The sequence below is a fragment of the Hyla sarda genome, chromosome 2 (assembly GCF_029499605.1).
Source record: "Hyla sarda isolate aHylSar1 chromosome 2, aHylSar1.hap1, whole genome shotgun sequence".
NCBI lineage: Eukaryota > Metazoa > Chordata > Amphibia > Anura > Hylidae > Hyla > Hyla sarda.
Genome location: NC_079190.1, coordinates 271,858,123 through 271,930,211, shown reverse-complemented (window position 1 = coordinate 271,930,211; position 72,089 = coordinate 271,858,123). Strand labels below are relative to the sequence as shown.

Below are 72,089 nucleotides of genomic sequence, written 5' to 3'. Positions count from 1 at the left end.
CACTTATACTCGAATAAAGCTTGTGGGTCACCATAAAGATAATATATATATGGGAAATTAGGGATCTTTTGGATTCCTATTTATAGGGATCTATAGGTTGATAAATCAACATAGCCAAAGATGCAACATATTTTCATGGAACAAATTACAGAATTGTGTATACCTGCATCTTATTCTGCTTTAACTTCACTCCAGTTGGGGGGGGGGGGGCACAGTAGTGACGGAATATGATAATCGGCTGTATCTACACAATGGCTGTGTACATGAATGCCCATGGGCAATGGGATCAATGCCTTGAACCTTCTTGTACACATTGCATATATAGATGAGCACACTAGTAAACCATCCTTAAGAAGATGGTTCATCCCATTGTGGTCTTGAACATAGTGAATTCCTTTTCCTTTGTTTTATATAGATGAAGATTATTATAATTGTTTTTATTTTTATTACTATATTTGCCTGAGGCAGGAGTAGAGTAGTGCATTATGAGGATAGACATTGAAAAAATTGTCCTTGCAATTGAGTCTGCGCTCTTACTCCAGTGTCTTATGTCAGTTTTGATGCAAATTCAAGAGATAGAGTAACTTCCAGCCACTGTCATTTCAATCATCATTGATGATTGTAATAAAGAATCTAATGCATGTAGGAAACCAATGTGATTACATATGCTTAGAGCTGCTCATAGAAATAGTGCATTGCAAGACAAAATGTTTAGTTTCCCATTATGCATCCATAAATGCATATTTGAACTTTGACCAAACTTATACTCTAAGATATTTAGGGGGACTTCCAAATAGTGGCAGACAACAAAGACTTGTCATGTTTCCGATACACATTAAGAACCCCATTATGATATATAAAACAGATTAATTTAGAGCTAGTAAAGGAGCTACAGGAACCTGTGAATACTATGATACATATGCAATGGAGTAGACAGTAAGCATGTATTAAAGTGTACCTCTCATTTCACAAAAAAAAATATTGCTATATATGTTACTCACTAGGTCATGCAAATGTTTTGCATGTTTTTTATGTGCCTGGCTTATGCATTTGGCTCTCAAATCCCTCTGTTCTGCTGCTCACTCATTCTGACATCCACTGCTCAGGAAGGGGCATGTACGAGGAAAGAACTGAGCTTGCCCTCACTCACCATGCATTCACTCCTTCCTTGAGTCTGCAGTGCTGAGTCTCTTTATCCAATCACTGCAGGCTGCTCCGTAGCTCCCTTCTGTCCCCTCTGTTTTCATGCTGCAGTCTGATAGGACAGGAGTGAGCACAGAGGAGTGCTGGGCCTGCCTCACTTCCTGGACTTTGCCCCTGCCTGTACTTCAGCTGGGAGGTAGAGGATGCTGCAGCCAGACAGAATTATGTTATTGATAACATGGGGACCCCTAGTGGTCTTTTTTTTATAAGCCGTGATTTCTATGAAAAGGAGATAACATATTTCTATTAAATATATTAGCAAGGTTATGTTTTGCTAGGAAAAAAGTCAAAACGTTTTTGATTCTAACAGTGCCCATTTAGAAGCTGGAGAGAAAAATTGTAGAAATTAATGATTATTCATGGAACTTGAGATGGAGACAGAATCCCATCTGCCCCCAGTCCTGTTGGTGGTCCTGCACCGATAAAGGGACAGCTGTCACTCATTGAGAGATACTATCAACTGGACTCCTAATCCTAGAATGAGCAAAAAGTAAGATCAATACTGAAGCTTTTCCCATAAAGCAAGACATCAGTCTGGTCCGCTTCCCTTGCTCTATGACACCCAACCTACAGATAGGACAGAAGTTTTTATTATGTTGCACGTTGTGATATACGGTACAGAGTAGATTCATTTAAGGGGTGTAGATTTAAAGGGGTACTCTGGCGCTAAGACATCTTATCCCCTATCCAAACTATAGGGGATAAGATGCCTGATCGCGGGGGTCCCGCCGCTGGTGACCCCCGTGATCTTGCATGCAGCACCCTGTTACAATCAGTCCCCGAAGCACGTTTGCTCCAGGTCTGATTACTGGCGATCACGGGTGCCGGAGCATTGTGACGTCACGGCCCCGCCCCCGTCCCCCGGCGGGACCCCCGCGATCAGGCATCTTATCCCCTATCCTTTGGATAGGGGATAAGATGTCTTAGTGCCGGAGTACCCCTTTAACGATAGGAAACCTTTGTTGTCTTATGTTCTTTGTCACCAAATAAAGTACAAAAAGTTATGAAACCGAGAGACCTATTGTAAGATACTATTAAATAGAAGAAAAGGGGAAATATTTTTTTTATTATTATTTTTTATGTTTTAGGTTACTCAGTGTACAAACTTTAATGTGTAGACCGATCCCCTGGTGTTTTCTATCTGAACATGCATCTGTTGCACAGCTTGCATTTGTCTGCCAAATACATTATATAAGCACATTTAGGTTAAGGTGGTGAAGAGAGGGTTAAAAGAGAAGAAATGAGCAATTAAAGCAATTTTCTGTACCTAGCGTAGACCTGACAGCGTCTGGAGATGACGTTTTGACCACTACAGCATGAAACTTTTCTATTAAACTGTCAGATTGGAGAAGAGAGAGAGATATCCCACCTCAGACCACATTCCACATCAGCACTGCAAGTGGAGAGGGCAGAGGTACTGATGGGCTGAGACAGCACACGGGGGACATGAGGGCAGCTATTTATAGCAGGATCACTATTATACAAGATCCCGCTCTAATAGCAATTCCATATGTACATAATGGAGCGTAGCAATACTGTATTAAACTTGTTCCATTTATGTAACTAGAAAAATGGGGGACATTTACTAAGATGTTTGCCATTTAGTTAATTATTTTTTTTTTGGCGTGTTTTTTTTTTTTTTTGCGTGACTCCGCCAAATTTATGAAATGGTCGCAGGGCATTTGATACATTTTGTGGAGGATACACATTTTATGAAATTTCACTCTTCACATACACCAAAAAGCTACGCTAGGTCTGGGCTGGTGTAGAATTGCGCCTTAATTGTGGGGTTTGCTACTTTTTTGCAATAGTCGCAGTTGATAAATTTGTTACCACTGCACAAGACTAACCCTTAACATCTGGCCTGTACGTGCTTTTAAAAACAAAGGCACAAAAAATAGCCCGAGGCGCAGAGCTGTGGCTAAATAGCGACAAATTAACGCTAAAAAAAACGCTTGAAACACAATGATAAATGCCCCCAAATGTTAATACTTCTAGCCAACTAACCTTCAAGATACATAATCAAGCAGACAGTTAAAAGAGCTATAATGAAAGACGCAAAAGCCATTTAATCATTTATTTTCTGATTCTATTCATTATATCCATGTTTTACCAAACAGTGTGTCTCCAGCTGTTGCAAAACTACAACTCCCAGCATGCCCAGACAGCCTTTGGCTGTCCAGGCATGCTGGGAGTTGTTGTTTTGCAACAGCTGGAGACACACTGTTTGGAAAACACTAAATTATATGTTATTTATTTCACTGGGACTATTTTCTTGTTTTTCTTTTTCAATTCAAAGGGGTAATTGTTTTTAATACACCTTAAGGGTAGGGTCACACATAGCGCATCCACAGCGTATTTCATGCTGCAGATTCTGCTATGAGCAGACACACAGGGCTACCCAGCCGCAGCCCTGTGTGTGCAGTAAAGTTTGGAATGCACATACAGGGCTGCAGCTGGATAGCCATGTGAGTCTGCTCATAGCAGAATCTGCAGCGGATTTCCCTCAGTGTGAAATATGCTACGTGTGACCCTACCCTAAACAAATAGGTTGTCAACTGAAATAACATTCATATTTTTTCTTTATGTAGTGAATGAAACTTAAAATGGAAATTAACTCCAGTTTGATGCTGCCCGTACCACAGGCAGCATAAAACAGGAGCAGGTACCGCCAGTTAGGGACACTATCATTGTCTCTGAGATGTATGGGGGTTTCTGAGTAATACTAGTTTAAAAATGCTATAGGGACCTGCGTAACTAGTCTTTGAGGCAGGTCCCCGGAGCTGCATCTTGCCCTGCCGGCTTCAGTAAAGCATCTCTGGAACCTTCTCGAGGACTACTTACCCGGGTCCCAATGGCAGTTTTAAACTATGACTACTCTGAAACACCCGAGCATCTCAGAGTAACTCATAGACCCAGATTTATCAAACTGTGTGATAGAAAAAACTAGAAGGATTTTCCCACAACAACCAATCACAGCTCAGCTAACGAGCTCTGGTAAAGTGAAACCTGAGCTGTGATTGGTTGCTGGGGAAAAATCTCTCCACTTTTACTCTCACACATATTGATAAATCTGGGACATAGTGTTCCAGACTGGCGATTGTGCACCAGTTTTCTACTGCATGCTGTTTGGGCGGCATAAAACCAGTGGCAGGTTCCTTTTAAAGGAACAGTCCGAACATAACAGATAAACTGTACACTTGAAACCCAGGAAAATGCTATCTAATCTATCAGAATCATGTTAAAGAGCAGAAAGGGCTTAACACATTGTAATGTGTTCATTGAAGTCTCTGTTCTTTCTATTCTTAAGAGTCCGGGGGCACTTAATGAGAGGAACACCCACTGGACTCCTAAGTATGAAACAAATCTGAAAATTCCATCAATTTACAAGTTACTAGTTATACTGAATCTTTCCCCAGTATAACTAAAGAGAGTGAGAGAGAGAGAGCGAGAGAGAGAGAGAGAGAGAGAGAGAGAGAGAGAGAGAGAGAGAGAGGGGGTGGGTATGTAGATATATATATATATATATATATATATATATATATATATATATATGTAAAGACTTAAAGGGGTACTCCTGTGGAAAACATTATTATTATTTTTTTTAATCAATTGATGATAAAGTTAAACAGATCTGTAAATTACTTCTATTTAAAATCTTCACCCTTCCATTACTTTTAAGCAGCTGTATGCTACAGAGGAAATTCTTTTCTTTTTGAAATTCTTTTTTGTCTTGTCCACAGTGTTTTCTGCTGACACCTCTGTCCGTGTCAGGAACTGTCCAGAGCAGCATAGGTTTGCATAGGTCTCCTGGTCTGGACAGTTCCTGATACAGGCATCAGGTGTCAGCAGAGAGCACTGTGGACAAGACTAAAAATAAATTTAATAAGAAAGGAATTTCCTCTGTAGCATACAGCTGCTAAAAAGTACTGGAAGGGTAAATATGTTTTAATAGAAGTAATTTACAAATCTGTTTAACTTTCTGGCACCAGTTGATTTAAAAAAAAAAGGTTTACCACCGAAGTACCCCTATAAAAATATACAAGAAATGGATGCACTTACTGGGTATGTCCAATACTTCTGCTTGCATTATTCATAAATGTGCAATAAATTTCTACTAAACAAAGTCCAGCGTATGTCCCCGTGTGCAGACTGTAGAGCAGAGATTGCAGGGATATCTCACCAGGGCGTTTCCTCAGGCCCCTGGTGATATATATATATATATATATATATATATATATATATGTACAAAACATAAAGGATGACCGCAGCACTCAATAGTAGTGAAAAGATCAGAAAAGTGGCTTTATTCCAAAAGCAAACAGCAGCGACGTTTCGGTGTTCTCACAACACCATTCTCAATCTCAGCTTGAGAATGGTGTTGTGAGAACACCGAAACGTCGCTGCTGTTTGCTTTTGGAATAAAGCCACTTTTTTGATCTTTTCACTACTATTGAGTGCTGCGGTAATCCTTTATGTTTTGTACGAATTGGACCCAAGACCAGGGCCCCCAGACTGCTTGCACCATATCCATTTTTTCGGAAGTGCTGCCTACCACCTCTAGTTCTATATATATATGTATATATATATAATCAGCTCAGCTGTGTAACATGATGCCAATAGAGTAGATAGTATTTTTATATTGTAGAAAAAATTTGTGTGGGGCTTCCATCGAAGGAGGCGTGTTGTCACAAGAATGTAACACAGTCACCCCATGCGTTGAATTTACTATTGTTTATGCTTGCTAGTGAGCTAGCAGCAAATAATCTCTAAATAAATCCGACATATCTGTGTTCTGGGAGGGGATTCGTAAACCAGAGTGTGAGATGCCCATCTTGATAAATCCCCCAGTAAGTCTTTATAATTTAGGCAACACTGCCATCTACTGACATTTCTTGGTATTTTTCACCTTGAGTATTGCATAGAAGATTCTAGAGTAAAATGAGAAGATATAATAACTAGCCCTTATACTTACTCAATACAGCTGGAGTTTAGATGAGAGTGTGTTGAGTAAAGTCAGAGAGGACCTGTATTAGCAGTATTGTTAGCTGCTTTCCACTTTGGGCCAAGTTAGGCCATTATAACTCAAAGCCATGTGAGGCCTATGCCTTCTTCATAAGAGTAAAACCCATCCCAAAGCTTAAATTCTAGACTACCCTATTTCTTCACCAACATCAAGGGCACCTCAACTTCCACCAGCAAGGCCTGAGAACTGGAGTGTGTCCTCTGGGAACATGTATCATCATCATGTTAGTGCAGACCCCTTACCTATGACAACTAAGTTGTGACTCTAGGAGCATACAAGGGTTTATGGTGCAACGCCAGCCATTGGTGACATGACGGTGACAAATTCCTATTATGCTGGCTCTCAGCTGTGTCCTTCCCAAGCATCACACTTGGAGAAACGTAATATTCTCGAATCGAAATGATCAGTACATTAAGCTGTTTTTATAATGTCTATTACGGCTCAAAGTTTTAAGTTAATATAGCCTAAAGGTTTGTCACTACATGTGACTTCACACCCCTAAGAAAGTCACATGTATTGACTGAATGCGTTACGCGTTTGGTGGACATGTGTTGACCGTCTTATTATTTTTCTCCTATTTCCAAACTGGTTTGTTTATAATGACTATTGTTTACTCGTGGTTACCATTGTATCTCCATTTATTTTTTCCTGCATTCATATTCTTTTGCATCCTTGTTCTTCATACCTAGGAGATTGAGATTGTTAGGGTAGGTGTGTATTGTTACACTGCTGAACATTTTGAGCTACTATTGCATACTATTTATTTTATAGCCCTATATGTTGATTTGCTACTGTTTATGTGCACTCTTATCCACTATATTGCAGGTTTTGGCTTATCTTTGGGCTTTTACAGACTTGCAGTTCATCTTATATGTTCAAGAACTGTCTGTGCATGGTAATAGTTATATCCTAATGCCTGACTCACATGTCCTGGGGGTGTTTATATATATATATATATATATATATATATATATATATATATATATATATATATATATATATTGTTCCCCTATTGTTGCAATGTGACCCATTTGAGTCTTTTTAGCATTTTTATATTCTTGTGTCTTTGTTGTTGTTCTCTTACCAATATAGCTTTGTCTATTTTTGTACTTTTTTGGGGGTGTGTATCGTTTTAATGTCTGGAATTTTTCTTTGGTTCTCGATTAACATTTTTAACCACTTCTTCCCAAGGATGGAACCCCCATAACACTGTTCTCAGGATCACCGTAATCCCACCAGGTGGATCTCCACTGACTATTGAAAAGAAAATTTAAAGCTAAATAAAACACCCAATAGAATATGTAAATAGGAGATATGGGAATAGAGCAAAAGAATATCACATGTTCCTTCTAAAATATTACCCACTTTGGCTTCTGTTGATACTTATGCATTCACACGGATGCATTGCATTACATATGGACTACATTCATACAGGGAATGAGCGAGATAACCACTGGGAGTTCTATGATTTACTGTTTGGTATTAGCAGATAATTAAATCTGGCTTCTTATTGTGATACCTTACCATTGTACCAACCTGTTTTATGGATCCAGGTCACGTCACAATGTTCCATGTCTGCTGAGCACAATCATTTAACTGTATTACCTGCAGAAGACCAAGTAAATGAAATGCTTGGTGTAATCTCCCACCTATCCCACCTTCACTGTGCATAAAATACATTTCCCCTGGGAAAGCAGTCTTATGTTTTCTTCCACATCACAGCTACAAGCTTCTATTTTTCTTGCAGCACCTTACAGGAACATTTTACTTGTCCCTTGCAGCGTCCATATTTTTTCCCATCCTGCTGCTGTCAGCCTCTGGCCTTCTGCTGAAGATACTACTAAATTGCTGAACATCTTCATAAAATTAGAACTGGTCCTTTCCCATTAACCTGAATTTATAGTTCAAACTACGGAAGAAAGATAAAAAAAAAGCTTTATCAGCTTGGGTTTTACTTATTTTAATGATTCCAATTCCCCCCACACCTCCTTTTTGCAATAAAGGGATAGATAATGAGTGTGTGCCATGAGCAGTGCCAACTGTAGCTATAATATATATGTCTTTATTAATGTATCAATATCTGCTAATATACTGGACCACTGCAAACCTAGTCTAAACTCAATGTGTTATCTTTGATGGTGCAGAAAAGATAAAGTACAATGACAAAGTCACCTCTGTGTATTTATCTATATAGAAGCCCCAGTGCAAAATCTGTAACAGTACCCTCCAAACTATCACACATTATTTACTGTACAGATGTCCTCATGTGGGTCCCCATAGGCTCCAGTGACTGGCTATGACAGCAGTCCCTGCACATCTTGTAGTTATGATCCTGTATCTCTCTATCTATCTATCTATCTGTGGTGGCCCAGTATGGGAGTTGTTACCCTGTACCCTTGCTGCCTTGTCAGGCAGCCTCCCTGCAGTGTCCCGTGAGCCCCCTTGCACCTGTCCCCTCATGTATATATTGTTTGCCAACTGTTATATTATGTAATATGTACAAAAGGTGTTGCTACTTTAAGAAATGTTCCCATGTGATCATAAGTTGTCCTGTGATTGTTACCCAGGAGGTGACTGTGACCAATGGGTCTCCACCAGAGTCTCCCCCATAAAAGCCCTGGAAGAAATATATTCTATTTCTTTGAGCTCTGATCCTTTTTCTAAGCTGATGTCCAGTGCAGTCAAGCCTAGGAGTGTGTCTGGAGTCATAGAAGGCCTCAAGTCAAGTCCTGCAGCCACAAGTCTACAAGTAAGCTAAAGTCATAGCTTAATCTGTCTCCAGTCAAGTCAAGTCTGTCTCTGTAATTTATTGTCAAGTCAGAGTGGCCTGCACTAAATTGTTCATATGTACTGCAAGTTCCAGCAAGCCCTTAAGGTCTCTGAAGTCACTGGTCACCTCCGTGGGCCTGGCTACACTGTATAGACTGTACCATCTGTCACTCAGTAAAGCTACTGTTGTCAATAACTGGGCATCGGAGTCATTATTGCTCCTGTGCCTAGCCCAGGATCCAGCGGTATACCTTTGCGTGGTATTGAGGATAAACCATGCCCTGGTGTCACGAATACAAGGGCTTAATGCTATCTGCCCCTAGGGTAATTCCATCAAACTTGCATCTCACACCCCATAACACATATCTGTCTATAAATAAACAGGAGAATACAGCAGCACACTGCAAGTACAAAGATACAGATAAGAAATTAAATGCTATATTGCTACAATGCAAAAAATGATGCTCACCATTTGGCCAAATAGTTTGGACCGTCCCACCGCGATAAGGTGACCTCATTGAGATGGACCCTACACTGTGAATGTGCCTCTGTGCAATCAGTTACCAGGCTTTTGGCTCTTGAATCTATCTATCTATCTATCTATATATCTGTCTTAGATTCTATCTATCTATCTCTTTATAATTGTATGATATAGTTATGATCTTCCATCTATCTATCTGCATCTATCTATCTATCTATCATCTATCAATATATCTATTTCTTTATAATTGTATGATATAGTTATGATTCTCTATCTATCTATCTTCTAATCTATCTATGTATATTTTTATAATTTGTCTTCCTATCTACTGTCCCTCTGTCTCTTTATAATCTGCCCATTTATTTATGTGTAAATCTATCTATCTGCCCCTAGGGTAATTCCATCAAACTTGCATCTCACACCCCATAACACATATCTATCAATCTATCTATCCATCCATCTATCTATAAATAAACAGGATAATACAGCAGCACACTGCTAGCACAAAGATACAGATAGAAAATGAAATGATATATTGCTACAATGCAAAAAATGAAAAAATGTAGGTACTTTGCTCACCATTTGGCCAAATAGTTTGAACCATCCCACCGTGATAAGGTGACTTCATTGAGATGGACCAGGCTTTTGGCTCTTGGATCTATCTATCTGTCTTAGATTCTATCTAACTATCTATCTATCTCTTTATAATTGTATGATATGGTTATGATCTTCCATCTATCTATCTACATCTATCATTCTGTCTTATCTATCTATCCATCTATCATCTATCTATCTATCTATCTATCTATCTATTTCTTTATAATTGTATGATATAGTTATGATCCTCTATCTATCTTCTAATCTATATATGTATATTTTTATAATTTGTCTTCCTATCTACTGTCCATCTGTCTCTTTATAATCTGCCTATTTATTTATGTGTATATCTATCTCTTTATAATCTGCATTTCTATCATCTATCTATCTATCTGTCTGTCTAACATCTATCTACTTATTCATCATTGTCCATCAATTATCAGATGTATGACTCTATATAATATACATACTGTATATCCATTTCCTACATGCACAAGATAAAACAGTTCACAGCATACTTCCCTTCCGTCTGTATAACCCTGCATCCTGCAGCATAAGTTGTAGATAATATGTTCTACACTCCTTTTACATTCGCTGTGTACATGAATCTTTGCATTCTGTTCCTGTATAGAAGCCTGACATACAGAAGCTATCATTGATATTATTACCATGCGCTTGTATGCTTTCTCACAGAATCGTAGTTACAGTCTGGCAACTAGATATTCTTAAGTCATGACTGCCCTCTACTGAGATATATGCATGTGACTGCTAATGAAGTTTGCTTTATAAAAAGCCATTCCCACGAGCATTGGATAATGAGTATAAATACCCTACCTTTTTTAAATAGAGAACCCAATGCAGTTTTATCTTTGAAATACTCAGCAAATAAAGGAATGCAGTTTATTTTGGAAACATGTTGAACAATCAGTAAGGGCCATGTGATAAACATTATAAAATAATAATAAAATAATAATAATACACTTTATTAATATAACATTAACAGATTCCACAACACTTTATATTACAGGGTACAGTCAACATCAGACATTATAGAGTAAACAATGTGAGTGGCATCCGTGGTCCCAAGAGCTTACAATCTAAAAGGAAATAGGGACAAAACAACTCATAAAAGTCTTTACCTGTAAAATAATTCAGAAATGTTACACTAAATATAAGATAGTAAGGATAAAGCTGCATAACTTGATCATACAGCTTCGCGGAAGTGTGAAATGTTAACTGCATCAACTTCTTGGGAATTATGTGAAAGAGGCCGTAAACAGTAAAAACACTGATTATAGAATAAGAAAGACCTGACAAAAAGATGTATTTTTAGAACACAGTTAAAACTAGGGATGCTGGGAATACTATATGAAGTTCTGTATACCAGAGAACTGGGGTGGGGGTGGCAGACAAAGAGAAGAGAGGAAAAATAGGGATATGTGGAAAGCCTTGTTGGTCAAGGCCAATGATTGGCGGAATAGACAGTTTTCATTAAGACAACTTGTCATAGGGACTAGAAAGTGATGAGCGGGGACCTGGAGGTGTTGAAACTGCAGTGGAAGGAAATCTGAGCAATCTGAGAAAATCTGAGAAATAAAAAAAAATTTATTTTTGCACAACACCAGCAGAACACAACAGTACAGCAGCACAAAAAAGCTGTGTACTAAACACAAAATTAAACTCAGTCAAAGATGATTAGGAATGGACTGTTGGGTATTATGCCTTCTACAGACTAGTATAACCAGCAGATGATTTGTTATGGAACAAAGACACAGAATTAAAAATTGAAATAAAAAATTATTCCTGCCTCCTCTGCTAAGGTTTATGAAGTTGAGGCAGCCTGTTGAAATGTATGAGGAAACACACAGCTATATGCCCCTCTCTGTAATACTATGCCGAAGAAAGTGACTGGGAGGTTAATGCCTGCAACTGCAGTAAAAATCTTTTTCAGTGAAAAAAAAATGCTCTCCGTCCACGAGAACGCTGATGTGACTAGGATGTGAAACGCTGCTGGAATTAGCTTTTCTATGTGAACACACACACAGCGATGTCCGTCCTATCTCTCTGCAGTGTAATGAATGATATGACGAGCCGCAAAATGGCTGCCGATTATATAGGGCTGTGACATCACAGGGGTGACTGGCTTATGATTGGCTGCATCCTGCATGAGATTCTGGGTTATCCCGCCTTCTTCCCTTCCCGCCTTGCCTTCCCACCTTCCCAGCGTTCCTTGCCCCATGTACTGAGATGTCCTGGAGCCTGGATCGCAGTAAATTGAGTTTAAGCAATTCACGCGATAGAATCACGGCGATATTCATATTCATTGCAAATCGAATATTTCCTGAAATTCATAAGGAATTCGGGTTCGTCAGCTTCAATTTGCTCATCTCTAGTTGGTGTGCTTCATGAAGCCAGATAGATTTGATAGTAATACTTCACACAATGCCTTGAAGATTCCTCGTGCACAACCCAGGCCCCCCCAAAATTACAAAGTACGGTTGGCAGGAAAACACTATCAAACTGTGTGAGAGAAAAAGTCCCAAGATTTTCCCACAACAACCAATCACAGCTCAGCTAACGAGCTCTGGTAAAGTGAAAGCTGAACTGTGATTGGTTCTTGTGGGAGAATCACTCCACTTTTTCTCTCACACAGTGTGATAAATCTGGTCCAATGTGACAAATCTACTGCCGCACAACAACCATTTTTCTTCAGTAGCAGCAGATCGGCCACCAGGATAGTGGATCGTTATGACCATAACAATAGGAGGGGTATGCTGGGAGTTGTTATTTCACAAACATGAGGGCTGTCATCACCCATCATCATACAGTAGACCATACAGTGACTACAGAAATGATCAGTTAGCAGAAAAATACGCATGAGCATCCAACAACGTCTTTAATGCTGATATTTTCTACTTGAGGGAGTCCCTTTCGGTGGTGTGTCAAGGAAAGCCTGGCTATTCTTTATCCTCCAACAGATGTCACTTCTAATTAAAATATTATGATAATAATGATTTTATAAAAAGACAGTCTCATACTTTTTCAACAAATCCTAGTGTCATAGGATCACTTTGAATGGTCAATGACAAAACAAAGAAGGGAATCAACTTAAAAATATTCCAGTGTCCCAGTTCTTTAATTTCTGCTGGAATGCAAGGAATGCAGCAAAAACAACCCAGCAACCCTATCACCCCAAATCCAACCAAATCTGTTTAACTTTCTGGCACCAATTGATTTAAAAGAAACAGTTTTCCATGGGAGTACCCCTTTAAGGACCAGGCCCATTTTGTCCATAAGGACCAGGCCTATTTTATTTTAGCATTTTCGTTTTTTCCTTCTCGCCTTCTAAAAATCATAACTCTTTTATATTTTCATCCACGGTCCCACATGAGGGCTTGTTTTTTGCATCACCAATTTTACTTTGTAATAACATCACTCATTTTACCATAAAATGTACGGCACAACCAAAAATATATTATTTATGTGGGAAAATTGAAAAGAAAACCAAAATTTAGTAAATTTTGGAAGGTTTTGTTTTCACGCTGTACACTTTACAGTAAGAATGACATGTTTTCTTTATTCTGTGGGTCAATACGATTAAAATGATACCCGTGTTTTATGCCTTTTTATTATTGTACAGCTTTAAAAAAAAAACTCAAACCATTTTAACCAAACTAGTATGTTTGAAATTGCCCTATTTTGACGACCTATAACTTTCTAAATTTTCCGTATACGGGGTGGTATGAGGACTCATTGTTTGCACCGTGATCTGTAGTTTTTACTGGTACTACTTTTGCTTATATTTAACTTTTTTTTTTTGGGGGGGGGGGGGATAAAATGTGACAAAAAAGATGCAATTTGGGACTTTTTTTTTGTTTGTTTTTTACGTTTACGTTCAACATATGGGATAATTAACAATATATTTTGATAGTTCAGACTTTTACGTACGCAGCTATACCAAATATGTTTATTCATTTTTTTTTTACTCTTTTTTTTGGGGAGGGGAATGGGAAAAACTAATGATTTACATTTTTATTGGGGGAGAGGATTTTTTAAAATTTTGTAACTTATTTTTTTACTTTTATTTTTACACTTTAATAGTCCCCATAGGGGACTATTTATAGCAATCATTTGACTGCTAATACTGTTCAGTGTTATCGGCTATCTTCTGCTCTGGTCTGCTCGATCTCAGAGTGCCCCAGTCATGGTGGAGGGAAAATGTATGTCATGGTGCATTAAGTACCACTGCACCATGACATACATTTACGTCCATTGTCGTTAAGGGGTTAATGATAAAACAACCTTACGTCATTAAAGGGTTAAGGAAACACCAAAGTTTGGTTTTCATTAAAGGGGTATTCCAGGCAAAACCTTTTTTTATATATATCAACTGGCTCGGGAAAGTTAAACAGATTTGTAAATTACTTCTATTAAAAAATCTTAATCCTTCCAATAGTTATTAGCTTCTGAAGTTTTCTGTCTAACTGCTCAATGATGATGTCACGTCCCGGGAGCTGTGCATGATGGGAGAATATCCCCATAGGAACTGCACAGCTCCCGGGACGTGAGTCATCAGAGAGCAGTAAGACAGAAAACAACAACTCAACTTCAGAAGCTAATAACTATTGGAAGGATTAAGATTTTTTAACAGAAGTAATTTACAAATCTGTTTAACTTTCCGGAGCCAGTTGATATATAAAAAAAAAGTTTTGGCCTGGAATACCCCTTTAAGGATGGTCTATATGTAATTGCTTAATTTGAAGTGAGTAGGAGGAGGAAAATGAGAAGGAAAGCATTCCTGGGTACACTACCAAAAGAGACTTCCCCATTTAGAAAATGTCAGCATTGTATGGACATTATTAGAGGAGACATAATCCGTTTAACCCCTTAAGGACAATGGACGTACTCCTACGCCCCCGTTTCCGAGTCCTTAAGGACCGAGGACGTAGGAGTACGTCCTGTCCATTTCCGGCCCCCCGCCGCTAGCCGGAGGGGAGCCGGTGCCCGATGCCTGCTGAAATCATTCAGCAGGCTTCGCGGCATATCGCCCAGGGGGGTCATTATGCCCCCCCATGGCGACGATGGCCGCAGATCGCTGGACAATTCAGTCCAGCGATCTGCGGCGATTCCGGGTCAATCGGGTCTCCAGTGACCCGGTGACCCGGAATTACTGGCTGATCGGGGCCGTCAGAGACCGCCCCGAACAGTCAGAGCTTGCAGGGGTGAGGTGGCACTGGTGCCACCTCACGATCGCCCTGATTCGTCGGCCGGATTCCCGGCCGACCAATCAGGGCGCCTGTTGCGGGTGTCACTCCCGCACCCGCTCCACCCCTCTTCTGGAGGACGTGAGCGGGTGCGGGACCTGCACCCCTGGTGCTGGGGACCCCGATCCCCGGCGTTAATGTTGGGATCGGGGCCCCAGGAGCGACGACGGCGGCGGCGGCGGGACTGACCTGTGCGGCGATCAAGCAGCAGCAGGAGGTGAGTAACAGCCTCCTGCTGTTGCTTAGCAACAGCTCCCAGCATGCAAAAAGGGCATGCTGGGAGCTGTAGTTATGCAACAGCAGGAGGCAGACCACCACAACTCCCAGCATGCACTTATGGGCATGCTGGGACTTATGGTTTTGCAACAGCTGGAGGCACATTCTTTCTATGGAAAAGTGTACCTTCAGCTGTTGTGTAACTACAACTCCCAGCTTGCACAAACAGCTAAAGTGCATGCTGGGAGTTGTAGTGGTGCATCTGCTGGTTGCATAACTACAACTCCCAGCATGCCCGTTGGCTGTCGGTGACTGCTGAGAGTTGTAGTTTTGCAACAGCTGAAGGCACACTGAGTTAAGTAGCAAACCAGTGTGTCTCCAGCTGTTGCATAACTACAATCCCCAGCATCCCCAGCCAAAGTAGTATGCCTCCCGCTGTTGCATAACTACAACACCCAGCATGCCCTTCCACTGTCCGTACATGCTGGGGGTTGTAGCTTTTGCAACAGCTGAAGGCACACTGGTTGCAAAACACTGAGTTTGTTGCCAAACTCGGTGTTTCACAACCAGTGTGCCTCCAGCTGTTGCAAAACTACAACTCCCAGCATGCACTGATAGACCGTACATGCTGGGAGTTGTAGTTTTGCAACAGCTGGATGTTCCCCCCCCACCCCCCCCCCCAATGTGAATGTACAGGGTACACTCACATGGGCGGAGGATTACAGTAAGTATCCTGCTGCAAGTTTGAGCTGCAGCAAATTTTCTGCCGCTGCTCAAACTGCCAGCGAGAAACTACTGTGAACCCCCCGCCCGTGCGACTGTACCCTAAAAACACTACACTACACTAACACAAAATAAAATAAAAAGTAAAAAAACACTACATATACACATACCCCTACACAGCCCCCCTCCCCAATAAAAATGAAAAACGTGTGGTACACCACCATTTCCAAAATGGAGCCTCCAGCTGTTGCAAAACTACAACTCCCAGCATGCACTTATAGACCCTACATGCTGGGATTTGTAGTTTTGCAACAGCTGGATGTTCCCCCCCCCCCAATGTGAACGTACAGGGTACACTCACATGGGCGGAGGATTACAGTAAGTATCCGGCTGCAAGTTTGAGCTGCGGCAAATTTTCTGCCGCTGCTCAAACTGCCAGCGAGAAACTACTGTGAACCCCCCGCCCGTGCGATTCTACCCTAAAAACACTACACTACACTAACGCAAAATAAAATAAAAAGTTAAAAACACTACATATGCACATTCCCCTACACAGCCCCCCTCCCCTCCCCAATAAAAATTAAAAACGTCTGGTACGCCACTGCTTCCAAAACGGAGCCTCCAGCTGTTGCAAAACAACTACTCCTAGTATTACCAGACAGCCACTGACTGTCCAGGCATGCTGGGACTTTTACAACAGCTGGAGGCACCCTATTTGGGAATCACTGGCATAGAATACCCCTATGTCCACCCCTATGCAAGTCCCTAATTCAGGCCTCAAATGCGCATGGCGCTTTCACTTTGGAGCCCTGTCGTATTTCAAGGCAACAGTTTAGGGTCACACATGGGGTATCACCGTACTCGGGAGAAATTGTGTTACAAATTATGGGGGGTATTTTCTGCTATTACCCTTTTTAAAAATCTAAAATTTTTGGGAAACCAACATTTTAGGTAAAAATTATAATTTTTTTTTTACATATGCAAAAGTTGTGAATCACCTGTGGGATATTAAGGTTCACATTACCCCTTGTTACGTTCCCCGAGGGGTCTAGTTTCCAAAATAGTATGCCATGTGGATTTTTTTTTGCTGTCCTGGCACCATAGGGGCTTCCTAAATGCGGCATGCCCCCAGAGCAAAATTTGCTTTCAAAAAGCCAAATGTGACTCCTTCTCTTCTGAGACCTGTAGTGCGCCAGCAGAGCACTTCTCACCCCCATATGGGGTGTTTTCTGAATCGGGAGAAATTGGGCTTCAAATTTTGGGGGGTATTTTCTGCTATTACCCTTTTTAAAAATGTAAAAATTTTGGGAAACCAAGCATTTTAGGTAAAAAAAAAAATTTTTTTTTACATATGCAAAAGTCGTGAAACACCTGTAGGGTATTAAGGTTGACTTTACCCCTTTTTACGTTCCCCAAGGGGTCTTGTTTCCAAAATGGTATGCCATGTGTTTTTTTTTGCGGTTCTGGCACCATAGGGGCTTCCTAAATGCGGCATGCCCCCAGAGCAAAATTTGCTTTCAAAAAGCCAAATGTGACTCCTTCTCTTCTGAGACCTGTAGTGCGCCAGCAGAGCACTTTTCACCCCCATATGGGGTGTTTTCTGAATCGGGAGAAATTGGGCTTCAAATTTTGGGGGGTATTTTCTGCTATTATCCTTTTAAAAAATGTAACATTTTTGGGAAACCAAGCATTTTAGGTAAAACATTTTTTTTTTTTTTTTACATATGCAAAAGTCGTAAATCACCTGTGGGGTATTAAGGTTCACTTTACCCCTTGTTACGTTCCCTGAGGGGTCTAGTTTCCAAAATGGCATGCCATGTGGGTTTTTTTTTGCTGTCCTGGCACCATAGGGGCTTCCTAAAGGTGACATGCCCCCCAAAAACCATTTGACGCTCCTTCCCTTCTGAGCCCTCTACTGCGCCCGCCGAACAATTAACATAGACATATGAGGTATGTGCTTACTCGAGAGAAATTGGGTTTCAAATACAAGTAAAAATTTTCTCCTTTTTACCCCTTGCAAAAATTCAAAAATGGGGTCTACAAGAACATGCGAGTGTAAAAAATGAAGATTGTGAATTTTCTCCTTCACTTTTCTGCTATTCCTGTGAAACACCTAAAGGGTTAATACACTTATTGAATGTCATTTTAAATACTTTGGGGGGTGTAGTTTTTATAATGGGGTCATTTTTGGGGTATTTCTAATATAAAGGCCCTTCAAATCCACTTCAAACCTGAACTGGTCCATGAAAAATAGCGAGTTTGAAAATTTTGTGAAAAATTTCCAAATTGCTGCTGAACTTTGAAGCCCTCTGGTGTCTTCCAAAAGTAAAAACTCATTAATTTTATGATGCAAACATAAAGTAGACATATTGTATATGTGAACCCAAAAATGTTTTATTTTGAATATCCATTTTCCTTACAAGCAGAGAGCTTTAAAGTTAGAAAAATGCTAAATTTTCATTTTTTTCATCAAATTTTGGGATTTTTCACCAAGAAAGGATGCAAGTTACCATAACATTTTACCACTAAGTTAAAGTAGAATATGTCACGAAAAAACTATCTCAGAATCAGAATGATAACTAAAAGCATTCCAGAGTTATTAATGTTTAAAGTGACAGTGGTCAGAATTGCAAAAAACGCTCCGGTCCTTAAGGTGTAAAATGGCCTGGTCCTTAAGGGGTTAAAGGGTACCTCTCATCAAAAAAACTTTTGATATATTATAGATTAATGTATGCAGAATAACTTCACAATTGCATGTTGTTAAAAAATATGCTTCTTTCTATTAAATTTTCCACTTTGAAGAAATGACCACTAGGGGTCTCCCTACCAGTCCTGGCAGCAAGCATTTCAGACTCATGCTGGAGTCCTAAACACTATGAGCTGCCAGTCTGCTTTGTTCACAAAGAAGAACACTCAGAGCTGCCAGCTTGCTTTGTTCACAGCCTGTTTGGATGTGAACAAAGCAGGCTGGCAGCTCTGAGTGTTTAGGACTCCAGCATGAGTTTGAAATGCTTGCTGCCAGGACTGATCGGGAAAAATACAATAGAAAGATGCATATTTTTCATCAACATGCTATTGGAAAGTTATTCAACATTCATTAATCTAAAATATATCAAAAGTTTATTTGATGAGAGGTACCCTTTAACCCCTTAAGGACGCAGGATGTAAATGTACGTTCTGGTGCGGTGGTACTTAACGCACCAGGACGTACATTTACGTCCTAAGCATAACCGTGGGCATCGGAGCGATGCCCGTGTCATGCTCGGCTGATCCCGGCTGCTGATCGCAGCCAGGGACCCACCGGCAATGGCCGACGCCCGCGATCTCGCGGGTGTCCGCCATTAACCCCTCAGGTGCCGGGATCAATACAGATCCCGGCATCTGCGGCAGTGCGCGATTTGAATGAATGATCGGATCGCCCGCAGCGCTGCTGCGGGGATCCGATCATTCATAACGCCGCACGGAGGTCCCCTCTCCTTCCTCCGTGCGGCTCCCGGCGTCTCCTGCTCTGGTCTGTGATCGAGCAGACCAGAGCAGAAGATGACCGAAAACACTGATCTGTTCTATGTCCTATACATAGAACAGATCAGTATTAGCAATCATGGTATTGCTATGAATAGTCCCCTATGGGGACTATTCAAGTGTAAAAAAAAAAAATGTAAAAGTAAAAGTAAAAAAAAAGTGAAAAATCCCCTCCCCCAATAAAAAAGTAAAACGTCCGTTTTTTCCTATTTTACCCCCAAAAAGCGTAAAAATTTTTTTTATAGACATATTTGGTATCGCCGCGTGCGTAAATGTCCGAACTATTAAAATAAAATGTTAATGATCCCGTACGGTTAACGGCGTGAACGGAAAAAAAAAAAAAGGCCAAAATTCCTACTTTTTTAATACATTTTATTAAAAAAAATTATAAAAAATGTATTAAAAGTTTTTTATATGCATATGTGGTAACAAAAAAAAGTACAGATCATGGTGCAAAAAATGAGCCCCCATACCGCCGCTTATACGGAAAAATAAAAAAGTTATAAGACATCAAAATAAAGGGATTATAAACGTACTAATTTGGTTAAAAAGTTTGTGATTTTTTTTAAGCGCAACAATAATATAAAAGTATGTAATAATGGGTATCATTTTAATCGTATTGACCCTCAGAATAAAGAACACACGTCATTTTTACCATAAATTGTACGGCGTGAAAACGAAACCTTCCAAAATTAGCAAAATTGCGTTTTTCGTTTTAATTTCCCCACAAAAATAGTGTTTTTTGGTTGCGCCATACATTTTATGATATAATGAGTTATGTCATTACAAAGGACAACTGGTCGCGCAAAAAACAAACCCTCATACTAGTCTGTGGATGAAAATATAAAAAGAGTTATGATTTTTAGAAGGCGAGGAGGAAAAAATGAGTCCTTAAGGCCAAAATAGGCTGAGTCCTTAAGGGGTTAGAGGATCTAAATAGTAAAAGGCTAGAACGAAATAGTAAAATGCTATTATACCTGTGATAATGCCAACATCATATACATGATTCACTGACCATCTGGGCAAAATGATTGAAAGGTTCAGCTTAGATTAAATGAACCTGAAGCCACCATTAAGGGTCTATTCACACATACAGCATCCTGCACTTATTTGATGCACAGGATTTGATGCTGCAGATATGATGATGTGTTCAGTCATTTAATTTACATTAAACTTTGCAGCGTAAAATCTGCAGCTTCAAATGATGGAGTTTTTGGTGGTCATGTGGAAAATTGAAATGCAGACACAGATTTAGCTTGCAAATAAATGAAACAGGGTTATCCAAGGTGTCCTATCCCGGGGTCCTGGGAACTGGTTCTTCTTTACCCTTGCCCTTTTTCTCTATAGTCCTATGAAAACTGGGAAAATACTTCTACATGTGTCACAGTACTTCAGTTTCCATCATTCATACAGATCTAAAACTTCTCTCCTTTCAGGACTGGCACTGAGACACTGGCACTGCATTTCTTAAAGCAGAGAGGCTGCTTTTCATCTCCTCACCATATGCTCTGCACCAACTGCACTTCCTTTGAGTATGGAGGCTAGACCAAAACAAGCATCTCTCTATCTTCTGTGTGTATTGGTTAACCCTTACAGTGCTCCCAGTCTCGCTAGGTGCATTACAGTTTCAGTTGATTTAAGAGTGTAAAACATTATAAAACAGTGAAAATCAGTATACAACATTATATATATATATATATATATATATATATATATATATATATATATATATACTAGCTGAGTACCAGGCGTTACCCGGTTTTTCCTTCCTAATTCTTGTTGGGGAGGAAAATAAACAAAGGAGGAAGCTTTTGACTTCATATGCCGTCCTCATATATTGTTGTCATATCCCGACCTCCTATCCCGTCATCATATCCCGACCACCTATCCCGACCTCCTATCCCGTCCTCCTATCCCGACCTGTTGCCTATATCAACTAATCAACTTGCAACTTTCATGTTTGAAAAGGCCTCCAAAAAATGAAAGGAGCAATCTGATTGGTTGCTATGGGCAACTGGTCAACTTTTCTTCTGCACAGGTTTTGTTAAATCTGCCACTCTGAGCCCAACATTATAGTTTATAGTTGCTGTATTGAAGTGAGCTCACTCTAGTAGTGGCTGTGGGCAGCCATGCTTTTAGAATTTTCTGTTTAGTGAAGGGAAGCAGGGATGTGAAGGGATATATTTATAAATGTCTGCAATCTAATTGAAGAAATGTGAACAGATAAGAAGCATATTTATAAAGCACCCATGACATACCTTTCTAATATGTGAAGGTGATTGGAGAAATGTCTGCTATATTAAGCCCATGCCCCCTGTTAATATGTGCCAGGCTTTGTAGGGAAAGGATGCAGATGCCCTGATCATACTGTAAGCCAGCATTGAAAGAGATCTTCCTATATCTGAATGCCAGCGCTCCCATAAAGCTGTTCATAAATCACGTTAGACATTCATTTTACTAAGTCATCTCCTTCTCTGATTCTTACACTAGACTGATTTGCTGTGGATACCACAGCAAATATGGATGCAAAAATGCTGCCAATTTGGTGCAGATTCGAACTTCTTTAGTGATTTCAATGGGGAAATCTGCAATATAAATTAACATGCTGCAAATTTAAAATCTGTACTGCATGTCAATTTTTGTTAGAAAAATTTCCACTGTGTGTACATGAAAATTCCTTTTCTGAAACTATGATCTGCAGTGGATTTACACTGTAAATTTCTTTGTGGAAAATCAGTCTAGAGAGCATTTACAGTACCCTTAAAGGGGTACTCTGGTGGAAAACAAATGATTTCAAAACAACTAGTGCCAGAAAGTTAAACACCTCTGTCCATGTCAGGAACTGTGCAGAGCAGGAGAGGTTTGGTATGGAGATTTGCTTCTACTTTGGACAGCTCCTGACATGGACAGAGGTGACAGCAGGGAGCACTGTGATTAGACAGAAAATAACTATACAGCTTCTTCTGGAGCACACAGCAGCTGATAAGTACTGGAAGATTAATATTTTTAAATAGAAGTAATTTACAAATCTGTATAGCATTCTGCCTCCAGTTAATTAAAATATAAAAATTTCCACTGAAATACCCCTTTAAACCCTTAAAGGGGTACTCCGTCCCTAGACATATTATCCCCTATCCAAAGGATAGGGGATAAGATGTCAGATAAGACCCAGCAGCGGGACCCCGGGGATCGCTGCTGCAGCACCCCGCTATCATCACTGCGCAGAGCGAGAACGCTCTGCGCGTAATGACGGGCAATACAGGGGCCGGAGCATCGATACGTCACGGCTCCGCCCCGTGACGTCACAGCACGCCCCCTTCAATACAAGTCTAGACTTGCATTAAGGGGACGGGCCGTGATGTCATGAGGGGCGGAGCCATGACGTCACACTGCTACGGCCCCTGTATCGCCAGTCATTATGCACAGAGCAAACTCGCTCTGCGCAGTAATGATGGCGGAGTGCTGCAATGGCGATCCCCGGGGTCCCCAGCAGTGGGACCGCGGCGATCTAACATCGTATCCCCTATCCTTTGGATAGGGGATAAGATGCCAGGGGCGGAGTACCCCTTTAAGGACCAGAGGTTTTTATGTTTTTGCATTTTTGTATATTCCACCTGACCTTCAAAAAATCAGAACTCTTTCAATTTTGCACCTACAGACTCATATGAGGGCTTGTTTTTGGCGCCCCCAATTATACTTTGTAATGACATCAATCATTTCACCCCAAAATTTATGGCGAAATATAAACACTATTTTGTAACTTTTGGGGGCTTCCGATTCTACGTAGTGCACTTTTTGGTAAAATTACATCATATGTTTATTCTGTAGGTCCATACAGATACAATGATACCCAATGTATATAGTTTTTTTTTTAAATGTTACCACTTAAAAAAAATCTTCTGACCAGTATAACTTTTTAATTTTTCTCATATACAGGGCAGTATGAGGGCTTATTTTTTGCACCGTGATCTGAAGTATTTATTGGTACCATGTTTGTTTTGATGGGACTTTTTGATTGCTTTTAATACATTTTTTTAGGTAATACAAAGTGAGCAAAAATACTAAATTTTGGAATTTTTTTTACGTGTACGCCATTTTAGGTTTTGGTTTGATTATATTTTTATAGTTCGAACATTTATGCATGCGGCTATACCACATATGTTTATTTAATTTTTGTTAACATATTTTTTAATGGGAAAAGGGGGGTGATCCAACTTTTATTCAGGAAGGAGTTATTTACCTTTTTTTTTAACTTTTTTTGTAACTTTTTTTTAGCCCCCATAGGGGAATATAACATGTAATCCTTTGATTGCATGCACTGAACAATGCTATGCCATAACATAGCATTGATCAGTGTAATCTGTGCTCGATGGCTCAGCCTGGAGCAATGGAACTACGATCAGACAGCAAGGAGCAAGGTAAGAGGCTGAGCTAACCGGCAGTATTTTCTCCCGGTTTGGATCCTTTGATCACGGCGTCTAAAGGGTTAATACCGAACATAAGCCCGATCGGCGAGGTCTGGTATTAGCCGCGGGTCCTGGCTGCTGGTAGCAACTGGGACCCAGCAGGTACCAAGCGCGCTCAGCTCCTGAGTGCGCTTCAAACAACGGGAGCAGGCCACAAGCGTAAATATGCGCTCGTGATCGTTGAGGGGTAAGATTTCCTTTCACTGGACGGAGGGGCCTAGACCAACTCCTAAGAAACATCCCATTATATTTTCCTTCATACACCAAACTTAATAGTTTGCCCAATGCAGTGGGGCAGATAAAACTCCCCTGGCATTCGCCAAACAGAGTAACTGCACAGAATACGTTTACACTGCTCCAGAATCCAGTGGCAGTGTGCTTTACACCACTCTGTTTCATGCTTGATATTGTACTTGGTGGTATAAAGCTTACACACAGCTGTTTGGTTAGAAAAACCTATTACAAGAAGCTCCCAGTTTTGATGATTATAATGCAGTTATTGAGTAAGCAGACAGTTGGAGACCTTTATGTACTATGCATTTCAGTGTTTACTACCCCGGCTCTGGAACTTTATGTGGTCTGCCACTTCTTGCCGCAGTTTCTAAACACGTCCAATATTCAGTTATCAGTTGATCATGGAAGGTATTTCACAAACTGACTTGCTCAAATGGTCTCATCCTATGACAGTACCAAGCCGGAAATAAGTCAGCTCTTTACAACGACCAATTATTTCACAACTGCTTATAAACGCAGATGGTATTGGTTGGTGCTGGATTTTATATACTGGTGGTAATGAGACTAAAAAATTCATCTAAATTCAATGGTTACCCGTAATAATGAATGTATCAATTTAGGACAAATCAGATTCATTACACATTTCTCACATACCTGGATCCATTTGAATGCATTTATTTCTTTTTTGCTATCTGCTTCTGGTGTTGCTGAGTGGCCAGACATATGCTGTACACAGCATATGTCCCATTAAAATAATCAAGTTCTACTGCCTTTTCCCTAATGTGTATGGGGGCCTTCATCTCTCTTCCCCACTCACCATTTATCTTTCAGCAATGATTACTTGACACAGTGTTGTGTATTATGGTGGGAAGTTTGATAAAAAGCCAGAGGGACGACCAAAGGAGGGCAGGTGAAAATGCCTGGGAGAAAAAGGCCAAACCTCTTTGGCCTTCAGTCCTTAAAGGGGAACTCTGGTACAGAACATCTTATCCCCTATTCACAGGATAGGGGATAAGCGTCTGATCGCGGGGGTCCGACCACTGGTGTATCTCCAGCTCTACCATAGAGATACATTGAGGGGTGTTTCTGCAACTGCTTTTTTCCGTGGTCAACAAAAATCTGTGCACAAATCGGAGGTCACTCCTTGCATGGAGAGAGCTGAGGTGCCAGGTGGGAGATAACAGGGTCCCATTAGTCGTATCCCCTCTGATTAGACACTTATCCCCTAATTTGTGAATAAGGGATAAGATGTTCTGCACAACAGTTCGCTTTAACATAGGTATGGGGGATCATTTTATGCCATATTGAAACTAAGCTGAAAAACACAAATTCCGGTGATCAAAGACAAGAACTAAAAGTAGTTGAAGTCTGCAAAATCATGAAACAAGGTAAATTACAAAGGCCAATACTTTCATCTAAGTTGCTATATCTCTCCCTCTCTAGACAACTTCTTAAAGGCTACTCTTTGCTTTTTTTCTACTGCAGTTTTTGTATGTTACATAAATGTGAGAATGTTAGTACGTGTTAAAGTTTTGAATCCCTTTCACTGAAGATAAGCCATACCGTAATTAAAAATCCATTGATTGCTTGTTCTATAGTGTAATCATATGACCAATTTAAATCAATCACATTAATTGGTCCCCAGTATTACCAGACTATATATACCGAAAGATATAGAAAGACTAAAACAAAAACTTAATTCATTACTGTTTCTAACTCCTGTATATCACTATCCAGGCACAAGAGGTTAAACATATGCAAAACATAACCAATGGCCGGAAAACATAACCAATGGCCGGAAAATAGTAGGGTTTCTCCAAATAATCAGTATGTTATTACAAAAAAAAAAAAAAACACAATTGCCCTCATTTACTGAGCTAAAACTGACTTTTTTTTTTTTCAAGTTATTTTGGCGCATAGTGTCTGCGACATGTCTGCGCCAGTGTGCAGTGTTCGGGAAAATCCTGGAAATAATTGGCAGGAAATTTCCACCTAGACATAACTGATCAGACAATTTTCCCGAATTGTAAATCTGTGAATCCCCATAGTAAATAAGAATGAAATCCCACAGAAACAACATTTCACACTAGTAAAAACCTGACACTATTTGTAAATCAGGGCCATTATATCTAGTAAGAATACTGTAACACTCAAGGTTGAGTAGACAGGAACACTTGTGGTAGTGGATCCGCTGGACCTGTGTGGCAGATGACTCGGACTGTACCAGGGAGCGGAGTCTAAGGTGCTGCTGGTTTTCACCAGAGCCCGCCGCAAAGCAGGATGGACTTGCTGCGACAGGCGGCACCCAGGTCGCTACCCCTGGCACGGCTCAACTACACAGGCGGCTGAGGAGATTCGAAGCACAGGTAGTATACAGCAACTCGTGGTCAGGATAGCAGAAGGTCAGGGCAGGCAGCAAAGAAGCGTAGTCAGGGACATAGCAGGTGGTCAGTATGCAGGCGGCAAAGGAGCAAGGTCAGGTCACAGAACAAGGGTCAGAAACATGGCTAGGCAACTCACAGGAATGCTTTCTCTCAGGCACTAGGCAACAAAGATTTGGCAGGGAAGTGTGGGAGGTGCAGGGACTTATAGAAGAGGCACAGGTGTTTTCCATAATTATGGGCGTACTGGCCCTTTAAATCTCAGAGCTCCGGCGGGCGCGTCCCGCTATACAAATCCCAGCTCCACCAGCAGCAGAGGAGAGGGGGACAATGCGCTCACGGGCAGCACGTGCGGTTGGAGTGCAAGGTGTGACAAATACATTTACACATGCAGTAGATATAAAAAGTCTGCACACCCTATTTAGTGTCACAGAATGAGACAAAGATAAATTATGCTTGACCTTTTCCATCTTAAGTATAACCTATAATGTGAACAATTCATTTGAAAAACAAACTGAAAATTTCCAGTGGTAAGAAAAAATTGTAACACACCATAACCTGGTTGCATAAGTGTGCACACCCTCAAACTAATACTTTATTGAAGCTCCTTTTAATTTTATTACAGCAATTAGTTGTTGGGGTAGGAATCTATTAGCATGTCACATCTTAGCATAGCAATATTTGCCGACTTTTCCTTGCAAAAGCGATCCAAATCTGTCAGATTGTGTAGACATTTCCTGTGCATAGCCCTCTTCAGATCACCCCATAGATGTTCAGTTGGATTAATGTCTGGGCTTTTGGTGAAGCCATGCCATTTTGTGTTTAAATGTGTGCTTTGGGTTATTGTCATGTCGAAAGGTGAACTTCCTCTTCATCTTCATCTTTCTAACTGATGCCTGAAAGTTTTGTGCCAATATTGCCTGGTATTTGGAACTCGTTTTCCCTTCACCTTGACTAAAGCCCCAGTTCCATATGAAGAAAAACTGCCCCAAAGCTTTATTATGTCATCACCATGCTTCACTGTTTGTATAGTGTTCTTTGGGTGATGTGCAGTGTTGTTTTTTTATTATTATGGTTCATCAGACCATAACTTGATGTTTGTTTTTGAAAATTTCATCTGGGCTTGGATGTTTTTCTTTGTAATAAAAACCTTCCATCTTGCCCCTTAACTCATAGCCCATTCATATGAAGAATATGGAAGATTGTTGTCACATGTAGTACACAGACAGAACTTGCCAGAAATTCCTGCAGTTTCTTTAATGTTGCAGTAGACCACCTGAAAGCTTACCTGATCAGTTTTCTTCTCATCTTTTCATAAAATTTGTAGAGACGTTAAGTTCTTGGTAATGTCTCTGTTGTGTCATATTTTTGTTATCTAATTTTTTTACAGTTGTTAATGGCTGTTCCATGGTATCTCTAATTCTTTTGTACCCTTCTGATAACTATGGCTTTTCTCTCTCAGATGCAACTAAGCAAATGTCAGGAAAATTCTACTAAAACAGTTGAACTTTCTTTGTGATTATTCAGAGTCACTTTAAATCATGGCAGGTGTGCAATGACTTTTATTTAACATGAGTTAGAATGTAATTGGTTAATTCTGAACACAGCCACATCGCTAGTTATGTACACACCTTTGCAACCAGGTTATAGTGTGTCATTCCTTCTTTTCTTTCCCTCTCAAATATGTTAGTTTGTTTTGCAATATAATTGTCCACATTATAGGTCAAAGTAAGGGTCGATTCACATGCACAGTATCCTGTACAGAGGTTTTCAGCAGAGAGCACTTCAGTCAGGCAGAAAAGAAAAGAACTTACTATGGAGCATACAGCAGCTGATAAGTACTGGAAGGATTAAAGGGGTACTTCACTGGCCAGCGTTCAAAGCATTTAGTTCCGCGTGCACGCTACAGTGGCCTAAAGTCACAAAGAAGTGTGACCATACCCTGCAGCGCGCACACAGCATTCGGAACTAAATGTTCAGAACGCTGGCAAGTGGAGTACCCCTTTAAGATTTTTAAATAGAAATATATATATATATATATATATATATATATATATATATATATATATATATTCCACTGGAGTAACCCTTTAAAGAGTATCTGTCATCAAATTATATTTTCTAAACTAACTCCTAACTCCCCTCCTGCCCTTAAAAAAATAATTCTGAGCTTTAAAAAGCTCTGTATCATATCTTTCTCCTTGTTCACATTGTGTGAGCTCCCGGCAGGAGAAAGTGGGTGTTCCCCAGCAGGCGCAATGTCACTGAAGCCTGGTAGGGCTGTGCCTCGCCATGCCCCGCATACACTTCCTGAGTTTGGTCTTCTGCCAGGCAGGGAGGAGACCAAGCTAACTGTTTGACTTGTGGTGGGGAACAGAATAGAGCCACCTAGTGGCTTTTTTTTTTAAATCACATTAAAAAACATATCAAGGTTGAGAATTTTAACAGCAAGTAAATAGAAAAGTGTTTTGTAATTACATAAGGAACAATATATTAAAAGTTTGGTTTGGTGACAAATACTGTTTAACAGAGCACTCACCCCCAAAAGGGTGACCCCAAAGTGCTATCCCTTAGAAGTGTCAACTGAAGCTCTATGGGGGAGATTTATCTAGAAATGTCTATGTTAGATCAAATTTCCACCTTTTTTTTTTTGTGTATACTTTGACTAGCATGCGCCTTATTCATCAATAATGCGCAGTGTAAAGATGAATAAGGTGCAGCTCTCCTTTAGTTAGAAAAGTTGTCTAACGTACACCTTTTCTAAAAAGAGTCAGACTAACAACCAGAGGCCTGGGTTCTCAACCCGTGGTACACGTACCCATAAGGGTACGCCACGGGTTGAGCCGTGCACTGTCAAGTACTTGTCAGCGCATAGCTGGGCAAACCTCCAGCTGTTGCAAAACTACAATTCTAAGACAGAAGGTCATGCTGGGACTTGTAGTTATGCAACAGCTGGAGGCACACTACCATAATTTTCAGCATGCCCTTTGGCTGTCCGTGCATGCTGGGGGTTGTAGTTATGCAACATCTAGAGGCACACTGGTTGCAAAACACAGAGTTTGTTACATAACTCAGTGTTTCCCAACCTGTGTGCCTCAATCTGTTGCAAAACTAAAACTCCCAGCATGCATGGTCTGTCAGTACATGCTGGGAGTTATAGTTTTACAACAGCTGGAGGCACATGGGTTGGGAAACACTGAGTTAGAAAACAGATAATGTTTCCCAGACAGTGTGCCTCCAGTTGTTGCAAAACTACAACTCCCAGCATCCCCATACAGCCAAAGGGCATGCTGGAAGTTGTAGTTTTGCAACAACTGGAGGAGAACAGATTGGGGACCACTGTGTAGTGGTCTCCAAACTGTGGCCCTCCAGATGTTGCAAAACTTCAACTCCAAGCATGCCCAGACTGCCTAGGCATGCTGGGACTTGTAGTTAGGCAACATCTGCAGGGCCAGATGTTACAGAACTTCAACTCCCAGCAAGCCTGGACTGTCTGGGCATGCTGAGAGTTCTAGTTTTGCAACATCTGGAAGAGCACAGATTGGAGACCACTGCACAATGGTCTCTAAACTGTGGCCCTCCAGATGTTGCAAAACTACAACTCCCAGCATGTCCAGACAGCCAAAGGCTGTCTGGGCATGCTGGGAGTTATAGTTTTGAAACTCCTAGAAGCAGCGGCGAAGATTAGTGACGATCTTCACTGCTGCCTCTGATGCCGCCGCTACCGCTGCCCCATTGCCTCCCCCATCCCCGGTTTTATAATTACCTGTTCCCGGGGTCTGCGCTACTTCTGGCTCCTGCAGTGTCCTTAACGATGCGCAGCGAAATGACGAGTGACGTCCTCAATGCGACGTCACCGTCAGTGCGCACAGTGACCGCTCAGGACGCCACCAGAGCCAGAAGTAGCGCGGACCCTGGGAACAGGTAATTATAAAACCGGGGATGGGGGAGGCAATGGGGCAGCGGCGGCAGTGGTGGTTGGACTAGGGAGGACCCCAGGACAGGCAGGGGGAGAGAAGCGGGCGGCGGTGGCAATCTCTGGCAGCGCCGCTTTAAATCATTGATCTGCAGCTGCTTCGGAGGGGGGGAGGGGGTAGGCATAGCCGATCGGCTATCGTGCTGGTAACAGCGGGACTTCTGCCAGCTAACCCGTGTGATGCCGTGCATCGTCGGGATAACTGAATGCCGTCTATAGACGGCGAAATGCGCGAAGGACGGGATTCTGCGGGATTCTGCGGGAAGGGGTTAAAGGTTTAACTGTGGAAGGTAGAAATTATTCTCACGCCTACTGGTAGGTGGTGTAGCTTTGCGCCTAAAAATGTACCTTTTTACAAGAGTCGCAAATGATAAATACTTGACCACTGCATGGTCAAAAAGAAAAAGTTCTACGGGTAGGCAAAAAGAGTAAAACTGTCTATATCAAAAGACACATAAAAGTCTCAAAATATGCTGCTTGCGCCTGAACTGCGCCTAAACATAGACAAAAAAATGCTCTAAAAGCAGTGATAAATCTCCCCCTATATCTTCTCTCTTATGGGCCACCAATACTTTATATCTTCTATCATTTATGGTATTGATTCCTTTAGAAGACTACCACCTGATAATTGATGGTAAGCAGCAATGTTGATATCGGACGCATGTGGCAGATCTTCAAAGTATGGCATGTTCCCTAAATGAAATGCCTCTATGCCACTACAGATATGTCCTTTCTCATATTTGTATCCTCGGCAGCTGATAAGTACTTGAAGGATTAATATTTTTACATAGAAGTAATTTACAAATCTGTTAAATTTTCTGGCACCAGTTGATTTGGGGGAAAAAAATGTTTTCCAATGGAGTACCCCTTTAACAAATTTCCAGGAAAGGTAAGGGTCAACACATCTCTATGTTTCCCTGTTTAATGATGATGCAAATTCACGCTATTCCTCTTTGTGTTTTTGCCTTGTTTTTTCTGTTTAGAATCTATGTTTTCCTTGTCATTTCTTCACTTTACCAGTTTTTAATATTCTATGCATAGAAATACATTACATTCTTTCATTTTTCATGCATGTCTTTCTATTCTTTATAGAGATAACTGTTTGTTTCTGGATAGCTATTGCTTGATATATGACCTCTGGATGTACTGGATGTCACCCCTTTATCTTACTGACAGTCTTTGTTATCCTTTTTATTGTATTATCACTGTCTTCTGGGCCTCATTTGTTGTCTTCTGGTCATGTTGTCCTTGTCACCATCTCGGAGTTTAAATTCACTTGTCTTGTGTTTGTTCCTGTTGTAAGGTTTAATAGGAACTTAAACGAAAGAAAATAAAATCTCATTGACTGTAGTGTTCTGTACATGCCCTACCATGATAGCATTAGTAGTGAATTTGGGAAATTTTGCTCGATCTTCCTAAAATTACGGCCCTAGATTCTAAGAACGGCCTCACTTCATACAGCACTGAGGCTAACAACATTACTGAACCTTATGAAGTGGTCCTGAGACGCGCATCAAATGAAGATATGTGACCGATTGAGCAATTTGTGGCAGCACATCTAAATGCCCCCAAAAAATTAAATAAATGGGGCTAAAAAAGTAAAGTGAAAATAAAAAAATTTATTATGATTTAGAACAAAAACTAGAAAAAAAAAAAAATGAAATGCACTCCTCATTCATTTTTAATATTGAGCGCTGAATTTTCGGGTCCCTGTCCACTCCCGAAAATTGAAAGACAAAAAAAATAAATGTTAATGTTGATTTCAATTTATGTGGTTGGGCAGGGATCTAAAAATGAAAATGTAGCCGACAATAATAAAAATGCAGAAAGCGGCCATTTAAATGTAAAAATAGTATATTTTTAATAATACATTTTTAAAATGTTTTCATTAGTAATGTATTTTAATATTGTGTTTAATAAAGTGTTTGTGTTTCACTACACCCCTCAAGGAATGTAACAAGGGGTATAGTGAGCCTTAACACCCTACAGGTGATTGACAAACTTTTCTTAAAGTGGGACATGAAATTGAAAAATGTGTTTTTTTTCCACTAAAATGCTGGTGTTACCCCACATTTTTCATTTTCACAAGGGGTAATAGGAGAAAAATCCCCCCCAAATTTGTAACCCATTTCTCTTGAGTAAGGAAATACCTCATATGTCGATGTAAAGTGCTCTGAGGGTGCACTAAAGGGCTCAGAAGGGAAAGAGCTTTTTGGAGAGCAAATTTAGCTGAAATGGTTTTGGGGGGCAAAACCAGCAAAAAAATAAATAAAAAACACATGGCACACTATTTGGGAAACTACACCCTTCAAGGAATGTAACAAGGGATAGTGTGAGCCCTAACAGCCCACAGGTGATTGATAAATTGTCGCAAAAGTTGGACGCGAAAATGAAAAATTAGATTTTTTTTCACAAAAATGCTGATGTTACTCCAAATTTTTCATTTTCACAAGGAGTCAAAGGAGAAAATGCCCCCCAAAAATGTGTAACCCCATTTCTTCTGTATGGAAATATCCCATATTTGGATGTTAAGTGCTCTGTGGGCCCACTATAGGGCTCAGAAGAGAAGGAGCGTCATTGGGCTTTTGGAGAGAGAATTTGGTTGGAATAGAAGTCGGTGGCCATGTAGGTTTACAAAGTCTCCATTGTGCCAGAACAGTGGATCCCCCCACAAGTGACCCTATTTCAGAAACTACACCCCTCACAGAATGTAATAAGGGGTGCAGTGAGCATTTAAACAACACTGGTGTTTGACAGATCTTTGGAACAAAAAATCTGTCAGACACCTGTGGGGTGTAAATTCTCACTGTACCCCTTGTTACATTTCATAAGGTGTGTAGTTTGGAGTCCACTGTTCTGGCAGCATGGGGACTTTGTAAACGCACATGGCGTTCAATTCCAGCCAAATTTACTCTCCAAAAACCAAACTTTGCTCCTTCTCTTCTTAGCCCTGTAGTGCGCCCGCAGAGCACTTTACATCCATATTTACTAACTCAGAAGAAATGGTGTTACAAATTTTGTGGGGCTTTTTCTTATCCCTTGTGAAAAATAAAAATTTGAGTGAAATTTTCAGTGAAAAGAAAAGAAAAACATTTTCATTTTCATGTCCAAATTTAATGAAAATTTGTACAACACTGCTGTACCCTCTACAGCTTCAGCTGTTGCAAAACTACAATTCCCAGCATGCATTGACAGACTGTGCATGCTGGGAGTTGTACTTATGCAACAGCTGAAGGCACACTGGTTGGGAAACACTGAGTTAGGTTACAGACTACCGCAGTGTTTCCACACCAGTGTGCCTCTAGCTGTTGCAAAGCCACAACTCCCAGGATGCAAGGTCTGTCAGTGCATGCTGAGAGTTGTAGTTTTGCAACAGCTGGAGGTAAACTGGGCAGGGAACACTGCGGCAGTCTGTTACCTAACTCAGTGTTTCCCAACCAGTGTGCCTCCAGTTGTTGCAAAACTACAACTCCCAGCATGCCCGGACAGCCGAAGGGCATGCTGGGGGTTGTAGTTATGCAACAACTGAAGGAGAACAGTTTGGAGACCACTGTTTAGTGGTCTCCAAACTGTGGCCCTCCAGATGTTGCATAACTTTAACTCCAAGCATGCCAAGACTGCCCAGGCATGCCGGGACTTGTAGTTCGGCAACATCTGAAGGGCCAGATGTTGCAGAACTACAATGCCCAGTATGCTTGGCTGTCTGGGCATGCTTTGGATTGTAGTTTTGCAACATCTGGAGGACTACAGTATGGACACCACTGTATAGTAGTCTCCAAACTGTGCCCTTCCAGATGTTTTTTTTTCCCTCTGTCTGGGAGGAATACAGATGGGTGGAGTAGTTAAATAATTATCAGCTGATAAATTGCAGCTGTTGCAGCCAGCTATCCTTTGCATTCACTTCCAGGCAGTGGGAGAGTGGGAGAGCATTTTTTGCAAATCTGACCACTGTCATTTTAAGCATTAATAACTCTGGGATGCTTTTACTTCCGAGAATGTTTTTTCGTGACATATTCTTCTTTATGGTAGTGGTAAATTTTTGTCGATACTTGCATCATTTCTTGATGAAAAATTCAAAAATTTGATGAAAAATTTGAAAATGTTGCATTTTTCTAACTTTGAAGCTCTCTGCTTGTAAGGAAAATAGACATTCCAAATAAATTATATATTGATTCACAAATACAATATGTCTACTTTATATTTGCATCATAAAGTTGACATGTTTTTACTTTTGGAAGACATCAGAGGGCTTCAAAGTTCAGCAGCAATTTTCCAATTTTTCACAAAATTGTAAAAATCAGAATTTTTCAGGGACCAGTTCAGGTTTTGGATTTGAAGGGCCTTCCTATTACAAATACTCCACAAATGACCCAATTATAAAAACTGCACCCCTCAAAGTATCCAAAATGACATTCAGTAAGTTTGTTAACCCTTTAGGTGTTTCACAGGAATAGCAGCAAAGTGAAGGAGAGAATTCAAAATCTTCATTTTTTACACTCGCATGTTCTTGTAGACCCAGTTTTTGAATTTTTACAAGTGGTAATAGGAGAAAAAGCCTCCAAAAATTTGTAACCCAATTTCTCTCGTGTAAGGAAATACCTCATATGTGTATATCAAGTGTTCGGCGGGCGCAGTAGAGGGCTCAGAAGGGAAGGAGCAACAATGGGATTTTGGAGAGTGATTTTTGCTGAAATGGTTTTTGGGGGGCATGTCACATTTAGGAAGCCCATATGGTGCCAGAACAGCAGAAAACCCCACATGGCATACCATTTTGGAAACTACACCCCTAAAGGAACATAACAAGGGGTCCAGTGAGCCTTAACACCAAGCAGGTGTTTGACGACTTTTCGTTAAAATCGGATGTGTAAATGAAAAAAAAAATTTTTCACTAAGGTGCAGTTTCCATTGTTCTGGCACTATGGGGGCTTTGTAAACTCATGTGGCCTTCAATTCCGGACACATTTTCTCTTCAAAATCCCAATGGGGCTCCTTCTATTCTGAGCATTGTAGTGCGCCCGCCGAGCATTTTACATCCACATATGGGGTATGTTCTTACTAAGAGGAAATCGGGTTACAAATTTTGGGGGGCTTTTTTCCCTTGTGAAAAGGAAAAATTTAGGGTAACACCAGCATTTTAGTGAAAACATTTTTTTTTTCATTTTCCCATCCAAATTTTATGAAAATTCGTCAAACACCTGTGGGGTGTTAAGGCTCACTATACCCCTTGTTACGTTCCGTGGGGGGTGTAGTTTCCAAAATGGGGTCACATGTGGGTATTTATGTTTTTGTGTTTATGTCAGAACCACTGTAAAATCAGCCACCCCTGTGAAAATCACAAATTTAGGCCTCAAATGTACACGGTGCGCTCTCACTCCTGAGCCTTGTTGTGCATCCGTAGAGCATTTTACGCCCACATATGGAGTATTTCCGTACTCAGGAGAAATTGCGTTACTAATTTTGGGGGGCTTTTTTTCCTTTTACTGCTTGTGAAAATAAAAAGTATGGGGCAACACCAGCATGTTAGTGTAAACATTTTTTTCACACTAACAGGCTGGTATAACCCCCAACTTTTCCTTTTCATAAGGGGTAAAAGGAGAAAAAGCCCCCCAAAATTTGTAGTGCAATTTCTCCCGATTACGAAAATACCCCATATGTGGCCTTAAACTGTTTCCTTGAAATACGACAGGGCTCTGAAGTGAGAGAGCGCCATGCGCATTTGAGGACTGAATTAGGAATTGCATAGGGGTGGACATAGGGGTATTCTACGCCAGTGATTCCCAAACAGGGTGCTTCCAGCTGTTGCTTAACTCCTAGCATGCCTGGACAGTCAGTGGCTGTCCAGAAATGCTGGAAGTTGTTGTTTTGCAACAGCTGGAGGCTCCATTTTGGAAACACTACCGTACAATACGTTTTTCATTTTTATTGGGGGGGACAGTGTAAGGGGGTGTATATGTAGTGTTTTACTCTTAATTATGTGTTAGTGTAGTGTAGCGTAGTGTTTTTAGGGTACATTCGCACTGGCGTGTTACGGTGAGTTTCTCGCTAGGACTTTGAGCTGCGGCAAAAAATTTGCCGCAGACCAAACTTGAAGCAGGAAACTTACTGTAAACCTGCCCGTGTGAATGTACCCTGTACATTCACATGGGGGGACAAACCTCCAGCTGTTTCAAAACCACAACTCCCAGCATGCACTGACAATGCATGCTGGGAGTTGTACTTTTGCAACAGCTGGAGGCACATTGGTTGGAAAACCTTCAGTTAGGTTCTGTTACCTAACGGTATTTTCCAACCAGTATGCCTCCAGCTGTTGCAAAACTACAACTCCCAGCATGTACTGACAAACCGTGCATGCTGGGAATTGTACTTCTGCAACAGCTGGAGGCTCACTGGTTGGAAAACCTTCAGTTAGGTTATGTTACCTAACTCAGAATTTTCCAACCAGTGTGCCTACAGCTGTTGCAAAACTACAACTCCCAGCATGTACTAATCGCCGAAGGGCATGCTTGGAGATGTAGTTATGCAACATCTGGAGGTTACGCAACTACAACTCCCAGCATGGTGAGACAGCTGTTTGCTGTTTGAGCATGCTGGGATTTGCAGTTTTGCAACATCTGGAGGGCTACAGTTTATAGACCAGTGCACAATGATTTCCAAACTGTGACCCTCCAGATGTTGCAAAACTACAAATTCCAGCATGCCCAGACAGCAAAGAGCTGTTTGAGCATGCTGGAATATGTAGTTTTGCAAGATGTGGAGGGATACAGTTTAGAGACCACTATATAGTGGTCTCAAACTGCAGCCCTCCAGCTGTTGCAAAACTACATATTCCAGCATGCCCAAACAGCTGTCTGGGCATGCTGGGAGTTGTAGTTTTGCAACATCTGGAGGGCTACAGTCTCAGACTGTAGCCCTCCAGATGTTGCTAGGCAACTTACCGGTTTCCATAGAATCCAGGGATTTGTCCTCTTCTGCCACCCGCTGCCCGCACCGATCTCCGTCCCGGCCCCCGGATCACCGTCGCCCGCAGCCTCCGGAGGGGTAAGTGGACCTTCGGCGTTCGGTCCCCGTCGTTTCCCCGTCCTGCCCGGCCTATTGTGGGTGATCAGGACGGGGAAAACTAAAGTAAACCCCTCCGCCTCCGATCTGCAATTGGTGGTCGCATCTAGACCACCAATAGCAGGGATAGGAGGGGTGGCACCCCTGCCACCTCACTCCTATCGCTTCAGGGGGATCGTAGTTGTCTTAGACAACCGCAATCCCCCTTCTATTCCGGGTCACCGGGTCACCATAGACCCGTAATGACCCAGAATCGTCGCAAATCGCAAGTGTGAATTCACTTGCGATTTGCGCTGATCGCCGACATGGGGGGGGGTCTAATGACCCCCCTGGGCATTTGCACGGGGTTCCTGCTGATAGATATCAGCAGTCGCCCCGGTCAGGTCCCCGCCCGGCGCGCGGCGGGGGACCGAAATTCCCACGGGCGTATGGATACACCCTTCGTCCTTAAGTACCAGGACGCAAGGGCGTATGCATACTCCCTTCGTCCCCAACAGGTTAAAAATGATTTCAGGGACTTAGGCCACAAGCTTAAGGCAAGGACCTCCAAGGTAATATTTTCTGAAATATTTCCTGTACCACGAGCCACACCAGAGAGGCAGCGGGAGATTAGGGAGGTAAACAAGTGGCTCAGAATCTGGTGTAGTAAGGAGGGGTTTGGGTTCATGGAGAATTGGGCCGCGCTGTCGGATACCGGCTCTACCGTAGAGACGGGCTGAACCTCAATGGGGAGGGTGCAGCTGTGCTTGGGGAGAAGATGGCTAGAAAGGTGGAGGAGTGTTTAAACTAGGGACTGGGGTGGGGTGGGGGAACCTACAACGTAGAGGGGGAAGATAGTGTAGATAGAGAGGGGGGACTTATTAATGTACCTGGGTGTAAAGCGGAGGGAGGGGTTATAACAGTTAATAGAGATAGGCTTCATAGGAAGAAAAAACACACTTTTCAATTGCATGTTGACTAATGCCAGAAGTCTAACCAATAAAACAGAGGAACTGGAGTGGTTGATGTCTGAGGAGAATTATGACATAGTGGGTATAACAGAGACTTGGTTGGACGATAGCTGTTACTGGGCTGTCAACATACAGGGTTATAGTCTATTCAGGAAAGATTGGACAAAACGGAAAGGGGGTGGAATTTGTCTTTATATGAAATTGAGTCTGAAGGCCACACTACATGAGGATATAAAAATAAAAAAAATGGAAGAAGCAGAAGATCAATTACTGAGGCATATAAACAAGGCAACAAATCTGAATGAGGTGATAATAATGGGAGACTTTAACTATGCTGATTTAAACTGTGAGACTGAGACCTGTGAATCTCACAAAGGAAACAGGTTTCTGACTATAGCTAAAGACAATTATCTGTCCCAAATGGTACAGGGCCCGACCAGAGAGGGCACCCTACTGGACTTAATATTAACCAACAAACCTGACAGAGTAACTAATGTGCAAGTTGGACACCTAGGAAAAAGTGATCGTAATATAATACATTATAACTTGTTCTTCAATAAGGGAATCTCTCGAGGGGCCAAAAAAACAATAAACTTTAGGAAGGCAAAGTTTGATCAACTCAGAGAAGCCCTTAACAATATAAATTGGGATAATGTACTCAAAAAAGAATACTGACACTAAATGGGAGACTGTTAAAAATATCTTAAATTCTCACTGTAAGATGTATATACCTTAAGGGAATGGAAGGGTCAGAAATAAAAGAAAACCAATATGGATGAATAAAAATGTTAAGGGGGCAATACATGACAAAAAGAAAGCTTTTCAACTGCTAAAACAGAATGGCAGTGAAGAAGCATTAAAAAGCTATAGAGAAAAATGTAAAATGTGTAAAAAAACAGATAAAAACCGCAAAAATAGAGACAGAAAGACTCATTGGCAAAGAGAGTAAAACTAACCCCAAAATTTTCTTTTTTATAAATAACATAGCAAAATAGCAAAAAGGTTAAAAATGAAAGTGTAGGCACATTAAAAAATGAAGGAAGAAATTATAGATGGGGATCAGGAAAAAGCTAATATATTAAACAAGCTCTTCTCCACTGTATTCACTGAGGAAAATGAAATGCCAGGTGAAATACAGTGTGATAAGGTAAACCAACCAGTACAGGTCACCTGTCTATCCCAGGAAGAAGTACAGCGCCACCTACAAAAAATCTAAATAGACAAATCCCCAGGTCCAGATGGCATTCACCTCCCCCCCCGTGTTCGAAGGGAATTAAGTAATGTAATAGACAGACCTCTATTTTTAATGTTCAGGGACTCTATATTAACAGGGATTGTTCCCCAGGACTGGCACGTGGCAAATGTGGTGCCAATATGTAAAAAGGGGTCAAAAGGTGACCCCAGGAATTATAGGCCTGTTAGTTTAACCTCCGTTGTATGTAAATAGTTTGAGGGTTTTCTAAGAGATGCTATTTTGGAGTATCTTGATAAAAATAAATGTATGACTCCATATCAGCATGGCTTTATGAGGGATCGGTCCTGTCAAACTAACCTGATCAGCTTTTATGAGGGGGTGAGCTCCAGACTGGAACAGGGGGAATCACTGGACGTATATCTGGATTTTTGCAAAGCATTTAATATGGTGCCACGTAAAAGGTTGGTGCATATAATGAGAATGCTTGGACTGGGAGAGAATGTGTGTAAGTGGGTAAGTAACTTGCTCAGTGATAGGAAACAGAGGGGGGTTATTCATGATTCTGATTGGGTGACTGTTACTAGTGGGGTACCACAGGGGTCAGTCTTGGGTCATGTTCTATTTAATGTATTCATTAATGACCTTGTAGAGGGAGTGAATAGTAAAGTAGAAATCTTTGTAGATGATGCTAAACTCTGTAAAGCAGTAAACACTATAGAGAACAGTGCACTATTACAAATGGATCTGGATAGGTTGGCGGTTTGGGCTGGGAAGTGGCAGATGAGGTTAAACACTGATAAATGTAAGATTATGCACATGGGGAGTAAAAATCCAGGCTGGGATTCTGGGATCATGTATTAAAGGGGTTGTGCGCTGCCCTGCAGTTCGGAGCTCCGCTCACAGCGTCCGGAAGTTCATTACTCCGAACGTTGTGTGTGGGCTTCCGTGTTCGCGGCCGGCGGGTGTGGCGTCACCCCCGGCCCCTTCGTGACGTCTCGCCCGCCCCCTCGTGACGTCTCGCCTGCCCCCTCAACGAAAGTCTATGGGAAGGGGGCGCGACCGCTGTCACGCCCCCTTCCCATAGACTTTGGTAGAGGGGGCGGGCGTGACGTCACGAGGGGGCGGGCGAGACGTCACAAAGGGGCCGGGCGTGACGTCATGCCCGGTGGCCGCGAACACGGAAGCCCGCAGACAGCGTTCGGAGTAATGAACTCCGGACGCTGTGAGCTGAGCTCCGAACTGCAGGGCAGCGCACAACCCCTTTAAATGGGAGCACACTTGGGACGACTGATTTGGGAGTCTTAGTTAACAATAAATTAAGCGTAGTGACTAGAGATGAGCAAACTTTAGAAAAATTTGATTCTGCCGAATCGCCAAAACTTCCGAAAAAATTAGTTTCGGTCTAAATTTATTTGCGGTGAATTTGTATTAAAAACGCCTATTTCTGACCTACAGCCTCAATAGGGGTGTAGAGCACTTTGCCTTGTCATAACACGCATAGGGAGTGTGCTGTGCTAGTGAAATAATACTGTTATTCTGTGTGACATGCAGATTAAAGGCATTGCTATTAGAATCACTGCTGCAGAGCGTCGATGTGACAGCAGGGAGACTATATGTGTCAAAATTGAAGAGAATAAAGATATGTTTAATGTAATTTTAATTTAATTTGAATTTATTTAAATTTTTGGAGTACCCATTCTGTTGAGCATTGAGCTGGTGGTCCTCCGCCAGGTGAGATGCCACCTGTTCCAAGCTTTGCCTCTCAGCGCCCCACTGACTATGAAAGTGTGAATGTTTCATTTAATCAGTTATGGTTCATAGTTATGGCTACAAGCTGTTTCATTGGATTCTTGAGAAAATTACACAGGTAATATGACATAGACGACCATAGGGCCTCAGTCTTGAAAAGATTACATCGATCTTTTTAAATTTAAGATTTATATTAGATTCCCAAGTTTAATGTCCCGGTGTTTACTGTGAACTAATACTGTATGAGCACAAAACCCAATCTAATGGAGGCACAATGACAGAGCCTAGAGTTGGCAGCAGCATGAGGACACCATAATCTGGCAGAATGACAGTCTGGAATTGGCGACAGCATGAGGAGACCATATAGTGGCAGAACGACCCAGTCTGGAGGTGGCAACAGCTGGAAAAAAAACCACAGGGCCTCACAATAGAGAAGATTAAAGATATTTTTGAAATTTTAAATTGAAGATTTTAGACATATTAAAATTTTTAAAGTTTAATTTAAGGTGCCAACAGCATAAGGAGATAATATATTGGCTGAATGACACAGCCTGGAGCTGGCGACAGCATGAGTAGACAATAGGGCTTCACAATCCCTAAGATTAAAACATGAATTTTAAAATTGAAATTGAAGATTTATGGTAGCTAGTGCTAACATAAAATATTTTTAGGTAATGTCCCAAGCCCTGCTGCATCAGTAAACCATATAGTGGCTGAATGGCACAACCTGGAGCTGGCGGCAGCAAGAGTAGACAATGTATTTTTTTTATTTTTTATTTTATCAATAATAAACAGTAATATATAAAATATACAATTCCAATCAGAATCATAGACATATCATTTCCTTAACAAACACATATTAGCCAACCATTCCAAATAGCCCCCCAACCTCCCAGCCCCCCCCCCCCCAGTCGTCAATGCAAAAAAAAAAATTCCCAATTTTGCCAAGTTTTTTTAAACTTCTGCATTTGTTTAGATGAGGTTTGCTCCTTCAAATATTCATATTTTTGATCTTCTCCACCGGATTTAACCATTCCACTATGGATGGGACCCGTTCGGATAACCATACCCTTAGGATCAGCAATTTCGCACAGAACAAGACCTTATTAATAAGAAGCATGTACCTATCCCCTTGAAATGCTTCTCCCAAAATTACTAATCTACCTGTTAGAACTAGTTGTATTCCCAGTTTCATAATAATTTGATGACCCTCATATTCCCAATAGGCAGACATTTTGCCACAATTTCATATTATGTGCAAAAAATCTGCTTCACTCATATCACATCTAGGACACTTTGCACCTATCTGAGGACTCATCTTGGCCAATTGTTTCGGGGAGAGATAAATATTGTATACAATGCGCAATTGGGTAAAAAAGAAGTTATCAATGTAATTTTTATTTAATTTTATTAGAATTTATTTAAATTTTTTGAGAACCAATTTTGGTGAGCTTAGAGCTGGCGGTTTGCCGCAAGGCGAACTACCACCTGTTCCAGCCGTGCCTCTCACTGCCCCCGCTTCACCCCTCCCACTGTCTTACTCTTTTGTAGAACTGCAAATGTTTCCTTTAATCACAGTAATGGTTCATTGTGATCGCTCCAACCTGTTTAATTGGATTCTTGTGGTAAATCCACAGCTACTATATGATGTTGACGACCATAGGGTCTCAGTCTTGAAAAGAATCCATTGATTTTTTTAAATTAAATTTAAGGTTACACACCCAAGTTTTAATGTCCTGGGTCCCGTTTGTGTGGTTACAACGGACCAAGTTTAACAAGGAGTCACATGTCACATGGCGGCACAATGACAGAGCCTGGAAGTGGCATCAGTAGAAGGAGACCATATAGTGGCTGAATGGCACAGCATGGAGTTTGTGGCAGCATGAGGAGACCATATAGTGTCTGAATGGCACAGCCTGGAGGTGGCTGAAGTATGAGGAGACCATATAGTGTCTAAATGGCACAGCCTGGAGGTGGCTGAAGCATGAGGAGACCATATAGTGTCTGAATGGCACAGCCTGGAGGTGGCTGAAGCATGAGGAGACCATATAGTGGCTGAATGGCACAGCCTGGAGTTTGTGGCAGCATGAGGAGACCATATAGCGTATGAATGGCAAAGCCTCGAGGTGGCTGAAGCATAAGGAGACCATATAGTGGCTGAATGGCACAGCCTGGAGGTGGTGAAGTATGAAAAGACCATATGGTGAATGAATGGCACAGACTGGAGGTGGCAGCAGTAGCATCAGGAGTCCTGAAAGTGACCAGGTGATGTGTGAGTGGTGCGGTGGGTGGCAATACCAGTACCTGGTGAAGAAGGTGGGTGAAAAAAGGTCTGATGTGGAGGAATGTTCGTAACTGGGGAGAAGCATATTTGTGAAGTGTTGATATGGCACCATGGTCAATCTACTCTGAGGCATCAGGCATTGGTGGGTTTAAATCCTGGCTGATCCATGCCTGATTCATCTTCACAAAGGTCAGTCTCTTCACATTTTTCATGTGTGGCCCCCGCCACACTAAACACCCCCTCTGATGGCACACTACTGGCCGGGCAGGACAGCTTTTCCAGTTTTTCAAGTTTGGCTGCCCAGAAGTCCAGCAGATCTTCAAGGTGTGTTGGCACGGGCATGTCAAGGTGTGCCATCTACCTGCTGCTGATGAGTTGCTTCACTATGCGGGTAAAGAATGGTACTCATCAGCGACTGTAAACTCAGGCTGCTGCTGATGGAGCTGGTACTGCTCCTGCCACCCCTCCCCAGCAGCCATGGCAGTGGAAGGTGAGAGCAGGGGGCCCCCAGATTCAGACCTGCCAGAGGATGGATGATGGCGCCGAAAGGCATCGGCAAAATGACTACATAGAATGCCTCTGTAGTAGGTCAGTTTGTCCTCCCTCTCAGTGGGTGTAAAAAAGGCCCCTATTTGGTGGTGGTAGCGAGGGTCCAATACGGTGGAGAGCCAGAAGTCATCCCACTGCCGAATGGTGACAATTCCGCGGTAACTATGCAAGCGATCATGCATCGTGCCATTTGTGCAAGTGACTCGGGGGGACTCCCTGCCTCCATCTGAACTGCATACTGCCACGGTGTGTCTGGGTCCTCTGTCTCGCCTTCCTCATAACCCTCTAGTTCCTCTGGCTGCTCCTACTCCACCTCTCCTGTCAGATTACTAGAAAAACCATACATTTGGCTAAACCTAAACTGTGCTCCACTGTGCCCCTCCTCCTCTTCTTCCTCTAGTTCAACGTCCACTGGGCTCATGTGTCCGTGAGATGTAGGCGCCACGTCTACAGTGCCCTGACCAGCCATCGTTTACAACACTTGTTGTAGGAAATGAAGCAGTGAAATGACCTACTTCATCCCGTAATCCTGGCAACTTACTAATAATGTGGCTTTCTCAAAGGTCCTGAGCAAACTGCAGGTGTCACGTATGAGCTTCCACTGGTTCACCTTGAAATTAAAGAGGGGAGTACCCCTATCCGCTTGGATCATCAAGAAATCGATGATAGATTTTCTCTATTCGTACAGTCGGTCCAACATTTGGAGGGTGGCAACGTCACAAATCAGACTATGTTGGGGGATACCGTTCTTCCTGTTGTCAGTCACCATGGTCCCCATTTCCAATTTTCATGAAGTAAGCCAGATTTCTTTGCAAATGACTTTTAGCAGTTCCTTCCCATATGTTACTCCGTTCCCCAAGGCAGACCATGTGAAGAACAGCGTGACACCGCTGGGCCCTGCACATATGGTATGCTGAAGGGGCACTGAGACTTGTCTGGGCAGTGGAGGCTGAGGACATGGTGGAAGATGAGGAGGTGGAGTCGCACACTGTCACAGGACCAATGGGCTGAGAGCGTGGAGGAGGAAGCAGCGTGACCTGTCCAAGTTGGTGTTGTGAGTGTGCATGAACCACATTTACCCAGTGAGCCGTAAAGGACATATATTGTACCTGACCAAAGTTTCAGCTCTAGACGTCGACGCTGCCGTGCATTTTAGTACACACCGACAGGTTCAAGGACTGGCCCACCTTCTCTTCCACAAAATTGTGCAGGGCTGGTACTGCCTTCTTCGCAAAGAAATGACGGCTTGGCACACTCCACCTTGGCTTGGCTTGAGGTGGTGGAACCTTGGCTGACTGAAAGAGGGAGGGGCGTGCCACTGGGTGATGCAGCAGACTGGACCATTACATCAGAGCCACAGTTCTCCTGGGCCACTTTATGGTGGCAAAGCATATGTTGATGCAGGGCTGTGGTGCCAACATTGGCACCCTGGCCATGCTTCACCTTCTTCCGACATATCATGCATGTGTCTATGTTAACCTCCTCCGGATGCTTGATGAAAAATTGTCACACTGCCGAGTAGCTGAATTTCCCACCAACAGTCTGCACTAATTGACTGCTACTGGCGCCGTCTCCAGGAACCCCTGTTCCACTACCTCCCGGAAAGGAAGGCTGCCGCAAAGCAGGTGGTCTCCCTGGGCACGTTTGGCTCCAGAATTTCAACTTCTGCCACCATGCTGACTGACAACCATGCTACTACCTTGCTGGCTCAGCTGCTGTCTCACGGGCAACCTGCAACCCTCTTCTCCTGATGATGATGATGATGAAGGGCCTTCTGCAGCCGGCTCCCAAGTGTGATCAACTTCATCATCATCGAGTTGTGTCTTCATGTCACTGATGTCCTCCTTAGGTTCCTCAACAGTGTCTACTTCAGGACCCTGAACACTGGCAACACCGCCTCCCACATCACTCTCCTCATCACTACTTGCCCGCCTAGCAGAGGAAGCGGTGGATGTCTTCTCCACTTCTTGGCTGGGCAGTAGCTGCTGACTGTCCTCTATTAGATCGTCCTCACTGAATAGTGGAGCTGAACCCACAGCATAAGATACTTCTTTAGGGGAGGGAAAAGCATAGGACAGAGGCAATGGGAGGACAGATACTGCTCCAGGGCCATTCCAACTGAGGGTTGTCTGAGGAACCCACCGACTGTTGACTAGGGGTATTAGATGTCACTTGTGATGAAGTGGATGATGGGTTGCTGGTCGAAACATGACCACTAGCTCAGGCCTCTCGCTGCGACTCCTGCTGTCATTCGCCTCTAGTCTGCTGCGACCTCTGCCTGAGGAATTTAGGCCTCTGCCACTCCTCTGTGCATGTCCTGGCACTTCTCTGCCTGACATACTTAGTGCGTATATGAGGGGAGTACAATTCCCTACAATTCACTACAGTTCACTACGCTTAAAACAGTATTTGTCTAGAGCAGCAGCAGGTGTTTGCTTTTGGCTGTCCTTTCACAGCAACTAGGCCCATGACAGACTAACAGGTACAAAATAGTATACTACCTACATGTAGGTATGTGGTATGCACTTATGAGGGCAGAAAAATGTACTTCAGTACGCTTAAAAAAACGTATTTTAGTAAAACACCAGGCGGTGATTACTTTTCCCTGGCCTTTCACAGTATCTAGGCCCATGATATTTTAACAGGTACAAAATAGTACACTACTTAGATATAGGTATGTGGTATGCCCTTATGAGGGCAGAAAAATATGCTACAGTACGCTTAAAAAAGTAAGTAAGGAGGGTGGAGGAATTTATCAATGATCCAAACAAGTCCACAAGACAGAATGGCTGGGCACTACTGAAGGATACTTTTCAAATAGCTGACAAATTGGTGGGGTATGAGTCCTAGCAGACCAGGATACTGGGGTGCTTCACGTAAAACTGACTACAAGATGTGACTTCACAATAAAAGGAATAGAAATATAGTCCAGGTGAACGCTCCTGCATCGTACCTCTTGCTCTTATTTGTGGGGAAGAAGTCATGCTGATGTTCTACATGAACTGTGAATAAAGCCGTGGCAGCAGGAAATTACAGGTGTGTGCTCCGTTTTTCTATACAGGTGTAAATTTATCAATGAGCCACAGGTGAATTACACTAACGCATTGGCCCGTTAAATCTTGAAGCTCCGGTGTGCATGCGCTCTGGGGGATGGGGACACGCCCGTCGGAGCAGAGAGGCAGAGGCGAGGGCAGGAGAAGCACCAGGTGAGTGACAGACTGGGGCTCGCCTGCAGCCCCGCTGGCAGCAGCATGAAATGAGACCATGCACTCACGGCCAGCACTTTTGAGGGCAGAAAAATGTGCTACAGTACGCTTAAATAAAATATTTTTGCACAACACCAGCAGTACACAATGATGCTGGATCACACAAAAGCTGTGTACTAAACCCAAAATTGCACTCTGTCAAAGAATATAAGGAATGGACTGCTGGGTATTATACCATCTACAGACTAGTATAACCAGCAGATGATTTGTTGTAGAACAAAGACACAGAATTGCACTGAAAAATTATTCCTGCCTCCTCTGCTAAGGTTTATGAAGTGGAGGCAGCTTGTTGAGGCAACACACAGCTCTCTACCCCTCTCTGTAATACAATGTTGACAGGGAGGTTAATGGCTGCAGTAAAAATCCTTTTCAGTGAAGAAAAGCACTGCTCTCTTTCCACCAGAACGCTGATGTGACTAGGATGTGAAACGCTGCTGGATTGAGCTTTTCTGTGTAACACACACACAGCGATGTTCATCCTATCTCTCTGCAGTGTAATGAATGAAGTGACTAGCCAGAATATGGCTGCTGATTATATAGGGCTGTGACATCACAGGGGTGACTGGCTGCTGATAGTCTGCATCCTGCATGTGGTCATCCTGTCTACCATCATTCCTGCCTTCCCAGAGCTCCTTGCCCTATGTCCTGACATTTGGATCCGTCATCTTAGATGTCCTGGAGGCTGGACAGCACTAAATGGAGTTTAATGAATCACAGCGATATTCGCATTCGCTGCAAATCAAATCTCTCATGAAATTCGAAACAAATTTGGATTTGCCAGCTTCAATTCGCTCATCTCTAGTAGTGACTAGTGTTGGGCAGCTGCTGCCAAGTCAAATAAAATCATGGGGTGCATCAATAGGGGTATAGACAAGGAAAGAATTCTACCGCTGTACAAATCACAAGTCAGACCACACATAGAATACTGTGTACAGTACTGGGCACCAGTGTACAAGAAAGATATAGTGGAGCTGGAGAGGGTTCAAAGGGCAACCAGGGTAATACGGGGAATGGGAGGACTGCAGTACCCAGAAAGATTATCAGAATTAGGGGAGACCTAATAACTATGTATAAATATATCAGGGGTCCGTACAGAGATCTCTCCCATGATCTATGTATACCCAGGACTGTATCTATAACAAGGGGGCATCCTCTACCTCTTGAAGAAAGAAGGTTTCTACACCAGCACAGATGGGGGGTTCTTTATCGTAAGGGCAGTGAGACTGTGGAATTCTCTGCCTGAGGAGGTCATGGTTAACTCGGTGAAATAATTTAAAAGCGGTCTGGATGCATTTTTGGAGAATAATAACATTACAAGTTATGAATTCTAGATCTATAGGGTTGATCCAGGGATTTATTCTTACTGTCATATTTGGAGTCGGGAAGGAATTTTTACATATAGTATGAGGTTTTTTTTGCCTTCCTCTGGATCAACTCAGTAGGGACTCATTAGAGTTATAGGTTGAACTTTAGGGACTCTGGTCTTTTTTCAACCTTATGAACTATGTTACTATGTCACAACTCCCAGCATGCTGAGACTGTCCAGGCATGTTGGGAGTTGTAGTTCTGCAACATCTGAAGAGCCAGATGTTACAGAACTACAACTTCCAGCATGCCTGCACTGTCTGGCCATGCTGAGAGTTGTAGTTTTGCACAGTGGTCTCCAAACTGTGGCCCTCCAGATGTTGCAAAATTACAACTCCCAGCATGCCCAGACAGCCTTTGACTGCAGTTGTAGTTTGTAGTTGTAGTTTGGCAACTCCTAGAAGGCAGCAGTGAAGATCACTTACCACTGATCTTCACTGCTGCCTCTGCGATGCCTCCGCCGCCTTCTAACTGCTGCCGATCCTGCCGCTGCCTGCCACGATCGCTGGTCCCCACTTTGATCGCCGGTCCCCCCTCACTCTGGCCCGCTGCCATCTTCCACCCGCTCTTCCCGGACTTCCAAGGACAGGCAGAGCAGGGACTTCAACTTTAACCTCCCGCCTCTGCCCTGCGATTTACCGGCGAATTGCAGGGGATAGGAGGAGATGGCACCCCTGCCACCTCACTCCTATCCTTCAGGATGATCGGCACTGTCTCTTACAGCCCCAATCATCCCTATTTTCCGGGCGTTCGGGTCATTATGGCTTCATGGCTTTTCTCTACCTGATCATCCCGGAAAAGCCATAATTCGCCGGCGAATGATGGCCATCGCCAACGAGGAAGGGGGGGGGGGGTCCTCAGGGCCCCCCTTAGGCACTGTGCTGGGATGGCTGCTGATAGATAGCAGCCTTCTCATTCCGATCACCGCCTTGTTCGCGGCGTTGAACAGAAACGTCCTGGACTTGCAGGTACACCCTGTGTCCTTAAGTACCAGGACGTCACGGCATACCTCTACACCCTGTGTCCTGAAGGGGTTAAAGCTTTCTCCCTGCTGTTTTGGTGACATTCTAGGGCTACGGAATGTTCACTTTATTGGCCTTGTCCAGATATGAACAAGGAATAAAAACAAAGGCAGCCGGGAGGACCGAAGTTGCACAATTAAACTCCAACTGGCAAGTGTAGTGTGTGTGTGTGCGTGTGTATGTTTGTGTCTTTGTCTTTTTATTTATTTCAGCCAACCACTTAAATGTTAAGATATTCTTAGTTCTAAAGGGATAAGATAGACTCCCATTTGTACTACATGTATAATTCTTTACCTTTGCAGCAGCAACACAAGATGGACCTGATGGACCGTTGAGTTTGGCCTTATTTGAAAAAAGGTATTCTCATCAGGGACACATCGAAATGACAATTTTGGGCCAAAACTGAAAATTTAGAATATGCTTGGATGAAAACCAAAACAAAAAATTACTTTCCTCACCCTCTTTAACCCCTTGGGGACCAAGTCCATTTTAACCTTAAGGACCAGGCCATTTTTTTGCAAATCAGACCTCTGCCAATTTATGCATTAATAACTTTGGGATGCTTTTACCTATGAATTTGATTCCGAGATAGTTTTTTCCTTACATATTCTACTTTATGTTAGCAGTAAATTTTTGTTGATACTTGCAAAATTTCTTGGTGAAAAATTCCAAAATTTATCTAACTTTGAAACTCTCTGCTTGTCAGAAAAATGGACATGCCAAATAAATTATACTGTATATTGATTCACATATACAATATGTTCACTTTATCTTTGCATCATAAAGTTGACATGTTTTTATATTTTGAAGACATTAGAGGGCTTCAAAGTAAAGCAGCAATTTTCTAATTTTTCAAAAAAAAATAAAAAATCTGAATTTTGAAGGGACCAGTTCAGTTTTGAAGTGAATTTGAGGATGTTTATGTTACAAATCCACCATAATTGACCCCATTATGAAAACTGCACACCTCAATATATTCAAAATGACATTCAGAAAGTTTGTGAACCAATTTCTCTCGAGTAAGGGAATTCCGCATATGGATGTGAAGCGCTCTTTAGGTGCCCTACAGGGCTCAGAAGGGAAGAAATTACAATGAGCTTTTGGAGAGCGAATTTTGCTGAAAGGGTTTTGGGGGCATGTCACATTTTGGAAGCCCCCATGGTGCCAGAACAGCAAAAAAAAAAATTTAAAAAAAAATAGCTACATGGCATACTATTTGGGAAACTACCCCCCTCAAGAAATGTAACAAGGGGTAAAGTGAGCCATAATACGCCACAGGTGATCGATGAGTTTTCATTAAAGTGGGACATGAAAATAAAAAATTTGATTTTTTTCACTAAAATGTTGGTGTTACCCCAAATTTTTCATTTTTGCAAGGTGTAATAGGAGAAAATGCCCCCCCCCCTCAAATATATAACACAATTTATTTCGAGTAAGGAAATACCTCAAACGGGGATGTAAAGTGATCTACGGGTGCACTAGAGGACTCAGAAGGGAAGGAGCGACAATGGGCTTTTGGAGAGCGATTTTTGCTGTTATGGTTTTTGGGAGGCATGTCACATTTAGGAAGCCACCATGGTGCCAGAACAAAAAAAAAAAAAATGGCAAACTATTTGGGAAACTACACCCCTCAAGGAACATAACAAGGGGAAAAGTTTGCCTGAATACCTTACGGGACGTGAAAAAAAAAAAGGATTTATGATTATTTTCACTAAAATGCTAGTATTTTTCATTGTCACAAGGGCCAATAGGACAGAAAGCCCTCAAAATTTGTAACCCCATTTCTTCTGAGTATCGAAATACCCCATATGTGGATGTAAAATGATCTGCACTACAGGGGTCAGAAGAGAAGGAGCACCCTTGGGATTTTGGAAAGAGAATTTGGTTGGAATATAAGTTGGGGGCCACATGTGAACCCATGTCGGAAACTACACCCCTCACGGAATGTAATAAGGGGTGAGGTGGAACATTTGCGGCAGCTCAAACCTGCAGCAGTAAACTCACTGTAAATCCCCGCCCCTGTGAATGTACCCTGTACATTCACATGGTGTGGGGAGGGGGGGGTGCACAAACCTCCAGCTGTTGCAAAACAACAACTCCCAGCATGCACGGTCTGTTAATGCATGCTGGGAGTTGTAGTTTTGCAACAGCTGGAGGCACACGGGTTGGAAAAGTTAGGTAACAGACCATAACTCACTGTTTCCCCACCAGTGTGCCCCCAGATGTTGCAAAACTACAACTCCCAGGATGCACTGACAGCCAAAGGGCATGCTGGGAGTTATAGTTATGTAACAGCTGAAGGGGCTCAGTTTGGAGACCACTGTCAGGGCCGTCTTCAGGGGGGTACAGCAAATACTACAATATGGGGCCCGAGCTCCAGGGGGCCGGGGCCCCCGCTACACCCCCATGCAGCTGCCGCATCACAGAAGCAGGGGACCGCTGTCTACACCGCGGTCTCCTGCTTCCATGGCCGGTCTAGGATGCATTAAACTATAAGCGCGTCTTACAGACGCGCCTACAGTTCAATGTGGTGCTCGAGGTCGTCTGATTGACAGAGCAAAGATCCATTGGCTCCTCGCCCTGTCAATCACCCTTGTGGCCCACCCACATTATGCAGGCTCAGACAAGAGGCCCGGGCTTCCGTCCTCTGCACTCCGGCACATGAATGACGTCATTTTCATGTGCCGGAGCACAGACCGGATAAGAAGACAGAAGAGAAAAGAAGGATCACGCGGGAGCCAGTTAAGTATGTTTTTTTTCTATTATTACCTAAGGGGGCTACATATTCCTACCTAAGGGGGGCTGCTACTTATTCCTACTAAGGTTTTTTTTTTACATATTACTACTGTATATGGGGGCTGCTACATATTACTACTGAATATAGGGGCTGCTACATATTCCTACCTAAGGGGGCTGTTACATATTCCTACCTAAGGGGGCTGCTACATATTACTACTGTAAATTGGGGCCGCTACATATCACTACTGTATATGGGGGCTGCTACATATTACTACTGTGTATGGGGGCTGCTACATATTACTACTGTATGTTGGGGCTGCTACAAATTACTACTGAATATGGGGGCTGCTGCATATTACCACCTAAGGGGGCTGCTACTTATTCCTACCTAAGGGGTCTGCTACAAATTACTACCGTAAATGGGGGCTGCTACATATCACTACTGTATATGGGGGCTGCTACATATCACTGCTGTATATGGGGGCTGCTACATATCCCTACTGTATATGGGGGCTGCTACATATTCCTACCTAACGGGGGCTGCTACATATTCCTACCTAACGGGGGCTGCTACACATTCCTACCTAACACGGGATGCTACATATTCCTACTTAAGGGGGGCTGCTACATGTTCCTACCTAAGGGGGCTGCTACATATTTCTACCTAAGGGGTCTGCTACATATTACTACTGTATATGGGGGCTGTTTCATATCCCTACTGTATATGGGGGCTGCTACACATTACTACTGTATATGGGGGCTGCTACATATTACTACCTGAGGGGGCTGCTACATATTCCTACCTAAGGGGGTTGCTACATATTACTACTGTATATGGGGGCTGCTACATATTAATACTGTATATGGAGGCTGCTACATATTACTACTGTATATGGGGGCTGCTACATATTACTACTGTATATGGGGGCTGCTACATATTCCTACCTAAGGGGGCTGCTACATATTACTACCTAAGGGGGCTGCTACATATTCCTACCTAAGGGGGCTGCTACATTTTCCTACTGTATATGGGGGCTGCTACATATTAACTACTGTATATGGGGGCCGCTACATATTAATACTGTATATGGGGGCTGCTACATATCACTACAGTATATGGGGGCTGCTACATATTACTACTGTATATGGGGGCTGATACATTTTACTACTGTGTATGGGGGGCTGCCACTTTATACAGGGGGACCTACCTGCAGGGAGTAACCCCTACTTATTGGGGGATGCTACTGCATACAGGGAGTAACCATCTATAAGGGGCAGCTATCTACACAGGGACCTGCCTGCAGGTGGTACCTCCCTACTCTGGGCACCTGTGTAATTAGGTAAACTGTGAAGGGACCTGTCTACTTTCTGGAGGGACCTAACTACCTAATGGGTGGGGGCCGGACCTACCTACTCTTCCCCAACCCACTTATCTATCCATTCTATTATTACTGTACGGAACGTTATAGGTGCAGGAAAAGTGTGGAGCCTAAAATGTTTGTTTGGCAGGTTCTGTGGAGACGAGTTGTGAAAGAAAAAAATTGTCATGACGGTCTGGGCCGGAAGAAGTAGAAAAAGGAAAGTGAACGACTCCGATCAGAGAAGATGTCACCTGATGTAACTACGTAATCCCTTTTATGGTCTGCAGAGCCTGTGTGGAGCTGATATGTATCACTATATGTTCACTGTATGGGGGGAATATTTCCACCTTGTATACTGGGAATATTGGTCTCAGTATGCAGGATTTGGTCAGTAACCGTATGATGGTAATATGTATAGTGATAATATTGCTCCTTGTATACTGGTATTATAGGTAGTATTGATTTCAGTATACAGGATTTGGTTAGTAACAGCATGATGGTAATACAATATGTATGGTGATCATATTCCTTCTTCCTTCTCCATTGAATCTACAACTCTCAGCACGCCCAGACTGTCTAGGAATGCTGTAGATGTAGTTCGGCAACATCTGAAGGGCCACATGTTGCAGAACTGGCCACATGTTGTAGTTCTGTAACATCTAGCCCTCTGTTGCAAAACTACAAATCCTAGCATGCCCAGATGTTCCAGACCTACAGCAAGCCTGGATAGTCTGGGCATGCTCACCAGCTGCCGCCCGCATGATCGTCTACTCTGCAACAGCTGCCCACACAATCACCGACTCCACAATTAGTTTTGATTGCTGAAATTTTGGTGCATCCCTAATTGTGATAGTTAGGGATCTTCTTCACCTTATCTTTAGTGAACTGTGTATTATGAATACTCTTCATAGCCCTCTTTGACTGTCCACGGAAAGCTCAAGGAAAGATATTGGCAAAAGTATTCATATTTTCAAAAACCTATTTCTGAATTAATAGTAGACACTAAAGTTAAAACCTCTGCCAAAGAATATTCATTACTTACGATTATATTATAATATGGAGGAAGGAAAGTCACCAAAAGTGTTCTCAGTTTGTTCTTTCAGTTTGAAGCTTTAATAAGATCTCTTGTGTATAACAAGAATAACAGTTCAGACTCCTGCAGCCAGTCTTAGAAAATGTGCTTAGGTCAAACTGGTCGAGAATTATGGCGCAGGAGAAAGCTAATGTGTAGATGTAATGGAATAGAATTCATATTCCTTTGGATCTATACAGTATAAGCCAAAATGAATTAATGCCATGTTATGACATAACAAAAAATAAACTGACTGAAAATTTGTAAGAAGATTTAAACATTTGGAAAGTACCACTTAACTAATAAAGTATATATAGTGCTGACATTATGTACCTTTGTAATATCCATGTTATTTGTCAAAAAGTAGTCTCTAAGGTCAAATCTCTGCACTACTACTTTCAACACCTGTACACTAAAGTCAATGTGAATGTTCTGTTTAGACAGAGAAGAGGAGAAGATAAGGATATTATTCAAGTACACAGTAATACTTCTCAAGTACACAGTATTTATGTACACAGTAATACTCAAAGTTAACTTTCAGTATATTCACATTCTACTGTATGCATTAAGAAAAAAAATCTCTGTTAGTCAGTTCAATTTTTCATTTTGCTGAAACCTTAAAATAAACTTTTGACATGTCGTCCAAACATGGCAAAGTAATGTAGCAACATAGTTTGTAAGATTAAAAAAAAGACAATTGTCCATCGAGTTCAACTTAAAACCCTTCTGTGTTGATCCAGAGGAAGGCAAATAAAACCCATTCAGCTGATGCCCCATGACAGAGAAAAAAATCCTTCCCAATTCCAATATCAGAACAATCTCTGGATCAAGTTCTATCCACATAAGTCTAGTTTCTAAAGTCAAAAGTATGGACCGCACTGTGTCTCAGTTTTTAGACCCGGTGGGCTTGTGAGTTACAAATGTGCTGCAGCGCGGTCTGTACTCCCCAATTTATACTCAAATTTGACTCTTGCAAAAGTCTATGGAGTGACAGAGCTGGATTTGGAGGATGACCAGGGAGTGAAGTTTGCTGCCGCATATTTCAGCGGCTATATGGTGCCTCCAGGAGCCACTGTATTTTTCCCTAGAAGCAATGCTACTAGACAAGAATACCAATAGAATAGACATTAACTCTGGTGTACACATAGGGGGACATTTATCAAGGGATTTAGAGCTCTTTTTTGCTTACAAAAGTCACGCAAAAAGTCGCATTAGCACTTAAGCAACTTTTTGTGCGACTTTTGGCTGTAAGCAAAAAGTTACAAAAGAGCGTACGAAAGTTAATTTTATTTTTTACTTTGCAGTGGTCAGGGATTTATCAAGTGTGAAAGTCGCACAAAAAGTCGCAAGCCCTCAAAAACTGTGTAAATGTAAGCCAGCCTAGAGCTGGCATGCAAAATAGCTTTTGAGAGCAAATTTTATATTTCCCGCTGGCAGCCAAGATCACGGCTCCAGCGGGAAATATATTGCCACTGTACATAGGAGCCCGGGCTGGCATCACTCTGAAGCCGTCTGGGCTCTGTCTGATTCTAATCCCGATACCCTAACATAATGACATCCCCCCTTGTCTCCCACCCGCCTGCGCCGCACATCTCCCATCTGTCTGCTACCTGTTGCAAGACTACAACTCCCAGCATGTCCATACAGTGAGGGCATGCTGGGAGTTGTAGTATTGTAGCGGGCGGACAATGTGCGGCCTGGGCGGGTGGAAGACAAGGGGGGGTGGGGGTATGTACAGCAATGTCCCCATCCCCATCATTATCGTAGGGTAGCGGGGATAGAATCAGAGGAGCCTGGGCGGCTGCAGAGTGATGCCAGCCCGGGCTCCTCTTAACATACCTCGGAGCCGCGGATACCGCGGCTGAGCTAGATGTTAAAAGGAGCCCGGGCTAGCCACACTTCAATCGCCAGGGCTCCTCATATATCCTGCAGCGCCGTAGTAAGGAGCCCAGGCTAGACTCACTTCAGCTGCCCGGTCTCCGTCAACTATTATCACCGCAGCGCTGACATAACTCTGCAGCCGCCCGGGCAGGGAGATGTGTAGGTGCCATCCCTGCCATCCCTCAGTACTGCGGTACACGCTGAGAGATGGCAGGGACGGCTTCTGCACATCTCCGTGCCCGGCTGTGGGAGTCCCGGGTGGCTGCAGTATTATGTCAGCCCGGGCTCCTTACCACAGCGCAGCGGAGTGTGGTGTAGTTTCATATTTCCCGCTGGGTCCCGTGTCACGTGACCCGGCTGGAAATATGAAATTACAGTGATTCTCTGATCACTGCAGCCAGGGAGCGGAGCACATTACCACCTGCTTCCCTGGCTGGCACGACTACAACTCCCAGCATGCCCTTATTGTAAGGGCATGCTGGGAGTTGTAGTTGTCACCTGCCCCCCTGCAATTCCCAGCATGTCCTTACTGTAAGGGCATGCTGGGAGTTGTAGTTGTGCGGCAGGGGGCAGGTGACAGGCTTTTCACCTGCCCCCCTACAACTTCCAGCATGCCCTTACAGTGGGGATATGCTGGAAGTTGTAGTCATGTGGTGCGGGAGATTGTTTCCCCCCCACACTACAACTCCCAGCATATCCTTACTGTAAGGGCATGCTGGGAGTTGCAGTCATGGGCGGGTGACAATAAATATATTTATTTTTAGTTTTTTTTTATTTCTCCTTTCAGACCCGTGTATCCTGTGGACTACTTTGGATTCGGTGGACTGCTTCGATGACCAGCGGTTATTTAAATCTGTTTAAAGTTAATAAAATGGTTAACGAGGGCTTGAGGGGGAGTGTTTTTTGGAATACATTTTTTTGAAACGTGTTGTGTTTTTTTATTTTATTTACTTGACAGGCTTAGTAGTGGAAGCTGTCTTATAGACGGAGTCCATCAGTAAGCTAAGGCTTAGCGTTAACCACAAAAACAGCTAACGCTAACCCCCAATTATTACCCGGTACCCACCGCCACAGGGGTGCCGGGAAGAGCCGGTACCAACAGGCCCGGAGTGTCAAATATGGCGCTCCTGGACCTAGACGGTAACAGGCTGGGGTTATTTAGGATGGGGAGGGCCAGTAACAATGGTCCTTGCCCACCCTGGTAACGTCAGGCTGTTGCTGCTTGGTTGGTATTTGGCTGAAAATAAAAATAGGGTGGACACTATACGTTTTTTTTTTAAATAATTAATTATGTATGCAAGAAAAAGAAAAGATTCCCCCTATTTTTATTTTTAGCCAAATACCAACCAAGCAACAACATCCTGACATTACCAGGGTGGGTGAGGAGCACTGTTACTGGCCCTCCCCAGCCTAAATAATGCCAGCCTTTTACCGCCTAGGCCCAGGAGCGCCATATTTGACGCTCCAGCCTGTTGGTACCGGCTCCTCCCTGCACCCCCGTGGTGGTTGGTACCGGGGTAATAATTGGGGGTTAGTGCTAGCTCTCTTGGGGGCTAACGCTAAGCCTCAGCTTAGTAATGGAATCTGTATATAATACTGCTTCCACTACTAAGCCTGTCAAGTAAATAAAATTAAAAAACAACACTATTTGTAAAAAAAATGTTATTCCAAAAAAACACTCCCCCAAAAGTCCTCATTAACCATTTTATTAACATTAAACCAAAAAAATGCTGATCACTGTACTCCCCTGAATCTAAAGTAATCCACAAGATACACAGATCTGAAATGAGAAGAAAAAAAAATGAGTTAGTACATTTAGGGGGAAAAAAGCGGTAAAAAATGTAAAAAAAAATAAATAAACATATATATATCACACATTTTTTTCAAAGCTGCTAATTTGTGTTCTGAAGTAATTTATTGTTTTTTGCTTATGTATGCTAAAAAAAATGGTATTCAAAAGTGATTTATTGGTTTTTGCTTATGTAAGCCAAATTTATCAACCCACCATGATAGTATAATAAATATGTCACACTTAAGCAAAGCCAAAAGCAAGAAAAAAAATGCCTACAGAACTCGCTTACCAAAGCAACGATGATAAATGTCCCCGATAGTACAGACAGTACAATTTATAGCCTGTTGGTTCCAACCCTAAAAATAAACTAATGTAGCAACAATTGCAGAAAAAGTCACCCTCTTAATGATGTGGCCTATTTTGGATATTTCGGGTGTCATTACATTTTTTAGAATCCAGTCACAGAAATGAAAAATAAAACTTTTTCCCAATGATATGTAGTGTTAGCTTAAATGTTTTCATTCTCACAAAAGATACTAGAAGAGCAATTGTAAAATTTCTCCCCAGTACAGAAATACCCCATATGTGGTTGTAAATTGCTGTTTGAGCACCATTTCAGAGGAAAGCGTTAAGTGTCTGACTGCTGAGACCCTTGATCTCCATAACAGAGCCCCAGCTCTAAGAGAGAGCTCATTCTGTAGACAGTAAGTGCTCCATTCACTTCTATGGATGCACTGCAGATGCTGGAACATCTCCTGCGCTCCCATATATAAAAATTAATGTAATCTCTTAGAGCCAGGGCCCTGTTATGGAGATCACTAGGGTCTCAGCTGTCAGTGGAAACCCTCCAAAAATGACACACCCACAAAATTTGTTAGACAATTTCTCCCAGGTGCACAACTATCTTAGGGTGCATTCACACGATGTTTTAGCTATACAGCCCCTTAAACAGTGACTCCGGTCGGCCCATTTTTGCCCCGTATCTGGTTTTCTGACCAGACCTAAAACCATAGTATACCGTGGTTTTAGGGCCGGTCAGAAAACCGGATACGGGGCAAAAATTAGCAGACCAGAGTTACTACCTGACTCCGGTCGGCTCATTCAAATGAATGAGAAGGGGCCAGGTCCCCGTATAGCTAAAACGTGGTGTGAATGCACACTTACATGTGGTTGTAAATTGCTGTTTGGGCACTCTGTAAGGGAGGGAGTGCAAAAGACATACATTTTTATGTCTGTGTCTGCTCTGCTTTGTATGTCTGTGTCTGCTTTTCTGGCCAAGCTGCAGTTTTTAATAATGCCAAATAAGAGTACATGTGGCTATTTGAGCGATTTTTATTTCATTTTTTATGTGACAAGATGACCCAAAGAGCAGCATTTATGTGACAAGATGACCTTAAGAGCAGCATTAATTAACCCCATTAACAAATAACTTTTGTATGTATTTTTTCTATGGTGTTCAGCCTTATTTTTTTATTTATTATTACTAGAAATGGGCAAATTTTTCAAAATTTCAATTTGGCCCATTCGCCGAAATTTCTGAAAAAAAAATAGTTTTGATCCAAATTTATCCGCGTCAAATTTCTATTAAAATGGCTATTTCCAGGCTACAGAGAGCCTCAATATGGGTGTAGAACATTTTGCCTTGCCGTAACACGCATAGGGAGTGCGCTGGGTTAGTGAAATAATACTGTTATTCAGTATGACATGTAGATTACAGGTGTCGCTATTAGAATCACTGCCGCAGACCATATGGGTGCAAAATGACAGAGCCTGGAGATGGTAGCAGCATGACAAGAGCATAGGGCAGCACAATGACAGAGCCTGGAAGTGGCAGCAGCATGGTAAGACCATAGGCGGCACAATGACAGAGCCTAGAAGTGGCAGCAGCATGAGTAGACCATAGGGTGGCACAATGACAGAGCCTGGAGGTGGCAGCAGCATGAGGAGACCAAATGGATGCACAAAGACAGAGCCTGGAGGTGGCAGCAGCCTATGTAGGCTGAAGAGCAGCACAATGGCAGAGCCTGCCATTGGAACATGAGCGCAAAGTTCCCCCCCCAGTCAGACCGGCGAGAGGATGGACGATGGCGCAGATAGGCATCCGCCAACTGACTATGTAGGATGTCTCTGTAGTAGGTCAGTTTGTCCTCCCTCTCAGTGGGTGTAAAAAAGGCCCCCATTTTGTTTTGTGCCGGTAGCGAGGGTCCAACAAGGAGGAGAGCCAGAAGTCATCCCACTGCCGAATGGCGACAATTTGTCACTACAAAAGCAAGTAAAAAGACAAGAAGCGCTCCATAGTGCATTAAAAGGGTAATATAACTAAGCCGATATTATCGGATGCGCTTACCCAATAGGTTGTGCAAAGTCAGACACAACACTGTAAAAGGTATTCAACAATGCAGCCAGTCCCACCACCGCAACGGTGTAGCAAATGTAGCAAAAACCTCCAAACTCCACAAGGACTTGAATCGGCGCAGAATGGATGAGGAACAAGAAGATCACTAGGCGATTTATTGGGAACAACGTGTTTCGACGTCCTGGCGTTGAAACGCGTTGTTCCAAATAAATCGCCTAGTGATCTTCTTGTTCCTCATCCATTCTGCGCCGATTCAAGTCCTTGTGGAGTTTGGAGGTTTTTGCTTCACTACACAAGCAAGTGAGCATGCATTGTGCCATTTGTTCAAGTGACTCCGAGGGACTCCCTGCCTCCATCTCCACTGCATACTGCCACGGTGTGTTTAGGTCTCGTCTTCCTCATCACCCTGTAGCTCTTCTGGCTGCTCCTGCTTGTCCTCTCCTGTCAGCTGAGTATTAAAACCACCCATTCGCTGCACAATGCCTGTGCTCCACTGTCCTCCTCCCCTCCTCCTCCTCTTCCAGCTCAGTCCCCAAATTGCTTATGTGACCGTGAGATGTAGGCACAACGTCTGCAGTGCCCTGACCAGCCATTGTCATTCAGCCACTATATGCTGCCGCCACCTCTAGGCTGTGTCATTTAACCATTATATGCTGCCTCCAACTCCAGGCTGTGTCATTCATCAACTATGTGGTCTCCTCATGCTGCTACCAACTCCAAGTTGTGTCATTCAGCCACTATATGCTGCTGCCAACTCCACGCTGTGTCATTCAGGCACTATATGGTCTCCTAATGCTGCCGCCACCTCCAAGCTGTGTTATTCGGCCACTTTATGGTCTCATTATGCTGCTGGGACATTACCTAAAATTTTTTATGGTGGCACTAGCTACCAAAAATCTTCAGTTAAAATGTGAAAATGTAGTTTTTAATCTTTGGAATTGTGAGACCCTATGGTCTCCTCATGCTATTGCCACCTCCAGGCTGTGTCATTGTGCCACCATATGGTCTCCTTATGCTGTTGGTACTTTAGATTAACCACTTGAGAATTTTTTTCAAATCTGACCTCTATCACTTTATGCATTAATAACTCTGGGATGCTTTTATTTATGAATTTGATTCCGAGATTGTTTTTTCGTGACATATTCTACTTTATGTTAGTGATAAAGGACCTCTATATGCTGGCTGAACATGTGCCTGCTCAGAGCTGCAATACGCCGCTACGTGCAGACACACTGAAACCATGTGCGAGTCGCCGTGCATGCACGGTGGTGTACTCGCACATCGCGGCAGCTAATTGAGCAGGGGGAGTGGCCACAATGTGTACGAGTACACCGCGCATGCGCGGCAACTCGCACATCGTTTCAGTGTGTCTGCACGTAGCGGCGTATTGCAGCTCCGAGCAGGCACATGTAAAGCCAGCATATAGAGGTCCTTCATCGGTGGATCTGCAGCGTAAAATATGCTGCAAATCTGCTTGTCTGAACGTACCCTTGTAGTGCCCCTCCCGAAACAAGACTCTGGATCCGCCCCTGGTCCCATCAGGAAATTTTAGGAATCTCTAAGATTTTTTTCCATTAGTTTGTGTTCTGCTAATGATACTAACCTTTTAATGAAAAATAGGCAACACAATAACCAAGATGAAAGACATCTTTATTTAAGATTCTCTAATCAATTGTACTTTGATAAATGTACTACTGAAGGAAATGGCATACATAATATCTTTCTATTCTATTGAATTAAAAACAAATATTGATATGTTCAGGCATGTTAAAAATAAAATCATTTACACACTTTTTTTTTCACTGTTAAGTATATACATATAGTTTAAATAAAAAATGTAAAAACATTTTTTTTTCTCTCCAAATTAACAAGTGACAGAACATTATGCAATATTTAAAAGATTAAAGCCTTTCAGAACTTATCAGCTGTTGTTTGCTCTGAAGGAAGTCATGTAGACCTTTCAGTCTAACATAGTGTTTTCTGATGCCTCCTCTGATTGTATGATCCTGCTCTGGACAGTTCCTGACATGGACAGAGGTGACAGCAGAGAGCACCATGTTTGACTGGAAAGAACTGCACAACTTCCTCTAGCACTTACAGTAGCTAATAAGAATTGAAAACCTTGAGATTTTTGAATAGAATTAATTTACAAATCTGTTTCACTTTCTGGCACCAGTTGATTAAAAAACAATTTTATTTTTTTGTCTCCGGAGTACTCCTTTATCCCCTTAAGGACACAGCCCACTTTGGCCTTAAAGGAGTTATCCCGTAGAAAAAAAATCTAATCAACTGGTGCCAGAAAGTTAAACAGATTTGTAAATTACTTCTATATAAATAACTTAATCCATCCAGTACTTATCAGCTGCTGAATGCTACAGAGGAAGTTGCATAGTTCTTTTCTGTCTGTCCACAGTGCTCTCTGCTTACACCGCAGCTGATAAGTATTGGAAGGATTAAGATTTTTAAATAGAAGTAATTTACAAATCAGATTAACTTTTTGGCACCAGTTGATTTAAAAAAAAAAATAATAATTGCTTTCCCCCGGAGTACCCTGTTAAGGACAAAGCCAGTTTCATTTTTGTGTTTTTCGTTTTTCCCTCCCTGCCTTCTAAAATCCACAGACCCATATGAGGGCTTGTTTTTTTCCAAGATCAATTGTACTTTGTAATTACACCTTTTTATTTTACCATAAAATGCACGGTGAAATCAGAAAAATATTATTTTGTGGTTAAATTAAAAAGAAAGATGTAATTTTGCAAGTTTTGGAGGGTTTCCTTTTTATGCAGTGCAGTTTATGGTAAAAATTACATGTTCTAATTATTCTGAGGGTTAATGCAATTAAAATGATACCCATGGTATATGCTTTACTAATACTGAACTGATTTTTTTAAATCTAACTTTTTAAACAAAATTAGTATGTTTTAAATCACCCTATCCTGATCTCTCTCTTACTCTCAAATATTTCCATATACGGGGCTGTATGAGGGCTTATTTGTGCTGTGATCTTTAGTTTTAATCGGTACCACTTTTTGCATATATATGTGACTTTTCGATTACTTTTTACTTAATTTTTCTGGGAAGTGATGGGGCAAAATAGCTGCAATTTCAGACTTCTTTTTTCATGTTATGTTAACGCTGCTCATGGTATGGAATGAGTAACGTTATATTTTGATAGATTGGACATTTTTGCAAACGCAGATGGCAAATATGTTTAATTTTTTTTTTTTTTTATATAAAATGAGGAAAATAGGCGAATACAATTTTTATTGGGGGAAAGGCTTTTTTTACATTTTTTAAAAACTTTTTTTCACAATTATTTTACACTTTTTATGTCCCCATATTGGACTATCTATAGCAATCATTAGATTGCAAATACTGTTCAATGCTATGCATAAGTACAGCACTGGTATGTATCATTGGGGATCTTCTTCTCGGCCGATCTTCTTGGCTGATCTGATCCCCGCGGCCATGTCACGGGAGATCAGGTCAGCCATTAAGAGCACCACACTGCCACAGATGCCCTGATCTGTATTGGTCATGGCATCAGAGGGTTTAATGGCGGACATCAGTGGGAATTAATTGTGGCAAGTATCATGAAATGCTAGGAAAACAATTGTGCTTTGCCAAGATTTAGTAACAATTCTAGCAAAAAAAATAAATAAATTAACCATATTTTGTGAAATTTTGGTTGCAGCAACATATGCATTAATGGTAAATATCTGATAAATTATCTTAAAGGACATCTGCTGCGTGATAGGGGATAATTGTTTGATCGTGGGGGGTCCGACTGCTGGGACCCCCTGTGATCTCCTGTACGGGGCCGCGGCTGTCCCGTGTAGGGGGCGTGCCAGCCGCAGCATGACGTTGCAGCCGGCACGCCTCCCCCATACATCTCTATGGGAGAGGCGGGGAGGCAGCGTTCGTGCCTCCCCGTCTCCCCCATAGAACTGTATGGGGATGAGGAGGAGACGGGGCGACACCGTCGACCTCTAGGTTGACGTTACGTCTAATGGCAGCGCCCCGTTAGGGAGATCGAGGGGGTCCCAGCGGTCGGACCCCCCGCGATCAAACACTTATCCCCTATCTTGTAAATAGGAGATAAGTGTATATTGCGCTGCAGTTGTCCTTTAATGATCTACAAATGGGAAATGATGGACACCACGATGGGTCTACTGTACCGATACAGCAGCCTTTTTAAAACAAAAATTTGTAATTTATATTTAATTTCTTATTAACTTGTTAAAATGTTTTGTTAAGGTATATTAAGAGTGAAAAAGATCTCATACCATTTCAAACCATTTTAAGAATAAGTGCCCGAACAAGTAGGCAACTATCAAAACATTCTTCAGGCCTTATTTTTTATTTATTTTTTTTCAGTATAACACACTTTACTGTGCATATTCTGTATTTTAAGCCTGCAAGTCACTGCAATTTAAAGTGTCTTAACAAAATGCCCTGACATTTGGGAAATCCATTAGATAAGTACTTGACTTGAACAAATATCACCAGCTGCATGTCTCTTTAGTTGCCAAAGCTGTACAAACATTGTAACTTACTGGAATATAAATGTAGGGAGACTGGAAAGCCCCTTATTAAACTATAAGATTTACAGTGTTATTTATGCTATGTGTATAGTCTAACCTCCTTATGCCATTAGAGGCTAGCCCTTCAGAGGTTATTGAGAGCAACAGAGTGCTATATGTAAGAAGAAAATAATCTGTCTAGAAACAGTAAGTTGTCTGTACTTTGGCCTAACAAGAGCAAGTGACTGATGACCACAAGCTGAATGACAGCAAGAGAAGGGACAGCAGTGCAGTAAATCATAACTGTTCAAGTCTATTTACAACCAGAATTGTTTAAATGGGCACTTTCAGATACAAAAACCTCTTTATATGTTGTTACAGATGAAAATTAAAGACATTTTGTAATATGTTTTTTTTAGAATTGTTTGAATATTTAAGAAAACGGCTTCTGAAAATCCCACCACTAGGGGTCCCCATACCTACTTGGGACACTAGCCAGTCCTGCAGCAGCATCAGGCTTGTCCATGAGTCATTGACAAGAGATGACTCAAGAACAAGGCTGCATGAGCAGACAAACCAATCACCTCACACCACCACAAGAGAGGGACACACCCTCTTCCCCTGAGAGGATTTCTAAAACTGTGAGCTAATGAAAAGATGTATTTTTTATAATAAATATAGGTGTTAGAGGCATAGAAATGACATGTACATGGTTAGGATTAGATACTGAGTAATATATTATTATTATTATTATTATTATTTAGCGGGATCTGACAGGTATGCTTTAAGAACTGTGCCTCACTCTTGCTCTGAAGTCTCGTGTGTGCAGCCTGTGCCTTCCTTTTCTCTCCCAGAGAAACCAGGTTTGCAGTCAACAAAAAAACAAGTGGCGGACCAAAGGCAGCAAAAAAGATGCCAAGAATAAGATCATTGACCCTTTCTTCAAGCAGGACTGGTGTAATGTCAAGGCACCAGCCATGTTTAGTATCTGCAATCAGGGAAAGACTCTGGCCACCAGGGTGAAGGGAGCAAAAATTGCCTCTGATGGACTAAAGGGCTTTATGTGATGTGAGCCTGGCTGACCTTCAGAACAATAAAGTTACCTTCCGTAAGCTTAAACTAATTACAGAAGATGTATTGGGAAAAAACAGCCTTACAACTTCCATGGCATGGGTCTGACACCTGACAAGATGTGCATATTGGTCAAGAAATGGCAGGCAATGACTGAAGCATATGCTGATGTGAACACTACAGATGGCTACTTTCTCCATCTCTCTGTGTTGGATTCACAAAGAAATGTGACAATCAGATCAGAATGACCTACTATGTCCAGCCTTAACACATCTGTCAGATTCACAAGAATATGGAAATATTGTTTCTTGAGGTTTACTGTCAATATACTAAATGTAGAAAAGTAACAATACAATTTTTCAAAGCATTTTCTGTTAAAAGGATTGTCTATTAGATGAATGAATCAAATTTAAAACAAATCAAATTTGTTCTGAATTTTAGAAATAAATTCATTTGAATCTGAACTTTTTGGGATTCATTTTGTATCTGTTTCATCCCTGCTCCTCCCAGATCCCTAAATTGGACCTGAGAAAAAACTTGGGAGATTCGCTCATCAACTTTTTAACATCATTATGATATCCAAACTGTCTCAATACATGATGTGACTGAAAGGTTAAATCTATTTCCACTCACTCAACCTTCCACTTAGTTTGCAAACTGAGCATATGTTTCACTTCAATTCAGTCTACAAACTCAAAATATGCAACATGCTGCCATTACCTAATCTCAGGGCCAATAGGTACCCACACAAATACACTGCTTTAAAATGTTAACAGATTAACCCTTTGATGATGCAACAAGTTTTCATTTTTTTTCTTCTCCCTTCCATGAATCCAATGCCATATGACTTTCCTTATTTACAAGCTTAGTGCACCTTAGTGTGCACACATTATTATGCAACATCAAAGCCATCAGACACCAGGACTTATTTTGTGTCAGCAAAATGTTTACCCAAAAAGAGCTATATGTTATAAGTTATAATTGTCATCCTGAATGTTGGCACAACAAAAGAGGTTTATATACTATATATTTTTACATATTTTACCTTTATATTTAAATATGCTAGCCACCAATAGCTACATATAACAGCAAAACAAACACCGTACACATGGTATACCAACAAACTCTACAATATATACTCATTGTGGCAAACATGTACAGCTCCACAGTATACAAGCTGTATACATATTTTGTACTATATCTTTTCATTCGTACTATATCTTTTAGATTTTATTTAAAAACTTTTATTATACAGTGATTTGTGGGTGATCTGCATGGGCCCTGCAGACATCACACATAAAGCACTGATGTATGTGCCTTTTTCTTTTATGAAATAATAAATATAAATTTAAATTTCTTTTAGCACTCATTGCCCTAACCATTCTCACTAACACATATGCACACATTTACAGGATTTAGCTTAAGAACGGTAATACCCTTCTTTTTCTCCTACAATTCATGAGGTTGTATAAGGAATACAACATTTTTCCTGTACTCCCTAAAAACCTGCTTTCAACATCAGTTGAGCCACCCCTTTCCCCTTTGGTATTGAAGTTAATAGACATCTTATCTCCTATCCAAAGGATAGGGAATCAGACGTCTGATCCCACAGCTGGGACCCCCCCAGACACACTCTCTGTGCAGCACCTGGGAGCTGCTCCAGTCTTGGAAACGCTGGGCCATCACGTCCCCTCCCATAGACATGAATGGAGGAGACGTGGCATGATATCACATCTCCAGTCCCGGAAACCAGAGTTTCCAAGACTGGAGCAGCACCTGGACAGAATACCCCTTTAAGTTCCATTGAAGTGAATGAAGCAGAGTTGAAATACCACACACAACCTTAGGACAGGTGTGGCAAAGTTTCTGGAAGAAAGCAGCTATGTTTTTGTAATCCCGGATAATCCCTATAATTTTACAGCCCTGATTACACAGCCATAAAATTTTATGCACAGGAATTATTATAGGGTTATTCGTGTTCCAAAAATTGTAAATGTTTTGACTTTTTTGTGTGGGGGAGGGGTTGGCTCTTTATGGCCCCAAAAAACATCTGGATATGCTGTAAAACACTAGAGGGGGTGTTAAGTTTGGCAGCAGACTAATAGCAAATATAAAAAAAACAAATACTGCTCAAAAAATATGCTTGAAAATTTAGAACTTATTTTGCTTGTAAAATAAGCTGTTTTTGAGCCTCATAATACACTGCGCATTAAACATAGCCTTAATTTTTATGAAAAAAAATTTGAAGCTCTGTTACTGTAATTTAAATAGCAGTACAGAGAAACACAAGCATTGCTTTATTTTTTATTTCCTTTTTTTTTACTGAGAAGAAAACTGCTAAATTCACATACTCTTCTAAGAGAGACCAATATTACCGTACACTTATTACACATCTCTAAACACTCAATTTTTTATGTGCTCTCCATCAAGAAAACCATTATCTCTGCTAATCTAAGGAGTTACTAAAAAATTATATCCCAGCAGTAGCCTACTATGAAATAAAGCAGTTGTCTTATCTCTTTCATATAATGTTTATTGAAATAATCCCCTTATGTGCTCCATTTGGAAAATACAGTCCACGCTCATTCATTTTACCAACAGAGACAGCAGGCTGTGGCTAAACAGCTCATCTGCGTACGACTACAAGAATACACTCTGTCTTAGACATGCTTCTTATAAACATGCAAACACAAAAGAAGGGAAAGGTCCGGCACAGCCCCTTATACCTGTCAGTGTAAACCTTCTACATGAACAATAAAATGCACAAGGTGTCTGTTCTCCTGCGGGTGGTGCTCTACTCTGAAAATATGCACAAAATCAAGGTCCACAGAAAATAGATATAGCGGAGCGACTCACCGGATCCTGAGGGAGTTAATTCAAACAATGAACATCGCAGTCAGGTGACAGTGCAGCGGGAGGTGGAAGATGTTACGGGGGGAATTCAGGCGTCGGGCCACAGCCGTATCGCACCTCTTGGTGCTTCGTCAGGCCCCTGCGGCGTCATCATGCTCCCTCCGGTAGTTTTTATCTGCTGTGCCACGTGATTCAGGTAAGTAGGTGTGTACAAAGATTAACTCTTTGTGTGCTCAAAAAAAAGAGACAAAAAAAAGAATTGTGTTAAAAACTATAAATTTGGCAGACCCTTTTTTTGTTACTAATGATCTGAGATGTTCAAATATCCTGTGAAATAGTGGTCGTTTTGTTTTTCCAATGTAGAAAAATCCACATGGACAAATTAAAGAATATACAACATAATCAGATCTACAGGTGATAGGTTGCTTAACATGTTCAGATGACAGTATGAACAAGTACCACATGCATGATTACCTATAGGTCTCGTATCAGTTAATCATTTAGATTTTCTTTACCAATGTTTTTTCTATTTTGCTTTGCAGATTTTAGATGGTCAGAAATCATTTTATTCCGTGTATATGTAATAATGGGTTTCTGGGATACAAGATCTGTTATGTCTGGATCCGTTTGTAATATGTACCAGTTAGAATAGATTGCATGCTGGATTTTATTATTTATTGGAGTGTTCCGAAAACTAAATGCGGCTCTTGAGGGTAGTTTTTGTTTCTTTGTTTCATTGTAAATCAATGTTTCCCTAGGGATGTTATCTATGCGTTTCCTTGTCTGCTTTATAACTCCCCTAGGTTACCCCCTGGCTAATAGACAGTTTCCCTCCTGAAACCCGATGTTTGAATCTGATTGTTGTCAATTGTAATCCTTACATCCAAAAAGTCAAGGGTATCACCTCCAAAAATGAATGTGAATAACATATGCTTGTCATTAATGTCATTAAGATATTGAACGAATTCGGCAAACTGATTAGCTGTTCCTGACCAGATGATAAAAATATCATCAACAAACCTAAGAATTTTTTCAATATAATGTAAAAAAGGATTAAGTGGAGTAAATATGTAGTTTTGCTCAAATATTGCCAAAAATATATTGGCATTGGAACACGAGACAGGGGTCCCCATTGTGGACCCCTGTATCTGTCTATGCCATTCACCCTTGTATTGAAAACAATTGTTGGATAATATCAACTTCATTGATTCGACCACAAACTCAATAAATTCAACGGATTTTTCCGTGGATGATAGAAACACCCCGAGAGCCTCGACACCCGCATCATGCGGGATGCGGGTGAAGAGGCTCTCTACATCAATGGATGCCAGTCTATATCCAGAATTCCATCTAAATTCTTGTAAAGCAGTAATTAAATCACTGCTGTCCCTTAAAAAAGTGGGTATGGATTTTAGAAAGGGGGAGATTAACCACTCAACATAGCTAGATAAATATTGGGTTGGTGATCCAATCTCGGCATCGATTGGTCTACCGGGGGGGCGGGATGATTTTCTTGTGAATTTTAGATAGTATTTAAATATGTGGTTTAGCAGGATTTTTAGGGAGAAGTTTTTCTGCAGTTTTCTTAAGATTAAGATTTTTTTCTCTACATTTTTTCTGATACAAGGGTGAATGGCATAGACAGATACAGGGGTCCGCAATGGGGACCCCTGTCTCGTGTTCCAATGCCAATATATTTTTGGCAATATTTGAGCAAAATTACATATTTACTCCACTTAATCCTTTTTTACAGTATATTGAAAAAATTCTTAGGTTCGTTGATGATATTTTTATCATCTGGTCAGGAACAGCTAATCAGTTTGCAGAATTCGTTCAATATCTTAATGACATTAATGACATGCATATGTTATTCACATTCGTTTTTGGAGGTGATACCCTTGACTTTTTGGATGTAAGGATTACAATTGACAACAATCAGATTCAAACATCGGGTTTCAGAAAGGAAACTGCACGCAATGCTTTTCTCCACTATAAGTCATTACATCCGAGAAAAACAAAAGATAGCATCCCATACAGTCAAATGGTTCGGTTGAAATGAATCAATAGTAATCCAGAAGTATACCATCAACAGGTTGAAGATTTATTAGAGCGTCTATTAGCCAGGGGGTACCCTAGGGAAGTTATAA

At 41.8% G+C, this 72,089-nt stretch overlaps 1 pseudogene; it reads left to right on the top strand.

Moving 5' to 3' along the window:
• Positions 1–24,170: 24,170 nt before the first annotated feature.
• On the top strand, positions 24,171–67,483 carry LOC130357439 (40S ribosomal protein S3a-like; annotated as a pseudogene).
• Positions 67,484–72,089: the final 4,606 nt, after the last annotated feature.